Genomic DNA, 72,089 nt, shown 5'->3' on the forward strand with positions numbered 1-72,089 from the left:
GTACAAGGATAAGGAAGGATCCTTCCAGTTGGGTAAACACAGAGTGTACTAAATGCCCAAGCTGTGGAGCATCCTTCTCAAGCCGTGTGCTCCTTTGCTCAATATCCAGAGCACATTGCGCTTTCATGGTAAACTTGGATGAGAATCACATCCCAAGAAGCTATGAAGAAGCATGAAAGATAAAGAATGGAGGAATCAGTTGAGAGAGGCAGAGCGAAGATCAAGAATGATACATGGTATGAGAGTGAGTTCCCAAAAGAAGAAGGCTGTGACTAGTAGATGGATATTCACAATCAAGTACAAAGCGGATGGAAAGTTGAGAGGAAGAAGTCAATGCTAGTTGCAAGAGGTTTCACTCAAACGTATGGAGAAGATTACATAGAACCTTTGCACCAGTAGCTAAACTCCACACAACCGATTGTACTAAGCTTGGCTGTGAATCTTGGATGGGGGTATGGCAAATGGATGTGAAGAATGCGTTTCTACAAGTAACTTGAGGATAAGTGTATATGCATCCACCTCCAGGCCTTGAACACTTAGTGAAGAGTGGAAATGTGTTGAGACTGAAGAAAGCCATCTATGGGCTGAAGCAATCACCAAGAGCGTGGTACAACAAGTTGAGCACTACTCTTAATGGCCGAGGCTTCAAGAAGTCTGAACTAGATCACACCCTCTTCACACTCACCCTCCCTCAGGTATGATTGCACTCCTTGTGTATGTTGATGATATCATTATCACAGGGAGTGATAAGGAAGGTATCATAGCAACCAAGGAGTTTCTTAAATCCATGTTTGAGATTAAAGACTTGGAGAAATGAAATACTTTCTTGGAATTGAGATATTGATCCAAGGAAGGTTTGTTCCTGTCCCAAAGGAAGTATACACTTGATCTTTTGAAAGGTGCAGGTGCTTATGGAGGCAAGACAGCAAGGATGCCTATGGAGGATGGCTACAAAGTCCCACGAGAGGGGAGATTGAAGACAGCAAACCTTATCAGGATCCTAAACTCTATAGAAAACTAGTTGGCAAATTGATCTACCTCACTATAACTAGACCTGACATTTGTTTTGCTGTGAATCAGGTGAGTCAACACATGCAAGTACCTAAGGAACATCATTGGCGCATGGTGGAGAGGATCTTGATGTATCTCAACGGCTCACCTGATCAAGGAGTATGGATGGGCTGCATGGAAGCACTGAGTGGTGGGATACTGTGATGCGGATTGGGCTGGTGATAGAGCAGACAGGAGATCAACCACACAGGCTATTGCACATTCATTGGAGGCAACTTGGTGACTTGGAAGAGCAAGAAGCAGAAGGTAGTGTCATGTTCAAGTGCAGAAGCCGAGTATAGAGCCATGCTGAAGCTCACCAACGAGTTGGTATGGATCAAAGGCATCTTGAAGCACTTGGAGATTGATCAAGCAACTCCAATGACAATGCATTGTGACAATCAAGCTGCCATCCCCACATGGCATCCAACTGGTGTTTCATGAGAGGACCAAGCACATTGAAGTTGATTGTCACAAGGTGAGGCAGATGATTGGCTAGGGGTGATCTTGCCATGTTACACAACAAGGAGTGAAGATCAGCTAGCGGATGTGTTTCACCAAGCTGCAAGACAGAAGACAATGGAGTCCATTCACATCAGGTTGGCCTCATTGATCTTGGGAAGAGAAGGAGCTAATCCCTTAGCTGCAGGTCTTTTACTCTTTTTCCCTCATCAAAGTTTTATCCCATTGGGTTTTCTTTGGTGAGGTTTTTAATGAGGAAGATCTTGTGGCTGTCCAACTTAGACTTATACAAAGCTAAGCTTGAGGGGGAGTGTTGAGTTGAGCTGAATATATGTATGAAGAGCTAAGGAGTTGAAGAGGAAAGGAGATGAGGAAGCTTAAGGGAGTTTAGGGAGAGCATGGTACGGACGTCCGTACAAGGCCGTACAAGCCGTACAGTCCGTACCATCCACATCGACCAAGACTTACCTTGCATCAGCCAAGTAACACGGTAACTAAGGTAAAGGGAAGGAACTTACCTTGAGGCATCAGACCGTTTAGGGATAAGGTAGAGCGCACCTTGACAGGCTGGAACAGCTGGAAAGGCAAGAGCATCTCGGTCCAAGATGCCAGATACTCCGCGCATTGGAGAAGCTAATTGGCTAGTCCAAATGAGCTTATCCTCTCCTGATTGACCTCACTTTTATCTTCTCTGATTTCGAAAACCTTGTATGCTCACTCTATATTTGTAACTCATCAACCCTAATGAAGATTAAGCAGTTTGAGTCTCTCTAATCTCTTAGACACTATGGTTTACTCTTAGACACTAAACGGCTCTATCTAGTCTCCTATCTTTCACAAACTCTCTTAATCACTTCTAAACACTCTCTTTATTCTGATTACCTAAGGATCTCTTAACTTCTAACGGATTATCTCTCATCTATACTTATAAGATCTCTCTACTGGTGATTCTCCACTACTTTATGTCAAAATCAAGCTTCTTACAAATCGCGATTCATCCTGGTTTGATTAGAATGACAAGAAGCTGTCATATTCCCAAACAGGAAAACTGGATCACCTGATTTGAAAGTGGGATAGCTTCTTCATCCTAACTCCTATGAGATTTTATAGCTTCCTGGTGATTCTCCACTACTTTATGTTTCAAATCAAGCTTCTTACATCGTGATTCATCCTGGTTTGATTAGAATGACAAAGAAGCTGTCATATTGCCAAACAGGAAAACTGGGATCACCTGATTTGAAAGTGGGATAGCTTCTTCATCCTAACTCCTATGAGATTTATTCAGCTTCCTGGTGATTCTCCACTACTTTATGTATCAAAATCAAGCTTCTTACATCGCGATTCATCCTGGTTTGATTAGAATGACAAAGAAGCTGTCATATTCCCAAACAGGAAAACTGGGATCACCTGATTTGAAAGTGGGATAGCTTCTTCATCCTAACTCCTATGAGATTTATTCAGCTTCCGGATGATTCTCCACTACTTTATGTATCAAAATCAAGCTACTTACATCGCGATTCATCCTGGTTTGATTAGAATGACAAAGAAGCTGTCATATTCCCAAACAGGAAAACTGGGATCACCTGATTTGAAAGTGGAATAGCTTCTTCATCCAAACTCCTATTATCACTTTTAGGATTGAGTAGAGTAATCTGAGTGAATAAGAAAGACTAGAAGTGATTTAGAAGAGATTTGAGTATAAAATGAGATTAAGAGTCTAGTATAGAACCATTGAGAGACAAAGAGACTAAGAGAGACTCATAACTTTCTTAATTGTATTAATGAGAGAGTTTACATATATATGAAGAGAGAGATTAGGGTTTTCGTAAACAAGAGGATAAGATAAGCATGTGGAGTCAAGGCTTAATTCAAAACCATCCAATAAGGTGATCAATCCGTGTGAAGCATCTTTAGCTGGCTGCTTCCTTTTGCTTTCACTTTCCAGCTGTGACAGCCTGTCCAAGACTCGCCCTTATCCTTTCCAACGGTCTGATCCATCCCACAAAGGCTAAGGTAACTTCTCCTCTTTACCTAAGTAACTCGGGTAACACAAGGTAAAGTTTGGTTGAGCTTTGGTCGATCCCATCTTGTACGGTCATGTACGGCCTTGTACGGCCTTGTACGGACTGGTTGATCTCAAAGCTCCCAAACCTTCCTAGCCTTCCTTATCCTCATTCTACTCAAGCCTCATCTCCCTTCTTCACTTAACTCTCCTCATCTTAACACTCCCCCTCAAGCTTAGCTTTGTGAAAGTCTAAGCTTGGACAGCCATGAGATCTTCCTCATTAAAAACCTCACTAAGGAAAACCCATTGGGATAAAACCTTAATGAGGGAAAAAGAGTAAAGATCTCACAGCTAAGGGGATCAGCTCCTTCTCTTCCCAAGATCTATGAGTCCCAATCTAATGTGAATGGACTCCATAGTCTTTTGTCTTGCTGCCTTGGTGAACACATCAGCCAACTGATCTTCACTTCTCGTATAGCAAGGTAAGATCACTCCAAGCACAATCATCTGTCTCACCTTGTGGCAATCAACCTCAATGTGCTTGGTTCTCTCATGGAACACCGAGTTGGATGCAATGTGAATGGCAGCTTGATTGTCGCAATGCATGTCATTGGAGTGGCTTGATCAATCTCCAAGTGCTTCAAGATGCCTTTGATCCACACCAACTCGTTTGTGAGCTTCAGCATAGCTCTATACTCAGCTTCTGCACTTGAACATGACACCACCTTCTGTTCTTGCTCTTCCAAGTCACCAAGTTGCCTCCAATGAATGTGCAATAGCCTGTGGTTGATCTCCTGTCAGCTCTATCTCCTGCCCAATCAGCATCACAATAGCCCACCACTTCTGTGCTTCCATTGCACCCCATCCATACTCCTTGATCCGGCGAGCCATTCAGATACATCAACAGCCTCTCCACCATGCGCCAGTGATGTTCCTTGGGAAGCTGCATGTGTTGGCTCACCTGATTCACAGCAAAACATATATCAGGCCTTGTAATGGTAAGGTAAATCAATTTGCCAACAAGTGTTCTATAGAGTTTAGGATCATGAAATGGCTTGCTGTCTTCAATCTCCCCCTCTCTTGGTACTTTGTAGCCATCCTCCATTGGCATCCTTGCTGTCTTGCCTCCATAAGCACCTGCACCTTTCAAAAGATCAAGTGTATACTTCCTTTGGGACATGAACAAACCTTCCTTGGATCTACAAATCTCAATTCCAAGAAAGTATTTCATTTCTCCCAAGTCTTTGATTTCAAACATAGACTTTAGAAACTCCTTGGTTGCTTTGATACCTTCCTTATCACTCCCAGTGATAATGATATCATCCACATACACAAGGAGAGCAACCATACCTGAGGGTGTCGTGAGTGTAAAGAGAGTGTGATCCAACTCTGACTTCTTGAAGCCTCGGCCGTTTAAAGTTGTGCTCAACTTGTTATACCAAGCTCTTGGTGATTGCTTCAACCCATAAATAGCTTTCTTTAGCCTCAGTACATTCCCTCTCTTCACTAGATGTTCCAGACCTGATGGAGGATACATATAGACTTCATCCTCAAGTTCTCCTTGTAGAAATGCATTCTTTACATCCATTTGCCACAATCCCCATCCAAGGTTCACAGCCAAGCTTAAAATAATCCTAATGGTGTGTAGCTTGGCCACTGGTGCAAATGTTTCAATGTAATCCTCTCCATATGTCTGAGTGAACCCTCTTGCTACTAGTCTAGTCTTCTTCCTCTCAATCGACCCATCAGCCTTGTACTTGATTGTAAAGATCCATCTACTAGACACAGCTTTCTTCCCTTTTGGTAGTTCACTCTCATACCATGTATCATTCTTTATCATAGCTCCTGCCTCAGCTCCTACTGATTCCTTCCATTCCTTATCCTCCATTGCCTCTTCATAGCTTCTTGGAATGTGATTCTCATCCAAGTTTACCATGAATGCGCAATGTGCTTCTGGATATTGAGCAAAAGAACACACGGCCTGAGTAGGATGCTTCACAGCTTGGGCATTGTAGTACACTCTTGTGTTTACCCAACTGGAAGGATCCTTTCTCAGCCTTGTACTTCTTCTCAATACTGGCCCTTCTTGCGCCATCTCTTGTTCTTCTTCTTGTGGCAGCACACTTGTTTCAGATCTTTCTTCTCCTAGCTGACTTGCTTCAGCTCCTTCTTCCCTTAGCTGACTCTCTTCAGCTCCTTCTTCTTGATCATTTGATTCCACAGCTTGATCATGAGAGCCAGAACTCTCTTCTCTAGTTCTTGTTTCATTCCCCCCCTCATGCTCAAGGTTGGAAGTCTGATGATCCGGGACTGTGGTAGTACTTCTCCCCTCTTGATGTCCTTGATTCATGTTGATTCCAAGGCCTTCTAGGATAATCCTCAAGGTTTCAGCTCTATCAGAGGTAAGATCCTTCAAGTCTTCTTGAATCTGTTCCTCATAATATCCTTTCTCTTCAACAAACTTCACTTCTCTAGATACTAACACTCTCCTTGTGTTAGGATCATAGCACTTGTATCCTTTCTGACTTGATGAGTATCCAATGAACATTGCCTTTGAACTCTTAGCTTCTAGCTTGTTTCTTATCTCTCCAGGCACCATCACAAAACACAAACACCCAAAGACCTTCATATGCTCGAGAGAAGGCTTGTACTGATTCAGTACCTCAAATGGTGATTGTCCTTGAAGGATCAGAGTTGGTGTCCTGTTGATGAGATAACACGCCGTAGCAACAGCATCACTCCAAAACTTCTTAGGCACATTGGATTGAAACATCATGGACCTGGCTACTTCCATCAAATGCCTGTTCTTCCTCTCAGCCACACCATTCTGTTGTGGGGTATAGGGACAGCTTGTCTGATGAAGGATTCCATGCTGAGATAGGTGTAGTTTGAATGCTTGTCCCGTGTACTCTCCTCCATTATCTGACCTGAAAATCTTTATCTTGGCATTGTAATGGTTAGTCACATAGGATTGAAAGTTTTTAAATGCATCAAGTACCCTATCTTTGGTTGGAATTAAGGTTAACCAGGTGTATTTGGATTTTTCATCAATGAAAGTTACATAATACTTATGGTTTTCTCTAGATAGGCAGGGTGCAGTCCAAACATCAGAATGAATAAGATCAAAACATTTTTCATAAACAGTAGTAGACTTGGTAAAGACAGTTCTACAATGCTTGCCTAAAATGCAAGCTTCACAATCATTATTCTCAAAGGAAACACCTGGCAACATCAGTTTTAAAGCCTTATTATGAGGGTGTCCTAATCTAGCATGCCACAATGCATTTTTACTTAAACCAGAACTAGAAACAGAAGTAAACGAGCAGCTATATCTAGAAACAGGAGTGAGATCTTCAAGTAAATATAGCTCTCCTTTAGTCACTCCCTTTCCGATCATCTTGCTGCTTTTAATATCCTGAAACTTAACATCATTAGGACTGAATATAACATTGCATTGCAAATCAGTAGCACACTTCTTAACAGATAACAAGTTTGATGTAAATTCAGGCATATAAAAAGCTTTAGTTTCCTTATTAAACAGTTTAAGACTTCCTATTCCTCTAATAGGAATCTTATCTCCATTAGCAATCATTACATTTCCATTCATTGGCACAATGTTTTTAATCAAGCTAGTATCACTTATCATATGATGAGATGCACCTGAATCAATCACTAATGGCTTAATGTCATGAGAACTAGCAATATGCGCAAGGATACTAGATGGTTTGAATGCATGATCATTTCTAGCAAGTTTGCAATCCTAGATTGATTTACCATTTCTATCAAGCTCTCATGCATCCTATCAGTTCTAGTTAGATTCTCATAGTTCTCTACCATCCTAGCACCAAAAGAATACCCAAAGATGTTACCATTCTCCTTGAACATCTTAATGAGAGCATCAAGGTCGGATCTCCTTAGATACTCTTGGTCATTGTTCCCACGGTTGCTTGGTGCCCCGGTGTAGGCAGCAAGAGACTTCCCATCCCCTGCCTCACGCCCATCTATCTCCTTTCCTTTGCTTGTACCAGCTCCACCCGTTCCATCTGATGCATTAGCCCTTGCTTCACGGTCCTTCATGAACTTTGCCGGCTTGAGGTGTGGGTGAAGGATCCAGCATTGGCTCTTCTTGTGGCCATGCTTCTTGCAGTGATCACAGTTCCCATTGAACCTCCTCTCCTCAAACTTCCCATGCGCAGCAACCTTGTTTGCTTGCGGAGCTTCACTCCCCTCCTCTTGAGTTGCTTGGCTTGCAAGGGAAAGGTCTCCCTTCTTTGTAAACAGCCCAATGGAGCCTTGCTCCTTCTGAATCCGTGCACACACATCCTCAAGATCAGGTAGATTGTCCTCCCTCAGCAGGTGCTGGATGAGACCGTTGTAAGCCGGGTTCAGCGTGAGGAGTAGCCCAAAGACCTTGTCTTGCTCTCTCCTCTTGTTAAGCTCATCAGCATCCGTTGTGCTTGGCCTAAGCATCTCCATCTCGGACCAGAGACTCCTGAATCTCCCTAGATGCTTGGTGAACTCCATGTCTTCTTGTACAAGGTTGTTGATGGCTTGCTTCACTTCAAACACTCGGCTTAGGTTTGAAGTGTTGCCATACACCTTCTTCAAGGTATCCCACAGCTCTTTAGCAGACTCACAGTAGCTGTATGCATCCAGAATAGCCGGCTCAAGGGACGCATGGAGCACTGACATCACCAACATGTCCTCTTGATGCCACTTCTCTTCTGCCTTGCTTGCCGCTTCATCTTCAGCCTCTCCTTGGGTGATGAGCTTTGGAGCTTCTCCTGGCGTGATGTGCTTCCAAAGCCCCTTGCTTCCCACTGTGGTTCTCACCATCCGAGACCACACCAAGTAGTTGTTTCCCTTGAAACAAACCGCCACCTTCATGTTCATGTTCATCCCACTCTCCATGTTGAATGTAGAACCCTTTAGACTTCAATAACTTTCTCTTGAGGTAACTGTCTTGAGCGAACACTAGCAGCTTCAAACAACCAATATAACTCAGAAAGACTACCCAGAACCGCTTAAGAACACAAGAACACCAAACTGTTTCTTCAAAGCTTCAACCTTGAATCTTCAAAGAACCCAACGAAACCAAGTTCTCTAGGAACCTGGCTCTGATACCATATCACTTTTAGGATTGAGTAGAGTAATCTGAGTGAATAAGAAAGACTAGAAGTGATTTAGAAGAGATTTGAGTATAAAATGAGATTAAGAGTCTAGTATAGAACCATTGAGAGACAAAGAGACTAAGAGAGACTCATAACTTTCTTAATTGTATTAATGAGAGAGTTTACATATATATATGAAGAGAGAGATTAGGGTTTTCGTAAACAAGAGGATAAGATAAGCATGTGGAGTCAAGGCTTAATTCAAAACCATCCAATAAGGTGATCAATCCGTGTGAAGCATCTTTAGCTGGCTGCTTCCTTTTGCTTTCACTTTCCAGCTGTGACAGCCTGTCCAAGACTCGCCCTTATCCTTTCCAACGGTCTGATCCATCCCACAAAGGCTAAGGTAACTTCTCCTCTTTACCTAAGTAACTCGGGTAACACAAGGTAAAGGTTTGGTTGAGCTTTGGTCGATCCCATCTTGTACGGTCATGTACGGCCTTGTACGGCCTTGTACGGACTGGTTGATCTCAAAGCTCCCAAACCTTCCTAGCCTTCCTTATCCTCATTCTACTCAAGCCTCATCTCCCTTCTTCACTTAACTCTCCTCATCTTAACACCTATGAGATTTATTCAGCTTCCTGATGATTCTCCACTACTTTATGTATCAAAATCAAGCTTCTTACATCGCGATTCATCCTGGTTTGATTAGAATGACAAAGAAGCTGTCATATTCCCAAACAGGAAAACTGGGATCACCTGATTTGAAAGTGGGATAGCTTCTTCATCCTAACTCCTATGAGATTTATTCGACTTCCTGGTGATTCTCCACTACTTTATGTATCAAAATCAAGCTTCTTACATCGCGATTCATCCTGGTTTGATTAGAATGACAAAGAAGCTGTCATATTCCCAAACAGGAAAACTGGGATCACCTGATTTGAAAGTGGGATAGCTTCTTCATCCTAACTCCTATGAGATTTATTCAGCTTCCTGGTGATTCTCCACTACTTTATGTTTCAAAATCAAGCTTCTTACATCGCGATTCATCCTGGTTTGATTAGAATGACAAAGAAGCTGTCATATTCCCAAACAGGAAAACTGGGATCACCTGATTTGAAAGTGGGATAGCTTCTTCATCCTAACTCCTATGAGATTTATTCAGCTTCCTGGTGATTCTCCACTACTTTATGTATCAAAATCAAGCTTCTTACATCGCGATTCATCCTGGTTTGATTAGAATGACAAAGAAGCTGTCATATTCCCAAACAGGAAAACTGGGATCACCTGATTTGAAAGTGGGATAGCTTCTTCATCCTAACTCCTATGAGATTTATTCGACTTCCTGGTGATTCTCCACTACTTTATGTATCAAAATCAAGCTTCTTACATCGCGATTCATCCTGGTTTGATTAGAATGACAAAGAAGCTGTCATATTCCCAAACAGGAAAACTGGGATCACCTGATTTGAAAGTGGGATAGCTTCTTCATCCTAACTCCTATGAGATTTATTCAGCTTCCTGGTGATTCTCCACTACTTTATGTATCAAAATCAAGCTTCTTACATCGCGATTCATCCTGGTTTGATTAGAATGACAAAGAAGCTGTCATATTCCCAAACAGGAAAACTGGGATCACCTGATTTGAAAGTGGGATAGCTTCTTCATCCTAACTCCTATGAGATTTATTCAGCTTCCTGGTGATTCTCCACTACTTTATGTATCAAAATCAAGCTTCTTACATCGCGATTCATCCTGGTTTGATTAGAATGACAAAGAAGCTGTCATATTCCCAAACAGGAAAACTGGGATCACCTGATTTGAAAGTGGGATAGCTTCTTCATCCTAACTCCTATGAGATTTATTCACTTCCTGGTGATTCTCCACTACTTTATGTATCAAAATCAAGCTTCTTACATCGCGATTCATCCTGGTTTGATTAGAATGACAAAGAAGCTGTCATATTCCCAAACAGGAAAACTGGGATCACCTGATTTGAAAGTGGGATAGCTTCTTCATCCTAACTCCTATGAGATTTATTCAGCTTCCTGGTGATTCTCCACTACTTTATGTATCAAAATCAAGCTTCTTACATCGCGATTCATCCTGGTTTGATTAGAATGACAAAGAAGCTGTCATATTCCCAAACAGGAAAACTGGGATCACCTGATTTGAAAGTGGGATAGCTTCTTCATCCTAACTCCTATGAGATTTATTCAGCTTCCTGGTGATTCTCCACTACTTTATGTATCAAAATCAAGCTTCTTACATCGCGATTCATCCTGGTTTGATTAGAATGACAAAGAAGCTGTCATATTCCCAAACAGGAAAACTGGGATCACCTGATTTGAAAGTGGGATAGCTTCTTCATCCTAACTCCTATGAGATTTATTCAGCTTCCTGGTGATTCTCCACTACTTTATGTATCAAAATCAAGCTTCTTACATCGCGATTCATCCTGGTTTGATTAGAATGACAAAGAAGCTGTCCCAAACAGGAAAACTGGGATCACCTGATTTGAAAGTGGGATAGCTTCTTCATCCTAACTCCTATGAGATTTATTCAGCTTCCTGGTGATTCTCCACTACTTTATGTATCAAAATCAAGCTTCTTACATCGCGATTCATCCTGGTTTGATTAGAATGACAAAGAAGCTGTCATATTCCCAAACAGGAAAACTGGGATCACCTGATTTGAAAGTGGGATAGCTTCTTCATCCTAACTCCTATGAGATTTATTCAGCTTCCTGGTGATTCTCCACTACTTTATGTATCAAAATCAAGCTTCTTACATCGCGATTCATCCTGGTTTGATTAGAATGACAAAGAAGCTGTCATATTCCCAAACAGGAAAACTGGGATCACCTGATTTGAAAGTGGGATAGCTTCTTCATCCTAACTCCTATGAGATTTATTCACACTTCCTGGTGATTCTCCACTACTTTATGTATCAAAATCAAGCTTCTTACATCGCGATTCATCCTGGTTTGATTAGAATGACAAAGAAGCTGTCATATTCCCAAACAGGAAAACTGGGATCACCTGATTTGAAAGTGGGATAGCTTCTTCATCCTAACTCCTATGAGATTTATTCAGCTTCCTGGTGATTCTCCACTACTTTATGTATCAAAATCAAGCTTCTTACATCGCGATTCATCCTGGTTTGATTAGAATGACAAAGAAGCTGTCATATTCCCAAACAGGAAAACTGGGATCACCTGATTTGAAAGTGGGATAGCTTCTTCATCCTAACTCCTATGAGATTTATTCAGCTTCCTGGTGATTCTCCACTACTTTATGTATCAAAATCAAGCTTCTTACATCGCGATTCATCCTGGTTTGATTAGAATGACAAAGAAGCTGTCATATTCCCAAACAGGAAAACTGGGATCACCTGATTTGAAAGTGGGATAGCTTCTTCATCCTAACTCCTATGAGATTTATTCACTTCCTGGTGATTCTCCACTACTTTATGTATCAAAATCAAGCTTCTTACATCGCGATTCATCCTGGTTTGATTAGAATGACAAAGAAGCTGTCATATTCCCAAACAGGAAAACTGGGATCACCTGATTTGAAAGTGGGATAGCTTCTTCATCCTAACTCCTATGAGATTTATTCACTTCCTGGTGATTCTCCACTACTTTATGTATCAAAATCAAGCTTCTTACATCGCGATTCATCCTGGTTTGATTAGAATGACAAAGAAGCTGTCATATTCCCAAACAGGAAAACTGGGATCACCTGATTTGAAAGTGGGATAGCTTCTTCATCCTAACTCCTATGAGATTTATTCAGCTTCCTGGTGATTCTCCACTACTTTATGTATCAAAATCAAGCTTCTTACATCGCGATTCATCCTGGTTTGATTAGAATGACAAAGAAGCTGTCATATTCCCAAACAGGAAAACTGGGATCACCTGATTTGAAAGTGGGATAGCTTCTTCATCCTAACTCCTATGAGATTTATTCAGCTTCCTGGTGATTCTCCACTACTTTATGTATCAAAATCAAGCTTCTTACATCGCGATTCATCCTGGTTTGATTAGAATGACAAAGAAGCTGTCATATTCCCAAACAGGAAAACTGGGATCACCTGATTTGAAAGTGGGATAGCTTCTTCATCCTAACTCCTATGAGATTTATTCAGCTTCCTGGTGATTCTCCACTACTTTATGTATCAAAATCAAGCTTCTTACATCGCGATTCATCCTGGTTTGATTAGAATGACAAAGAAGCTGTCATATTCCCAAACAGGAAAACTGGGATCACCTGATTTGAAAGTGGGATAGCTTCTTCATCCTAACTCCTATGAGATTTATTCACTTCCTGGTGATTCTCCACTACTTTATGTATCAAAATCAAGCTTCTTACATCGCGATTCATCCTGGTTTGATTAGAATGACAAAGAAGCTGTCATATTCCCAAACAGGAAAACTGGGATCACCTGATTTGAAAGTGGGATAGCTTCTTCATCCTAACTCCTATGAGATTTATTCAGCTTCCTGGTGATTCTCCACTACTTTATGTATCAAAATCAAGCTTCTTACATCGCGATTCATCCTGGTTTGATTAGAATGACAAAGAAGCTGTCATATTCCCAAACAGGAAAACTGGGATCACCTGATTTGAAAGTGGGATAGCTTCTTCATCCTAACTCCTATGAGATTTATTCAGCTTCCTGGTGATTCTCCACTACTTTATGTATCAAAATCAAGCTTCTTACATCGCGATTCATCCTGGTTTGATTAGAATGACAAAGAAGCTGTCATATTCCCAAACAGGAAAACTGGGATCACCTGATTTGAAAGTGGGATAGCTTCTTCATCCTAACTCCTATGAGATTTATTCAGCTTCCTGGTGATTCTCCACTACTTTATGTATCAAAATCAAGCTTCTTACATCGCGATTCATCCTGGTTTGATTAGAATGACAAAGAAGCTGTCATATTCCCAAACAGGAAAACTGGGATCACCTGATTTGAAAGTGGGATAGCTTCTTCATCCTAACTCCTATGAGATTTATTCAGCTTCCTGGTGATTCTCCACTACTTTATGTATCAAAATCAAGCTTCTTACATCGCGATTCATCCTGGTTTGATTAGAATGACAAAGAAGCTGTCATATTCCCAAACAGGAAAACTGGGATCACCTGATTTGAAAGTGGGATAGCTTCTTCATCCTAACTCCTATGAGATTTATTCAGCTTCCTGGTGATTCTCCACTACTTTATGTATCAAAATCAAGCTTCTTACATCGCGATTCATCCTGGTTTGATTAGAATGACAAAGAAGCTGTCATATTCCCAAACAGGAAAACTGGGATCACCTGATTTGAAAGTGGGATAGCTTCTTCATCCTAACTCCTATGAGATTTATTCAGCTTCCTGGTGATTCTCCACTACTTTATGTATCAAAATCAAGCTTCTTACATCGCGATTCATCCTGGTTTGATTAGAATGACAAAGAAGCTGTCATATTCCCAAACAGGAAAACTGGGATCACCTGATTTGAAAGTGGGATAGCTTCTTCATCCTAACTCCTATGAGATTTATTCAGCTTCCTGGTGATTCTCCACTACTTTATGTATCAAAATCAAGCTTCTTACATCGCGATTCATCCTGGTTTGATTAGAATGACAAAGAAGCTGTCCCCAAACAGGAAAACTGGGATCACCTGATTTGAAAGTGGGATAGCTTCTTCATCCTAACTCCTATGAGATTTATTCAGCTTCCTGGTGATTCTCCACTACTTTATGTATCAAAATCAAGCTTCTTACATCGCGATTCATCCTGGTTTGATTAGAATGACAAAGAAGCTGTCATATTCCCAAACAGGAAAACTGGGATCACCTGATTTGAAAGTGGGATAGCTTCTTCATCCTAACTCCTATGAGATTTATTCAGCTTCCTGGTGATTCTCCACTACTTTATGTATCAAAATCAAGCTTCTTACATCGCGATTCATCCTGGTTTGATTAGAATGACAAAGAAGCTGTCATATTCCCAAACAGGAAAACTGGGATCACCTGATTTGAAAGTGGGATAGCTTCTTCATCCTAACTCCTATGAGATTTATTCACTTCCTGGTGATTCTCCACTACTTTATGTATCAAAATCAAGCTTCTTACATCGCGATTCATCCTGGTTTGATTAGAATGACAAAGAAGCTGTCATATTCCCAAACAGGAAAACTGGGATCACCTGATTTGAAAGTGGGATAGCTTCTTCATCCTAACTCCTATGAGATTTATTCAGCTTCCTGGTGATTCTCCACTACTTTATGTATCAAAATCAAGCTTCTTACATCGCGATTCATCCTGGTTTGATTAGAATGACAAAGAAGCTGTCATATTCCCAAACAGGAAAACTGGGATCACCTGATTTGAAAGTGGGATAGCTTCTTCATCCTAACTCCTATGAGATTTATTCAGCTTCCTGGTGATTCTCCACTACTTTATGTATCAAAATCAAGCTTCTTACATCGCGATTCATCCTGGTTTGATTAGAATGACAAAGAAGCTGTCATATTCCCAAACAGGAAAACTGGGATCACCTGATTTGAAAGTGGGATAGCTTCTTCATCCTAACTCCTATGAGATTTATTCAGCTTCCTGGTGATTCTCCACTACTTTATGTATCAAAATCAAGCTTCTTACATCGCGATTCATCCTGGTTTGATTAGAATGACAAAGAAGCTGTCATATTCCCAAACAGGAAAACTGGGATCACCTGATTTGAAAGTGGGATAGCTTCTTCATCCTAACTCCTATGAGATTTATTCAGCTTCCTGGTGATTCTCCACTACTTTATGTATCAAAATCAAGCTTCTTACATCGCGATTCATCCTGGTTTGATTAGAATGACAAAGAAGCTGTCATATTCCCAAACAGGAAAACTGGGATCACCTGATTTGAAAGTGGGATAGCTTCTTCATCCTAACTCCTATGAGATTTATTCAGCTTCCTGGTGATTCTCCACTACTTTATGTATCAAAATCAAGCTTCTTACATCGCGATTCATCCTGGTTTGATTAGAATGACAAAGAAGCTGTCATATTCCCAAACAGGAAAACTGGGATCACCTGATTTGAAAGTGGGATAGCTTCTTCATCCTAACTCCTATGAGATTTATTCAGCTTCCTGGTGATTCTCCACTACTTTATGTATCAAAATCAAGCTTCTTACATCGCGATTCATCCTGGTTTGATTAGAATGACAAAGAAGCTGTCATATTCCCAAACAGGAAAACTGGGATCACCTGATTTGAAAGTGGGATAGCTTCTTCATCCTAACTCCTATGAGATTTATTCAGCTTCCTGGTGATTCTCCACTACTTTATGTATCAAAATCAAGCTTCTTACATCGCGATTCATCCTGGTTTGATTAGAATGACAAAGAAGCTGTCATATTCCCAAACAGGAAAACTGGGATCACCTGATTTGAAAGTGGGATAGCTTCTTCATCCTAACTCCTATGAGATTTATTCACTTCCTGGTGATTCTCCACTACTTTATGTATCAAAATCAAGCTTCTTACATCGCGATTCATCCTGGTTTGATTAGAATGACAAAGAAGCTGTCATATTCCCAAACAGGAAAACTGGGATCACCTGATTTGAAAGTGGGATAGCTTCTTCATCCTAACTCCTATGAGATTTATTCAGCTTCCTGGTGATTCTCCACTACTTTATGTTTCAAAATCAAGCTTCTTACATCGCGATTCATCCTGGTTTGATTAGAATGACAAAGAAGCTGTCATATTCCCAAACAGGAAAACTGGGATCACCTGATTTGAAAGTGGGATAGCTTCTTCATCCTAACTCCTATGAGATTTATTCAGCTTCCTGGTGATTCTCCACTACTTTATGTTAAGATGAGGAGAGTTAAGTGAAGAAGGGAGATGAGGCTTGAGTAGAATGAGGATAAGGAAGGCTAGGAAGGTTTGGGAGCTTTGAGATCAACCAGTCCGTACAAGGCCGTACAAGGCCGTACATGACCGTACAAGATGGGATCGACCAAAGCTCAACCAAACCTTTACCTTGTGTTACCCGAGTTACTTAGGTAAAGAGGAGAAGTTACCTTAGCCTTTGTGGGATGGATCAGACCGTTGGAAAGGATAAGGGCGAGTCTTGGACAGGCTGTCACAGCTGGAAAGTGAAAGCAAAAGGAAGCAGCCAGCTAAAGATGCTTCACACGGATTGATCACCTTATTGGATGGTTTTGAATTAAGCCTTGACTCCACATGCTTATCTTATCCTCTTGTTTACGAAAACCCTAATCTCTCTCTTCATATATATATGTAAACTCTCTCATTAATACAATTAAGAAAGTTATGAGTCTCTCTTAGTCTCTTTGTCTCTCAATGGTTCTATACTAGACTCTTAATCTCATTTTATACTCAAATCTCTTCTAAATCACTTCTAGTCTTTCTTATTCACTCAGATTACTCTACTCAATCCTAAAAGTGATATGGTATCAGAGCCAGGTTCCTAGAGAACTTGGTTTCGTTGGGTTCTTTGAAGATTCAAGGTTGAAGCTTTGAAGAAACAGTTTGGTGTTCTTGTGTTCTTAAGCGGTTCTGGGTAGTCTTTCTGAGTTATATTGGTTGTTTGAAGCTGCTAGTGTTCGCTCAAGACAGTTACCTCAAGAGAAAGTTATTGAAGTCTAAAGGGTTCTACATTCAACATGGAGAGTGGGATGAACATGAACATGAAGGTGGCGGTTTGTTTCAAGGGAAACAACTACTTGGTGTGGTCTCGGATGGTGAGAACCACAGTGGGAAGCAAGGGGCTTTGGAAGCACATCACGCCAGGAGAAGCTCCAAAGCTCATCACCCAAGGAGAGGCTGAAGATGAAGCGGCAAGCAAGGCAGAAGAGAAGTGGCATCAAGAGGACATGTTGGTGATGTCAGTGCTCCATGCGTCCCTTGAGCCGGCTATTCTGGATGCATACAGCTACTGTGAGTCTGCTAAAGAGCTGTGGGATACCTTGAAGAAGGTGTATGGCAACACTTCAAACCTAAGCCGAGTGTTTGAAGTGAAGCAAGCCATCAACAACCTTGTACAAGAAGACATGGAGTTCACCAAGCATCTAGGGAGATTCAGGAGTCTCTGGTCCGAGATGGAGATGCTTAGGCCAAGCACAACGGATGCTGATGAGCTTAACAAGAGGAGAGAGCAAGACAAGGTCTTTGGGCTACTCCTCACGCTGAACCCGGCTTACAACGGTCTCATCCAGCACCTGCTGAGGGAGGACAATCTACCTGATCTTGAGGATGTGTGTGCACGGATTCAGAAGGAGCAAGGCTCCATTGGGCTGTTTACAAAGAAGGGAGACCTTTCCCTTGCAAGCCAAGCAACTCAAGAGGAGGGGAGTGAAGCTCCGCAAGCAAACAAGGTTGCTGCGCATGGGAAGTTTGAGGAGAGGAGGTTCAATGGGAACTGTGATCACTGCAAGAAGCATGGCCACAAGAAGAGCCAATGCTGGATCCTTCACCCACACCTCAAGCCGGCAAAGTTCATGAAGGACCGTGAAGCAAGGGCTAATGCATCAGATGGAACGGGTGGAGCTGGTACAAGCAAAGGAAAGGAGATAGATGGGCGTGAGGCAGGGGATGGGAAGTCTCTTGCTGCCTACACCGGGGCACCAAGCAACCGTGGGAACAATGACCAAGAGTATCTAAGGAGATCCGACCTTGATGCTCTCATTAAGATGTTCAAGGAGAATGGTAACATCTTTGGGTATTCTTTTGGTGCTAGGATGGTAGAGAACTATGAGAATCTAACTAGAACTGATAGGATGCATGAGAGCTTGATAGAAATGGTAAATCAATCTAGGATTGCAAACCTTGCTAGAAATGATCATGCATTCAAACCATCTAGTATCCTTGCGCATATTGCTAGTTCTCATGACATTAAGCCATTAGTGATTGATTCAGGTGCATCTCATCATATGATAAGTGATACTAGCTTGATTAAAAACATTGTGCCAATGAATGGAAATGTAATGATTGCTAATGGAGATAAGATTCCTATTAGAGGAATAGGAAGTCTTAAACTGTTTAATAAGGAAACTAAAGCTTTTTATATGCCTGAATTTACATCAAACTTGTTATCTGTTAAGAAGTGTGCTACTGATTTGCAATGCAATGTTATATTCAGTCCTAATGATGTTAAGTTTCAGGATATTAAAAGCAGCAAGATGATCGGAAAGGGAGTGACTAAAGGAGAGCTATATTTACTTGAAGATCTCACTCCTGTTTCTAGATATAGCTGCTCGTTTACTTCTGTTTCTAGTTCTGGTTTAAGTAAAAATGCATTGTGGCATGCTAGATTAGGACACCCTCATAATAAGGCTTTAAAACTGATGTTGCCAGGTGTTTCCTTTGAGAATAATGATTGTGAAGCTTGCATTTTAGGCAAGCATTGTAGAACTGTCTTTACCAAGTCTACTACTGTTTATGAAAAATGTTTTGATCTTATTCATTCTGATGTTTGGACTGCACCCTGCCTATCTAGAGAAAACCATAAGTATTATGTAACTTTCATTGATGAAAAATCCAAATACACCTGGTTAACCTTAATTCCAACCAAAGATAGGGTACTTGATGCATTTAAAAACTTTCAATCCTATGTGACTAACCATTACAATGCCAAGATAAAGATTTTCAGGTCAGATAATGGAGGAGAGTACACGGGACAAGCATTCAAACTACACCTATCTCAGCATGGAATCCTTCATCAGACAAGCTGTCCCTATACCCCACAACAGAATGGTGTGGCTGAGAGGAAGAACAGGCATTTGATGGAAGTAGCCAGGTCCATGATGTTTCAATCCAATGTGCCTAAGAAGTTTTGGAGTGATGCTGTTGCTACGGCGTGTTATCTCATCAACAGGACACCAACTCTGATCCTTCAAGGACAATCACCATTTGAGGTACTGAATCAGTACAAGCCTTCTCTCGAGCATATGAAGGTCTTTGGGTGTTTGTGTTTTGTGATGGTGCCTGGAGAGATAAGAAACAAGCTAGAAGCTAAGAGTTCAAAGGCAATGTTCATTGGATACTCATCAAGTCAGAAAGGATACAAGTGCTATGATCCTAACACAAGGAGAGTGTTAGTATCTAGAGAAGTGAAGTTTGTTGAAGAGAAAGGATATTATGAGGAACAGATTCAAGAAGACTTGAAGGATCTTACCTCTGATAGAGCTGAAACCTTGAGGATTATCCTAGAAGGCCTTGGAATCAACATGAATCAAGGACATCAAGAGGGGAGAAGTACTACCACAGTCCCGGATCATCAGACTTCCAACCTTGAGCATGAGGGGGGGAATGAAACAAGAACTAGAGAAGAGAGTTCTGGCTCTCATGATCAAGCTGTGGAATCAAATGATCAAGAAGAAGGAGCTGAAGAGAGTCAGCTAAGGGAAGAAGGAGCTGAAGCAAGTCAGCTAGGAGAAGAAAGATCTGAAACAAGTGTGCTGCCACAAGAAGAAGAACAAGAGATGGCGCAAGAAGGGCCAGTATTGAGAAGAAGTACAAGGCTGAGAAAGGATCCTTCCAGTTGGGTAAACACAAGAGTGTACTACAATGCCCAAGCTGTGAAGCATCCTACTCAGGCCGTGTGTTCTTTTGCTCAATATCCAGAAGCACATTGCGCATTCATGGTAAACTTGGATGAGAATCACATTCCAAGAAGCTATGAAGAGGCAATGGAGGATAAGGAATGGAAGGAATCAGTAGGAGCTGAGGCAGGAGCTATGATAAAGAATGATACATGGTATGAGAGTGAACTACCAAAAGGGAAGAAAGCTGTGTCTAGTAGATGGATCTTTACAATCAAGTACAAGGCTGATGGGTCGATTGAGAGGAAGAAGACTAGACTAGTAGCAAGAGGGTTCACTCAGACATATGGAGAGGATTACATTGAAACATTTGCACCAGTGGCCAAGCTACACACCATTAGGATTATTTTAAGCTTGGCTGTGAACCTTGGATGGGGATTGTGGCAAATGGATGTAAAGAATGCATTTCTACAAGGAGAACTTGAGGATGAAGTCTATATGTATCCTCCATCAGGTCTGGAACATCTAGTGAAGAGAGGGAATGTACTGAGGCTAAAGAAAGCTATTTATGGGTTGAAGCAATCACCAAGAGCTTGGTATAACAAGTTGAGCACAACTTTAAACGGCCGAGGCTTCAAGAAGTCAGAGTTGGATCACACTCTCTTTACACTCACGACACCCTCAGGTATGGTTGCTCTCCTTGTGTATGTGGATGATATCATTATCACTGGGAGTGATAAGGAAGGTATCAAAGCAACCAAGGAGTTTCTAAAGTCTATGTTTGAAATCAAAGACTTGGGAGAAATGAAATACTTTCTTGGAATTGAGATTTGTAGATCCAAGGAAGGTTTGTTCATGTCCCAAAGGAAGTATACACTTGATCTTTTGAAAGGTGCAGGTGCTTATGGAGGCAAGACAGCAAGGATGCCAATGGAGGATGGCTACAAAGTACCAAGAGAGGGGGAGATTGAAGACAGCAAGCCATTTCATGATCCTAAACTCTATAGAACACTTGTTGGCAAATTGATTTACCTTACCATTACAAGGCCTGATATATGTTTTGCTGTGAATCAGGTGAGCCAACACATGCAGCTTCCCAAGGAACATCACTGGCGCATGGTGGAGAGGCTGTTGATGTATCTGAATGGCTCGCCGGATCAAGGAGTATGGATGGGGTGCAATGGAAGCACAGAAGTGGTGGGCTATTGTGATGCTGATTGGGCAGGAGATAGAGCTGACAGGAGATCAACCACAGGCTATTGCACATTCATTGGAGGCAACTTGGTGACTTGGAAGAGCAAGAAACAGAAGGTGGTGTCATGTTCAAGTGCAGAAGCTGAGTATAGAGCTATGCTGAAGCTCACAAACGAGTTGGTGTGGATCAAAGGCATCTTGAAGCACTTGGAGATTGATCAAGCCACTCCAATGACAATGCATTGCGACAATCAAGCTGCCATTCACATTGCATCCAACTCGGTGTTCCATGAGAGAACCAAGCACATTGAGGTTGATTGCCACAAGGTGAGACAGATGATTGTGCTTGGAGTGATCTTACCTTGCTATACGAGAAGTGAAGATCAGTTGGCTGATGTGTTCACCAAGGCAGCAAGACAAAAGACTATGGAGTCCATTCACATTAGATTGGGACTCATAGATCTTGGGAAGAGAAGGAGCTGATCCCCTTAGCTGTGAGATCTTTACTCTTTTTCCCTCATTAAGGTTTTATCCCAATGGGTTTTCCTTAGTGAGGTTTTTAATGAGGAAGATCTCATGGCTGTCCAAGCTTAGACTTTCACAAAGCTAAGCTTGAGGGGGAGTGTTAAGATGAGGAGAGTTAAGTGAAGAAGGGAGATGAGGCTTGAGTAGAATGAGGATAAGGAAGGCTAGGAAGGTTTGGGAGCTTTGAGATCAACCAGTCCGTACAAGGCCGTACAAGGCCGTACATGACCGTACAAGATGGGATCGACCAAAGCTCAACCAAACCTTTACCTTGTGTTACCCGAGTTACTTAGGTAAAGAGGAGAAGTTACCTTAGCCTTTGTGGATGGATCAGACCGTTGGAAAGGATAAGGGCGTCTTGGACAGGCTGTCACAGCTGGAAAGTGAAAGCAAAAGGAAGCAGCCAGCTAAAGATGCTTCACACGGATTGATCACCTTATTGGATGGTTTTGAATTAAGCCTTGACTCCACATGCTTATCTTATCCTCTTGTTTACGAAAACCCTAATCTCTCTCTTCATATATATGTAAACTCTCTCATTAATACAATTAAGAAAGTTATGAGTCTCTTTTAGTCTCTTTGTCTCTCAATGGTTCTATACTAGACTCTTAATCTCATTTTATACTCAAATCTCTTCTAAATCACTTCTAGTCTTTCTTATTCACTCAGATTACTCTACTCAATCCTAAAAGTGATACTTTTGTATCAAAATCAAGCTTCTTACATCGCGATTCATCCTGGTTTGATTAGAATGACAAAGAAGCTGTCATATTCCCAAACAGGAAAACTGGGATCACCTGATTTGAAAGTGGGATAGCTTCTTCATCCTAACTCCTATGAGATTTATTCAGCTTCCGGATGATTCTCCACTACTTTATGTATCAAAATCAAGCTACTTACATCGCGATTCATCCTGGTTTGATTAGAATGACAAAGAAGCTGTCATATTCCCAAACAGGAAAACTGGGATCACCTGATTTGAAAGTGGAAAAGCTTCTTCATCCATAAACTCCTATGAGATTTATTCACTTCCTGGTGATTCTCCACTACTTTATGTATCAAAATCAAGCTTCTTACATCGCGATTCATCCTGATTTGATTAGAATGACAAAGAAGCTGTCATATTCCCAAACAAGAAAACTGGGATCACCTGATTTGAAAGTGGGATAGCTTCTTCATCCTAACTCCTGTGAGATTTATTCGACTTCCTGGTGATTCTCCACTACTTTATGTATCAAAATCAAGCTTCTTACATCGCGATTCATCCTGGTTTGATTAGAATGACAAAGAAGCTGTCATATTCCCAAACAGGAAAACTGGGATCACCTGATTTGAAAGTGGGATAGCTTCTTCATCCAAACTCCTATGAGATTTATTCAGCTTCCTGGTGATTCTCCACTACTTTATGTATCAAAATCAAGCTTCTTACATCGCGATTCATCCTGGTTTGATTAGAATGACAAAGAAGCTGTCATATTCCCAAACAGAAAACTGGGATCACCTGATTTGAAAGTGGGATAGCTTCTTCATCCTAACTCCTATGAGATTTATTCAGCTTCCTGGTGATTCTCCACTACTTTATGTATCAAAATCAAGCTTCTTACATCGCGATTCATCCTGGTTTGATTAGAATGACAAAGAAGCTGTCATATTCCCAAACAGGAAACTGGGATCACCTGATTTGAAAGTGGGATAGCTTCTTCATCCTAACTCCTATGAGATTTATTCAGCTTCCTGGTGATTCTCCACTACTTTATGTATCAAAATCAAGCTTCTTACATCGCGATTCATCCTGGTTTGATTAGAATGACAAAGAAGCTGTCATATTCCCAAACAGGAAAACTGGGATCACCTGATTTGAAAGTGGGATAGCTTCTTCATCCTAACTCCTATGAGATTTATTCAGCTTCCTGGTGATTCTCCACTACTTTATGTATCAAATCAAGCTTCTTACATCGCGATTCATCCTGGTTTGATTAGAATGACAAAGAAGCTGTCATATTCCCAAACAGGAAAACTGGGATCACCTGATTTGAAAGTGGGATAGCTTCTTCATCCTAACTCCTATGAGATTTATTCACTTCCTGGTGATTCTCCACTACTTTATGTATCAAAATCAAGCTTCTTACATCGCGATTCATCCTGGTTTGATTAGAATGACAAAGAAGCTGTCATATTCCCAAACAGGAAAACTGGGATCACCTGATTTGAAAGTGGGATAGCTTCTTCATCCTAACTCCTATGAGATTTATTCAGCTTCCTGGTGATTCTCCACTACTTTATGTATCAAAATCAAGCTTCTTACATCGCGATTCATCCTGGTTTGATTAGAATGACAAAGAAGCTGTCATATTCCCAAACAGGAAAACTGGGATCACCTGATTTGAAAGTGGGATAGCTTCTTCATCCTAACTCCTATGAGATTTATTCAGCTTCCTGGTGATTCTCCACTACTTTATGTATCAAAATCAAGCTTCTTACATCGCGATTCATCCTGGTTTGATTAGAATGACAAAGAAGCTGTCATATTCCCAAACAGGAAAACTGGGATCACCTGATTTGAAAGTGGGATAGCTTCTTCATCCTAACTCCTATGAGATTTATTCAGCTTCCTGGTGATTCTCCACTACTTTATGTATCAAAATCAAGCTTCTTACATCGCGATTCATCCTGGTTTGATTAGAATGACAAAGAAGCTGTCATATTCCCAAACAGGAAAACTGGGATCACCTGATTTGAAAGTGGGATAGCTTCTTCATCCTAACTCCTATGAGATTTATTCAGCTTCCTGGTGATTCTCCACTACTTTATGTATCAAAATCAAGCTTCTTACATCGCGATTCATCCTGGTTTGATTAGAATGACAAAGAAGCTGTCATATTCCCAAACAGGAAAACTGGGATCACCTGATTTGAAAGTGGGATAGCTTCTTCATCCTAACTCCTATGAGATTTATTCAGCTTCCTGGTGATTCTCCACTACTTTATGTATCAAAATCAAGCTTCTTACATCGCGATTCATCCTGGTTTGATTAGAATGACAAAGAAGCTGTCATATTCCCAAACAGGAAAACTGGGATCACCTGATTTGAAAGTGGGATAGCTTCTTCATCCTAACTCCTATGAGATTTATTCAGCTTCCTGGTGATTCTCCACTACTTTATGTATCAAAATCAAGCTTCTTACATCGCGATTCATCCTGGTTTGATTAGAATGACAAAGAAGCTGTCATATTCCCAAACAGGAAAACTGGGATCACCTGATTTGAAAGTGGGATAGCTTCTTCATCCTAACTCCTATGAGATTTATTCAGCTTCCTGGTGATTCTCCACTACTTTATGTATCAAAATCAAGCTTCTTACATCGCGATTCATCCTGGTTTGATTAGAATGACAAAGAAGCTGTCATATTCCCAAACAGGAAACTGGGATCACCTGATTTGAAAGTGGGATAGCTTCTTCATCCTAACTCCTATGAGATTTATTCAGCTTCCTGGTGATTCTCCACTACTTTATGTATCAAAATCAAGCTTCTTACATCGCGATTCATCCTGGTTTGATTAGAATGACAAAGAAGCTGTCATATTCCCAAACAGGAAAACTGGGATCACCTGATTTGAAAGTGGGATAGCTTCTTCATCCTAACTCCTATGAGATTTATTCAGCTTCCTGGTGATTCTCCACTACTTTATGTATCAAAATCAAGCTTCTTACATCGCGATTCATCCTGGTTTGATTAGAATGACAAAGAAGCTGTCATATTCCCAAACAGGAAAACTGGGATCACCTGATTTGAAAGTGGGATAGCTTCTTCATCCTAACTCCTATGAGATTTATTCAGCTTCCTGGTGATTCTCCACTACTTTATGTATCAAAATCAAGCTTCTTACATCGCGATTCATCCTGGTTTGATTAGAATGACAAAGAAGCTGTCATATTCCCAAACAGGAAAACTGGGATCACCTGATTTGAAAGTGGGATAGCTTCTTCATCCTAACTCCTATGAGATTTATTCAGCTTCCTGGTGATTCTCCACTACTTTATGTATCAAAATCAAGCTTCTTACATCGCGATTCATCCTGGTTTGATTAGAATGACAAAGAAGCTGTCATATTCCCAAACAGGAAAACTGGGATCACCTGATTTGAAAGTGGGATAGCTTCTTCATCCTAACTCCTATGAGATTTATTCAGCTTCCTGGTGATTCTCCACTACTTTATGTATCAAAATCAAGCTTCTTACATCGCGATTCATCCTGGTTTGATTAGAATGACAAAGAAGCTGTCATATTCCCAAACAGGAAAACTGGGATCACCTGATTTGAAAGTGGGATAGCTTCTTCATCCTAACTCCTATGAGATTTATTCAGCTTCCTGGTGATTCTCCACTACTTTATGTATCAAAATCAAGCTTCTTACATCGCGATTCATCCTGGTTTGATTAGAATGACAAAGAAGCTGTCATATTCCCAAACAGGAAAACTGGGATCACCTGATTTGAAAGTGGGATAGCTTCTTCATCCTAACTCCTATGAGATTTATTCAGCTTCCTGGTGATTCTCCACTACTTTATGTATCAAAATCAAGCTTCTTACATCGCGATTCATCCTGGTTTGATTAGAATGACAAAGAAGCTGTCATATTCCCAAACAGGAAAACTGGGATCACCTGATTTGAAAGTGGGATAGCTTCTTCATCCTAACTCCTATGAGATTTATTCAGCTTCCTGGTGATTCTCCACTACTTTATGTATCAAAATCAAGCTTCTTACATCGCGATTCATCCTGGTTTGATTAGAATGACAAAGAAGCTGTCATATTCCCAAACAGGAAAACTGGGATCACCTGATTTGAAAGTGGGATAGCTTCTTCATCCTAACTCCTATGAGATTTATTCAGCTTCCTGGTGATTCTCCACTACTTTATGTATCAAAATCAAGCTTCTTACATCGCGATTCATCCTGGTTTGATTAGAATGACAAAGAAGCTGTCATATTCCCAAACAGGAAAACTGGGATCACCTGATTTGAAAGTGGGATAGCTTCTTCATCCTAACTCCTATGAGATTTATTCAGCTTCCTGGTGATTCTCCACTACTTTATGTATCAAAATCAAGCTTCTTACATCGCGATTCATCCTGGTTTGATTAGAATGACAAAGAAGCTGTCATATTCCCAAACAGGAAAACTGGGATCACCTGATTTGAAAGTGGGATAGCTTCTTCATCCTAACTCCTATGAGATTTATTCAGCTTCCTGGTGATTCTCCACTACTTTATGTATCAAAATCAAGCTTCTTACATCGCGATTCATCCTGGTTTGATTAGAATGACAAAGAAGCTGTCATATTCCCAAACAGGAAAACTGGGATCACCTGATTTGAAAGTGGGATAGCTTCTTCATCCTAACTCCTATGAGATTTATTCAGCTTCCTGGTGATTCTCCACTACTTTATGTATCAAAATCAAGCTTCTTACATCGCGATTCATCCTGGTTTGATTAGAATGACAAAGAAGCTGTCATATTCCCAAACAGGAAAACTGGGATCACCTGATTTGAAAGTGGGATAGCTTCTTCATCCTAACTCCTATGAGATTTATTCAGCTTCCTGGTGATTCTCCACTACTTTATGTATCAAAATCAAGCTTCTTACATCGCGATTCATCCTGGTTTGATTAGAATGACAAAGAAGCTGTCATATTCCCAAACAGGAAAACTGGGATCACCTGATTTGAAAGTGGGATAGCTTCTTCATCCTAACTCCTATGAGATTTATTCAGCTTCCTGGTGATTCTCCACTACTTTATGTATCAAAATCAAGCTTCTTACATCGCGATTCATCCTGGTTTGATTAGAATGACAAAGAAGCTGTCATATTCCCAAACAGGAAAACTGGGATCACCTGATTTGAAAGTGGGATAGCTTCTTCATCCTAACTCCTATGAGATTTATTCAGCTTCCTGGTGATTCTCCACTACTTTATGTATCAAAATCAAGCTTCTTACATCGCGATTCATCCTGGTTTGATTAGAATGACAAAGAAGCTGTCATATTCCCAAACAGGAAAACTGGGATCACCTGATTTGAAAGTGGGATAGCTTCTTCATCCTAACTCCTATGAGATTTATTCAGCTTCCTGGTGATTCTCCACTACTTTATGTATCAAAATCAAGCTTCTTACATCGCGATTCATCCTGGTTTGATTAGAATGACAAAGAAGCTGTCATATTCCCAAACAGGAAAACTGGGATCACCTGATTTGAAAGTGGGATAGCTTCTTCATCCTAACTCCTATGAGATTTATTCAGCTTCCTGGTGATTCTCCACTACTTTATGTATCAAAATCAAGCTTCTTACATCGCGATTCATCCTGGTTTGATTAGAATGACAAAGAAGCTGTCATATTCCCAAACAGGAAAACTGGGATCACCTGATTTGAAAGTGGGATAGCTTCTTCATCCTAACTCCTATGAGATTTATTCAGCTTCCTGGTGATTCTCCACTACTTTATGTATCAAAATCAAGCTTCTTACATCGCGATTCATCCTGGTTTGATTAGAATGACAAAGAAGCTGTCATATTCCCAAACAGGAAAACTGGGATCACCTGATTTGAAAGTGGGATAGCTTCTTCATCCTAACTCCTATGAGATTTATTCAGCTTCCTGGTGATTCTCCACTACTTTATGTATCAAAATCAAGCTTCTTACATCGCGATTCATCCTGGTTTGATTAGAATGACAAAGAAGCTGTCATATTCCCAAACAGGAAAACTGGGATCACCTGATTTGAAAGTGGGATAGCTTCTTCATCCTAACTCCTATGAGATTTATTCAGCTTCCTGGTGATTCTCCACTACTTTATGTATCAAAATCAAGCTTCTTACATCGCGATTCATCCTGGTTTGATTAGAATGACAAAGAAGCTGTCATATTCCCAAACAGGAAAACTGGGATCACCTGATTTGAAAGTGGGATAGCTTCTTCATCCTAACTCCTATGAGATTTATTCAGCTTCCTGGTGATTCTCCACTACTTTATGTATCAAAATCAAGCTTCTTACATCGCGATTCATCCTGGTTTGATTAGAATGACAAAGAAGCTGTCATATTCCCAAACAGGAAAACTGGGATCACCTGATTTGAAAGTGGGATAGCTTCTTCATCCTAACTCCTATGAGATTTATTCACTTCCTGGTGATTCTCCACTACTTTATGTATCAAAATCAAGCTTCTTACATCGCGATTCATCCTGGTTTGATTAGAATGACAAAGAAGCTGTCATATTCCCAAACAGGAAAACTGGGATCACCTGATTTGAAAGTGGGATAGCTTCTTCATCCTAACTCCTATGAGATTTATTCAGCTTCCTGGTGATTCTCCACTACTTTATGTATCAAAATCAAGCTTCTTACATCGCGATTCATCCTGGTTTGATTAGAATGACAAAGAAGCTGTCATATTCCCAAACAGGAAAACTGGGATCACCTGATTTGAAAGTGGGATAGCTTCTTCATCCTAACTCCTATGAGATTTATTCAGCTTCCTGGTGATTCTCCACTACTTTATGTATCAAAATCAAGCTTCTTACATCGCGATTCATCCTGGTTTGATTAGAATGACAAAGAAGCTGTCATATTCCCAAACAGGAAAACTGGGATCACCTGATTTGAAAGTGGGATAGCTTCTTCATCCTAACTCCTATGAGATTTATTCAGCTTCCTGGTGATTCTCCACTACTTTATGTATCAAAATCAAGCTTCTTACATCGCGATTCATCCTGGTTTGATTAGAATGACAAAGAAGCTGTCATATTCCCAAACAGGAAAACTGGGATCACCTGATTTGAAAGTGGGATAGCTTCTTCATCCTAACTCCTATGAGATTTATTCAGCTTCCTGGTGATTCTCCACTACTTTATGTATCAAAATCAAGCTTCTTACATCGCGATTCATCCTGGTTTGATTAGAATGACAAAGAAGCTGTCATATTCCCAAACAGGAAAACTGGGATCACCTGATTTGAAAGTGGGATAGCTTCTTCATCCTAACTCCTATGAGATTTATTCAGCTTCCTGGTGATTCTCCACTACTTTATGTATCAAAATCAAGCTTCTTACATCGCGATTCATCCTGGTTTGATTAGAATGACAAAGAAGCTGTCATATTCCCAAACAGGAAAACTGGGATCACCTGATTTGAAAGTGGGATAGCTTCTTCATCCTAACTCCTATGAGATTTATTCACTTCCTGGTGATTCTCCACTACTTTATGTATCAAAATCAAGCTTCTTACATCGCGATTCATCCTGGTTTGATTAGAATGACAAAGAAGCTGTCATATTCCCAAACAGGAAAACTGGGATCACCTGATTTGAAAGTGGGATAGCTTCTTCATCCTAACTCCTATGAGATTTATTCAGCTTCCTGGTGATTCTCCACTACTTTATGTATCAAAATCAAGCTTCTTACATCGCGATTCATCCTGGTTTGATTAGAATGACAAAGAAGCTGTCATATTCCCAAACAGGAAAACTGGGATCACCTGATTTGAAAGTGGGATAGCTTCTTTATCCTAACTCCTATGAGATTTATTCAGCTTCCTGGTGATTCTCCACTACTTTATGTATCAAAATCAAGCTTCTTACATCGCGATTCATCCTGGTTTGATTAGAATGACAAAGAAGCTGTCATATTTATTAGATTTGGTGATTTAAAGAGTGATTAAGTCTAATCTGAGAATTAAAGAGATTGGAGATTAAGAACAAGAGAGAGACTTAAGAGAGAGAGACTCAAAACTCCATTACTTTATTAATGAGTGAGGTTACATATTTATATGAGAGCTACAAGGGTTTCCAAAACTCGAAATGGGCACTATTGAAGCATGTGGAGTCAAAGGTTGCTTTAGAGATGGACGGATAAGGGGACTCGCATGCTTCCTCTCCTTACAGCCTGTCACAGCCTGGCATGCTCTTCCCTTATCCTCTCACGTTCTGATCCTTCTCCTCTTGAGTAACTCTTCCGCGTTTACCATTTCACTTGGGCAATGTATGGTAAGTTTTGGTCAAGGCTTGGATGGTACGGACTGTACGGCTTGTACGGCCTTGTACGGACGTCCGTACCATACTCTCTCTAAACTCCACTCTGCCTCATCTCTTCATCTCCTCAACTCCTCTTCTCTTCTCACTTATATGCTTAACTCAACTCAACACTCCCCCTCAAGCTTAGCTTTGTGAAAACCTAAGCTTGGAAAGCCACAAGATCTTCCTCATTAAAAACCTCACCAAAGAAAACCCAATGGGATAAAACTTTGATGAGGGAAAAGAGTAAGACCTTGCAGCTAAGGGATTAGCTCCTTCTCTTCCCAAGATCAATGAGTCCCAACCTGATGTGAATGGACTCCATTGTCTTTTGTCTTGCAGCCTTGGTGAACACATCCGCTAGCTGATCTTCACTCCTTGTGTAGCATGGCAAGATCACCCCTAGCACAATCATCTGCCTCACCTTGTGACAATCAACTTCAATGTGCTTGGTCCTCTCATGAAACACCGAGTTGGATGCAATGTGGATGGCAGCTTGATTGTCACAATGCATTGTCATTGGAGTTGCTTGATCAATCTCCAAGTGCTTCAAGATGCCTTTGATCCATACCAACTCGTTGGTAAGCTTCAGCATGGCTCTATACTCGGCTTCTGCACTTGAACATGACACTACCTTCTGCTTCTTGCTCTTCCAAGTTACCAAGTTGCCTCCAATGAATGTGCAATAGCCTGTGGTTGATCTCCTGTCTGCTCTATCACCAGCCCAATCCGCATCACAATATCCTACAACCTCAGTACTCTTGTTACATCCCATCCATACTCCAAGACCAGTAGTTCCATTCAGATACATCAAGATCCTTTCCACCATCCGCCAGTGGTGCTCCTTAGGAACTTGCATGTGTTGACTGACTTGATTCACCGCAAAGCACACATCAGGTCTAGTAATGGTAAGATAAATCAACTTCCCCACTAGCTTCCTATACAGCTTAGGATCATGGAATGGCTTGCTATCCTCAATCTCCCCCTCACGTGGAACCTTGTACCCATCCTCCATTGGCATCTTGGCTGTCTTTCCTCCATAGGCATCTGCTCCCTTCAATAGATCAATCACATACTTCCTTTGAGACATAAACAATCCTTCCTTTGATCTGCATATCTCAATCCCAAGAAAATACTTCATTTCCCCCAAGTCTTTAATCTCAAAGCTTGCCTTGAGATACTCCTTTGTAGCCTTGATGCCTTCCTTATCACTGCCTGTGATGATGATATCATCCACATACACAAGCAATACCACAATACCAGATGAGGTGGTTAGGGTAAAGAGAGTGTGATCCAATTCTGACTTCCTGAACCCTCTCCCATTCAGTGTAGTACTCAACTTGTTGTACCACGCCCTGGAGACTGCTTGAGACCATAGATAGCTTTCCTCAACCTCAACACATTACCCTTCTTTACTAGATGTTCAAGACCTGGTGGTGGATGCATGTATACTTCATCTTCCAACTCTCCTTGAAGGAATGCATTCTTCACATCCATTTGCCACAAATCCCACTCAAGATTCACAGCTAAAGATAATACAATCCTGATAGTATGAAGTTTAGCCACAGGAGCAAAGGTCTCAACATAGTCCTCACCATATGTCTGAGTAAACCTCTTGCCACCAACCTAGACTTGCGCCTCTCTATTCTTCCATCAGGATGAAACTTGATTGTGAACACCCATTTACTAGTCACTGCCTTCTTCCCTTTAGGCAGCTCACTCTCATACCATGTTTCATTCTTAATCATGGCTCCGGACTCATCAGCAACTGAATCTCTCCACTCCTTTAAAGCCATAGCTTCTTCATATGTCCTTGGAATATAGCTCTCATCCAAGCTTACTGTGAAGGCTATATGCTCGTCCGGAAACTCTGCAAAGGAACACATAGCTTGAGAAGGATGCTCCACAGCCTGGGCATTGTAGTACACTCTCGTGTTTACCCAGTTGGAAGCATCTCTCTTCACCCTTGTGCTCCTCCTTAGCTCCTGAACTTGTTCTTCTTGTGTTTCTTGCCTATCTTCACTTGATTGAGCACCACTCTCATTTGACCCATCAGGATCTACTTCCCAATCTCCACTAGACTGAGTACCACTCTCATCTGAGCCAGTAGACTCTCTTTGCCCATCTCCACTAGACTGAGCACCACTCTCTACTTCCTGTGTCACCTCTTGATTATGCTGGCCTGAATCTTCTTGATTGTGCACTTGCTCATGAGATTCAGTTCCATTCCCCCTCTCATGATCAAGAGGAGTTGTTCTTTCAGCTTCACTAGTAGGATTGGAAGACTCTCTTCTTCCAGATTCCTGATCCTGGGATAACCCTATCCCTAGCTTCTCCAACAGCACCCTCAGTGTTGTTGCTCTATCAGATGGAGCTTGAGACAAATCCTTCAGATTTTCCCACTCCTTTTCTTCATAATACCCTTTGGATTCAATAAACTTCACTTCTCTAGATACCATCACTCTCCTTGCTTCAGGATCATAGCACTTGTATCCCTTCTGAGTGATAGAGTATCCAATAAACATTGCCTTAGTACTCTTTGCCTCCAGCTTGTTTCTCTGTTCTCCTGGAGTCATGACATAGCATACACACCCAAATACTCGTAGGTGATCAATAAAAGGCTTGCTCTTATTCAGCACCTCAAATGGAGACAGATTCTTCAGTATCTTGGTTGGGACCCGGTTGATGAGGTAGCAAGCAGTCTGACAGCATCTCCCCAAAATCTTTTTGGGACATTTGCATGAAACATCATCGACCTAGCAACCTCCATCAAGTGCCTATTCTTCCTCTCAGCTACACCATTCTGCTGTGGTGTGTAGGGACAACTGGTCTGATGCACAATCCCATGCTTGGCTAGATGACTCTTGAAGGCATTGCTGATGTATTCACCTCCGTTGTCTGATCTCAGTACCTTCACAGTAGCATTGTATTGATTAGATACATATGCTTGGAAGTTCATAAACGCTTCTAGCACCTTATCTTTAGATGGAAGCAATGTGAGCCATGTATACTTAGACTTCTCATCAATGAATGTCACAAAGTATTTATGGCTGTCTCTAGACATGCATGGAGCGGTCCACACATCCGAGTGAACTAGATCAAAGCAATGCTCATAAGTAGTCTTAGATGTTGGGAAAACAGTCCTACAATGCTTTCCTAATATGCATGCTTCACAATCCAAGTGATTGAATGACATATTAGGGATTATCAATTCAATGGCACGAGCATGAGGATGTCCTAATCTAGCATGCCAAGTAATACTATCAATCTTCTCAGCAGTACTACTCAAGCAAATAGAATCAAAGGGATTAGAGGTCTTAGCCAAGTCGAGGTGGTATAGCTGATTTTTGCTGTCTCCTCTGCCAATGACTCTCCCAGTCTTCAAATCTTGAAACTCAACTTCATCAGGTCTGAATACTACTTGACAATCAAGATCAATGGTAGCTTTCTTCACAGATAATAGATTTGAAGTGAACTGAGGCATGTAGAAGGCAGCCGTGTCCTTCTCAAACAGTTTGAGCTTTCCCACTCCTTCTATTGGGATCATAGCACCATTAGCTATCCTAACACTCCCTGTTGCAGCCTTGATCTCACTTATAAGCCTCCTATCACTGATCATATGATGACTTGCTCCAGAATCAATCACCATGGGTTTAGAAGCTCCGGATTGTATAGCATGCTTCTTGCTTGCTGTTAAGGCTTGTACATGTTCCATGAACACTCTCCATTCCTTCCTGGTGATGCGATCATCAGCTCCCCCTCTCTTAACACCCCACTGTCTTCTACTGATTCCCCCATGTAGGCTGAGTAAGAACACTCTCCCACAACTCTCTTTCTACCCTTTCCTATGTTGATAGAAGCTTTGGATAGCATTCTGCACCTTCTCTTCTTCCGGAAGCCCTCACTCCTACTCCCGGTTAGCCTCCATGAGCCCTCACTCCTACTCATGGTTAGCTTCTGGAAGCTCTCACTCCTACTCCCAGTTGGCTTCCATGAGCTCTCACTCCTACTCATGGTTAGCCTCTCATCATCTCTCATTATCTCATACGCCCTTCTTATAAGCCCACAAATCTCTTCCATTTCCGGAAGCTGTTCCCCTCTTAGAACCATCTCTACCAGCCACCCATATGATGACTCCATGCTCGCCAAGAGCTTCAAGACCGTCTCTTGCTCTTGTGTAGTATCCCCATCCACATGGGATCTCAACCCTTGTAGTTCAACCCACAAATGTTGTAGCTTCCTCACATGGTTATTGAACTCTTCTCTTCCTGGTTTACCTCCACTAATCACCTTCTTGACTTCATACACTCTCCTAAGACTGATCTTGTTCTCATAAACATCTTCAATCTTCTCAAGCAGTGTACTTTCTTCAAGACTAAAGCAACTTCCACTTGTTTCTCTTGCTGTCTGATCTTTCTCAGCAGCTTTACCCTTCAAAGACTCTTCCTTCTCATGGTTTCTCCAAACTCCACACCTCTTCAGAGTCGTTTTCATTTGTGAGAACCACCCCCACTCATTCCCTCTCTCTTCCTTCTCTTCACGCCTTGCTGAACCACAAGCTAGACCCATCTTCTGACCTTGTCAAACACCTAAAGGGACTCCCTTGAAGCTGACTCTCCAAAAGAAACACCAACAGACACAAACTTGACTTTTAAAGGATCTAGCTCTTGACAAATCTCAAGAACTCTCAAGAACACTCAAGAACACTCAAGAACATTTAGAAAAACGAAATCACTCTCTCCTTTTAAAGAACCTGGCTCTGATACCATATTAGATTTGGTGATTTAAAGAGTGATTAAGTCTAATCTGAGAATTAAGAGATTGGAGATTAAGAACAAGAGAGAGACTTAAGAGAGAGAGACTCAAAACTCCATTACTTTATTAATGAGTGAGGTTACATATTTATAAGAGAGCTACAAGGGTTTCCAAAACTCGAAATGGGCACTATTGAAGCATGTGGAGTCAAAGTTGCTTTAGAGATGGACGGATAAGGGGACTCGCATGCTTCCTCTCCTTACAGCCTGTCACAGCCTGGCATGCTCTTCCCTTATCCTCTCACGTTCTGATCCTTCTCCTCTTGAGTAACTCTTCCGCGTTACCATTTCACTTGGGCAATGTATGGTAAGTTTTGGTCAAGGCTTGGATGGTACGGACTGTACGGCTTGTACGGCCTTGTACGGACGTCCGTACCATACTCTCTCTAAACTCCACTCTGCCTCATCTCTTCATCTCCTCAACTCCTCTTCTCTTCTCACTTATATGCTTAACTCAACTCAACAATATTCCCAAACAGGAAAACTGGGATCACCTGATTTGAAAGTGGGATAGCTTCTTCATCCTAACTCCTATGAGATTTATTCACTTCCTGGTGATTCTCCACTACTTTATGTATCAAAATCAAGCTTCTTACATCGCGATTCATCCTGGTTTGATTAGAATGACAAAGAAGCTGTCATATTCCCAAACAGGAAAACTGGGATCACCTGATTTGAAAGTGGGATAGCTTCTTCATCCTAACTCCTATGAGATTTATTCAGCTTCCTGGTGATTCTCCACTACTTTATGTATCAAAATCAAGCTTCTTACATCGCGATTCATCCTGGTTTGATTAGAATGACAAAGAAGCTGTCATATTCCCAAACAGGAAAACTGGGATCACCTGATTTGAAAGTGGGATAGCTTCTTCATCCTAACTCCTATGAGATTTATTCAGCTTCCTGGTGATTCTCCACTACTTTATGTATCAAAATCAAGCTTCTTACATCGCGATTCATCCTGGTTTGATTAGAATGACAAAGAAGCTGTCATATTCCCAAACAGGAAAACTGGGATCACCTGATTTGAAAGTGGGATAGCTTCTTCATCCTAACTCCTATGAGATTTATTCAGCTTCCTGGTGATTCTCCACTACTTTATGTATCAAAATCAAGCTTCTTACATCGCGATTCATCCTGGTTTGATTAGAATGACAAAGAAGCTGTCATATTCCCAAACAGGAAAACTGGGATCACCTGATTTGAAAGTGGGATAGCTTCTTCATCCTAACTCCTATGAGATTTATTCAGCTTCCTGGTGATTCTCCACTACTTTATGTATCAAAATCAAGCTTCTTACATCGCGATTCATCCTGGTTTGATTAGAATGACAAAGAAGCTGTCATATTCCCAAACAGGAAAACTGGGATCACCTGATTTGAAAGTGGGATAGCTTCTTCATCCTAACTCCTATGAGATTTATTCAGCTTCCTGGTGATTCTCCACTACTTTATGTATCAAAATCAAGCTTCTTACATCGCGATTCATCCTGGTTTGATTAGAATGACAAAGAAGCTGTCATATTCCCAAACAGGAAAACTGGGATCACCTGATTTGAAAGTGGGATAGCTTCTTCATCCTAACTCCTATGAGATTTATTCACTTCCTGGTGATTCTCCACTACTTTATGTATCAAAATCAAGCTTCTTACATCGCGATTCATCCTGGTTTGATTAGAATGACAAAGAAGCTGTCATATTCCCAAACAGGAAAACTGGGATCACCTGATTTGAAAGTGGGATATTCTTTATCCTAACTCCTATGAGATTTATTCAGCTTCCTGGTGATTCTCCACTACTTTATGTATCAAAATCAAGCTTCTTACATCGCGATTCATCCTGGTTTGATTAGAATGACAAAGAAGCTGTCATATTCCCAAACAGGAAAACTGGGATCACCTGATTTGAAAGTGGGATAGCTTCTTCATCCTAACTCCTATGAGATTTATTCAGCTTCCTGGTGATTCTCCACTACTTTATGTATCAAAATCAAGCTTCTTACATCGCGATTCATCCTGGTTTGATTAGAATGACAAAGAAGCTGTCATATTCCCAAACAGGAAAACTGGGATCACCTGATTTGAAAGTGGGATAGCTTCTTCATCCTAACTCCTATGAGATTTATTCAGCTTCCTGGTGATTCTCCACTACTTTATGTATCAAAATCAAGCTTCTTACATCGCGATTCATCCTGGTTTGATTAGAATGACAAAGAAGCTGTCATATTCCCAAACAGGAAAACTGGGATCACCTGATTTGAAAGTGGGATAGCTTCTTCATCCTAACTCCTATGAGATTTATTCAGCTTCCTGGTGATTCTCCACTACTTTATGTATCAAAATCAAGCTTCTTACATCGCGATTCATCCTGGTTTGATTAGAATGACAAAGAAGCTGTCATATTCCCAAACAGGAAAACTGGGATCACCTGATTTGAAAGTGGGATAGCTTCTTCATCCTAACTCCTATGAGATTTATTCAGCTTCCTGGTGATTCTCCACTACTTTATGTATCAAAATCAAGCTTCTTACATCGCGATTCATCCTGGTTTGATTAGAATGACAAAGAAGCTGTCATATTCCCAAACAGGAAAACTGGGATCACCTGATTTGAAAGTGGGATAGCTTCTTCATCCTAACTCCTATGAGATTTATTCAGCTTCCTGGTGATTCTCCACTACTTTATGTATCAAAATCAAGCTTCTTACATCGCGATTCATCCTGGTTTGATTAGAATGACAAAGAAGCTGTCATATTCCCAAACAGGAAAACTGGGATCACCTGATTTGAAAGTGGGATAGCTTCTTCATCCTAACTCCTATGAGATTTATTCAGCTTCCTGGTGATTCTCCACTACTTTATGTATCAAAATCAAGCTTCTTACATCGCGATTCATCCTGGTTTGATTAGAATGACAAAGAAGCTGTCATATTCCCAAACAGGAAAACTGGGATCACCTGATTTGAAAGTGGGATAGCTTCTTCATCCTAACTCCTATGAGATTTATTCACTTCCTGGTGATTCTCCACTACTTTATGTATCAAAATCAAGCTTCTTACATCGCGATTCATCCTGGTTTGATTAGAATGACAAAGAAGCTGTCATATTCCCAAACAGGAAAACTGGGATCACCTGATTTGAAAGTGGGATAGCTTCTTCATCCTAACTCCTATGAGATTTATTCAGCTTCCTGGTGATTCTCCACTACTTTATGTATCAAAATCAAGCTTCTTACATCGCGATTCATCCTGGTTTGATTAGAATGACAAAGAAGCTGTCATATTCCCAAACAGGAAAACTGGGATCACCTGATTTGAAAGTGGGATAGCTTCTTCATCCTAACTCCTATGAGATTTATTCAGCTTCCTGGTGATTCTCCACTACTTTATGTATCAAAATCAAGCTTCTTACATCGCGATTCATCCTGGTTTGATTAGAATGACAAAGAAGCTGTCATATTCCCAAACAGGAAAACTGGGATCACCTGATTTGAAAGTGGGATAGCTTCTTCATCCTAACTCCTATGAGATTTATTCAGCTTCCTGGTGATTCTCCACTACTTTATGTATCAAAATCAAGCTTCTTACATCGCGATTCATCCTGGTTTGATTAGAATGACAAAGAAGCTGTCATATTCCCAAACAGGAAAACTGGGATCACCTGATTTGAAAGTGGGATAGCTTCTTCATCCTAACTCCTATGAGATTTATTCAGCTTCCTGGTGATTCTCCACTACTTTATGTATCAAAATCAAGCTTCTTACATCGCGATTCATCCTGGTTTGATTAGAATGACAAAGAAGCTGTCATATTCCCAAACAGGAAAACTGGGATCACCTGATTTGAAAGTGGGATAGCTTCTTCATCCTAACTCCTATGAGATTTATTCAGCTTCCTGGTGATTCTCCACTACTTTATGTATCAAAATCAAGCTTCTTACATCGCGATTCATCCTGGTTTGATTAGAATGACAAAGAAGCTGTCATATTCCCAAACAGGAAAACTGGGATCACCTGATTTGAAAGTGGGATAGCTTCTTCATCCTAACTCCTATGAGATTTATTCACTTCCTGGTGATTCTCCACTACTTTATGTATCAAAATCAAGCTTCTTACATCGCGATTCATCCTGGTTTGATTAGAATGACAAAGAAGCTGTCATATTCCCAAACAGGAAAACTGGGATCACCTGATTTGAAAGTGGGATAGCTTCTTCATCCTAACTCCTATGAGATTTATTCAGCTTCCTGGTGATTCTCCACTACTTTATGTATCAAAATCAAGCTTCTTACATCGCGATTCATCCTGGTTTGATTAGAATGACAAAGAAGCTGTCATATTCCCAAACAGGAAAACTGGGATCACCTGATTTGAAAGTGGGATAGCTTCTTCATCCTAACTCCTATGAGATTTATTCAGCTTCCTGGTGATTCTCCACTACTTTATGTATCAAAATCAAGCTTCTTACATCGCGATTCATCCTGGTTTGATTAGAATGACAAAGAAGCTGTCATATTCCCAAACAGGAAAACTGGGATCACCTGATTTGAAAGTGGGATAGCTTCTTCATCCTAACTCCTATGAGATTTATTCACTTCCTGGTGATTCTCCACTACTTTATGTATCAAAATCAAGCTTCTTACATCGCGATTCATCCTGGTTTGATTAGAATGACAAAGAAGCTGTCATATTCCCAAACAGGAAAACTGGGATCACCTGATTTGAAAGTGGGATAGCTTCTTCATCCTAACTCCTATGAGATTTATTCAGCTTCCTGGTGATTCTCCACTACTTTATGTATCAAAATCAAGCTTCTTACATCGCGATTCATCCTGGTTTGATTAGAATGACAAGAAGCTGTCATATTCCCAAACAGGAAAACTGGGATCACCTGATTTGAAAGTGGGATAGCTTCTTCATCCTAACTCCTATGAGATTTATTCAGCTTCCTGGTGATTCTCCACTACTTTATGTATCAAAATCAAGCTTCTTACATCGCGATTCATCCTGGTTTGATTAGAATGACAAAGAAGCTGTCATATTCCCAAACAGGAAAACTGGGATCACCTGATTTGAAAGTGGGATAGCTTCTTCATCCTAACTCCTATGAGATTTATTCAGCTTCCTGGTGATTCTCCACTACTTTATGTATCAAAATCAAGCTTCTTACATCGCGATTCATCCTGGTTTGATTAGAATGACAAAGAAGCTGTCATATTCCCAAACAGGAAAACTGGGATCACCTGATTTGAAAGTGGGATAGCTTCTTCATCCTAACTCCTATGAGATTTATTCAGCTTCCTGGTGATTCTCCACTACTTTATGTATCAAAATCAAGCTTCTTACATCGCGATTCATCCTGGTTTGATTAGAATGACAAAAAGCTGTCATATTCCCAAACAGGAAAACTGGGATCACCTGATTTGAAAGTGGGATAGCTTCTTCATCCTAACTCCTATGAGATTTATTCAGCTTCCTGGTGATTCTCCACTACTTTATGTATCAAAATCAAGCTTCTTACATCGCGATTCATCCTGGTTTGATTAGAATGACAAAGAAGCTGTCATATTCCCAAACAGGAAAACTGGGATCACCTGATTTGAAAGTGGGATAGCTTCTTCATCCTAACTCCTATGAGATTTATTCAGCTTCCTGGTGATTCTCCACTACTTTATGTATCAAAATCAAGCTTCTTTAATACGTCCCTAGATTGCTTCTCTGGATAGTATGGGATAGATCCTTGCTAGAACGAATCAAAGACTCAAGCTCTACAAGGTTGTGGATCGATTGGTGACACAAGAGGCTGCGGAAAGGCTCCTTGATACTCCTAAGTGACTAGATCGGATATGACACACCGAGATAGACACTCTTGGGTTGCTGGATACTACACACCAACAAGAACACTCAACAACTCGCGGACAAGCAGTAGAGAGAACAAAGAAAGGTTTTGATAAAAGATAATTGATTATTGATAAGGGGTTCAAAGTACACTTATATAAGAGAAGTTGGAACAGACTCCAAGCTTCTCGAAAACTATCAAGAGAGTAAAAGCACACGCTCTCTTGGAAATAGAAACAAAAGACAAGTTTGAAAACATGAAATGAAAGACATAATATAACATAAGGTTGATCCGGGATAAGGTTGGATCGAGATCATCAACTAAGGGTTTTGAGAAGCAAATCTATGGCCTCGTTAAAAACCTATCTTTGGAAAACCCATTGGGACAAAACCAAAGATAGGGAAAAAGAGCACACATAGTTTGCTTGCTTAGTTGATGATCAGCTTGATGGTGAAGTTGCTTGAATGGTGATAAGTGTGTCTTGGTTGATCAAGCTTCTACCAAGACATTCCTCTTGCTTCCATGACCTCTTAACCAATCCTCCAATAACTTGCGTGAGCTTCCTTGATCTTGATCGAGTCATAGGTCCTTTAGGCAAGGCTAGAACATCTCCATCAGTCGGCTTATCCAGATCCTCATCATCTCCATTAGATAGTTGGTCCATGATCACATCATCCCCTCCCTCTTGAAAAGGATTTGACCTCAAATCTGGCTCATCTGCAACAAAAGGGATCAAGTCAGTAACATTGAAGCTATCACTTATGTCGTACTTACCTTGCAGATCAAGTTTGTAGGCATTGTCATTGATCCTCTTGGTGACTTCAAAAGGGCCATCAATCCTCGGCATTAGCTTAGACTTCCTCTCTTTTGGAAACCTTTCTTTCCTCAAGTGAACCCATACTTGATCTCCAACTTCAAAGATCATCTCACGCCTTCCCTTGTTGGCTTGTTTGGCGTATTGCTTAGTTTTCTCTTCTAGATTGCGCTTAGCTTGCTCATGAATCTGCTGAACCATCTCAGCTTTCTTTTTCCCATCCATACTAACCCTTTCACACTCAGGTAAAGGTATTAGATCCAAAGGTGAGATGGGATTGAACCCATAAACAATTTCAAACGGAGAAAACTTAGAAGCAGAATGCATAGCATGATTGTATGCAAATTCACAATGAGGTAAATAATCTTCCCATGATTTCAAGTTCTTTTTGATGAATGCACGCAGGAGAGTACCTAAGGTTCTATTAACTACTTCAGTCTGCCCATCAGTTTGTGGATGACAAGTAGTAGAAAACAATAGCTTAGTTCCTAGTTTAGACCACAATGTTTTCCAAAAGTAGCTAAGGAATTTAGTATCTCTATCTGAAACTATAGTCCTAGGCATTCCATGCAAACGTACCACTTCTTTAAAGAACAAATTAGCTACATGTAATGCATCATCAGTCTTATTGCAAGCTATGAAATGTGCCATTTTAGAGAATCTATCAACAACCACAAAGATAGAATCCTTTCCAGTCCTAGTTCTAGGCAAACCCATAACAAAATCCATAGATATATCATTCCAAGGATGAGTAGGAATAGGCAAAGGAGTATACAAACCGTGAGGTTGAACTTTAGACTTTGCAAGCTTGCAAGTTGTGCACCTTCCACAGATTCTCTCCACATCTCTTTTCATATGCGGCCAATAGAAGTGATCCTGCAAAACTTTAAGGGTTTTTGCTATACCAAAATGACCCATCAAGCTTCCTCCATGGGATTCCCTGACAAATAGATCTCTCAAAGAGCAATTAGGCACACATAAACGATTGTCATAGAATAAGAATCCATCATGCCTAAAATAATGTCCTGAAGCATACTTAGCACATGATTTATAAGCTTCTTGAAAGTCAGGATCAGATTCATACATTTCTTTAATCTGCTCAAAGCCTAGCAACTTAGCATCAAGAGTAGTTAAGAGGACATACCTTCGGGATAGTGCATCAGCAACTATATTCTCCTTACCTTGTTTGTATTTGATCACATACGGGAAGGTTTCAATGAATTCTACCCATCTAGCATGTCTCTTGCTGAGCTTACTTTGTCCTTTGAGATACTTGAGAGATTCATGGTCGGTGTGAATGACAAACTCCTTTGGCCAGAGATAATGCTGCCAAGTCTGTAGAGCTCTCACCAAGGCGTAGAGTTCTTTGTCATAAGTGGCATAGTTGAGAGTAGCTCCACTGAGTTTCTCACTGAAGTAAGCAATAGGTCTTTTATCCTGCATCAACACAGCACCAATTCCAATTCCTGAGGCATCACATTCTATTTCAAATGTTTTAGAAAAATCAGGAAGTATGAGAAGAGGAGATTGAGTAAGCTTCTCTTTAAGGAGTTGGAATGCGGCTTCCTGAGCTTCTCCCCACTTGAATCCTACATCCTTCTTGATTATCTCAGTTAGGGGAGCTGCTAGAGTGCTGAAATCCTTCACAAAGCGCCTATAGAAACCTGCCAGTCCATGAAAACTCCTTACTTCTCCCACTGTAGTTGGACTCGGCCACTCTTGTATTGCTTTGATCTTTTCCTGATCCACTTTTACACCATCTGCACTTACAACAAAACCTAGAAAGACCAAGTTATCTGTGCAAAAAGTGCACTTCTTTAGATTGGCATATAGCTTTTCCTTTCTCAAAACATCCAAAACAGCCCTAAGATGTTCTATATGATCTTCTAAGCATTTGCTGTAAACTAAGATATCATCAAAGTACACAACAACAAAGATGCCTATGAAAGACCTAAGAATATGATTCATCAATCTCATGAATGTACTAGGCGCATTGGTTAATCCAAATGGCATAACTAACCATTCATACAAGCCATGTTTAGTTTTAAATGCAGTTTTCCACTCATCTCCTTCTTTCATCCTAATCTGATGATATCCACTTTTCAAGTCTATCTTAGAAAAGATGCAAGAACCATGCAATTCATCAAGCATATCATCTAATCTAGGAATAGGGTGGCGATACTTCACTGTTATGTTGTTGATTGCTCTACAATCAACACACATGCGCCAGCTCCCATCTTTCTTTGGCACAAGGAGCACTGGAACTGCACAAGGACTCAAACTTTCTCGGATATGACCCTTCTCCATCAGCTCCTCTACTTGTTTCTGCAGTTCTTTGGTTTCAACTGGATTGGTCCTGTATGCTGGACGGTTGGGCAGTGTAGAACCAGGTACAAAGTCTATTTGGTGCTCAATCCCACGCACTGGAGGCAATCCAATGGGGCTATCTTCTGGAAACACATCTGCATATTCCTGTAAAAGAGAAACTAGTTCACTCGGATGATCCGGTGTGTGATCAGTAATGGTTAGAAGAGTCTCTTTAAACATAAGCAAGATAATAGAATTTTGAGAGTAGAGAATTCTTTTGATATCTCCCTGTTTGGCATAGAGGCTGTGATGCTTGTCATGATCAGGTTTGAGATCAATCTCTTTCGCTTTCTTTTTCTGAAGCTGGATTTGATCTTCATGAACCTCTTTAGGAGACAAAGGCACCAGCACAGTCTTCTTTCCGTTGAATTCAAAAGAATGTTTGTTGGTGAAGCCATCATGATTCACACGTCTATCATACTGCCAGGGTCTTCCAAGGAGTATATGACTGGCTTCCATTGGCAACACATCACACAAGACTTCATCTTCATATCTACCAATGGCTATAGGAACCAGTACTTGAGTAGAAACTTTCATCTCGCCCTCCTCATTGAGCCACTGCAATCTGTAGGGTCTTGGGTGTTTCTGAATTTTCAAACCCAATTTCTTCACCATAGTCTCACTGGCTACATTGACACAACTTCCTCCATCAATAATGAGACTGCACACCTTTCCCTGAACCATACACCTTGTGTAGAATAGATTCTCTCGCTGCTCAAACTCTCCATTCTTGGCTTGCACGTTCAAGAGCCTTCTTGTCACCAACAATCTTCCTTTCACGGGTTCTACTTCACTTTCTTCTTCAGACTCCTCATGATCAGAACCAAACTTCTCTTCCTCTGATTCATACTCTCCATTCTCAAGAAGAATCATAACCTTTTTGTTGGTGCACTCATTAGCATAATGCCCACGCCCTTGACATTTGAAGCACTTAACATCTCTAGTTCTTGAACTAGTAATTTCAGCTTTGCCTTTGTCTTTGCTGTATATGCTGCTCGGCTTAGTCTCTTCTTTCTGCTGAGGCTTGCTATCCTTCAGATAGGATGTTTTCTCTTCTTTAGAGTGGTGGAACTTAGACGATCCATAGCTGCGTGAGTTACCCTTCCTCTTGAGCTGCTGCTCCACTAGAATAGCTTTGTGCAACATCTCTTCTATTTCCACATAGTGTTGCATCTCCACATTGTCTTGTATCTCACGGTTAAGCCCTCCAAGAAACCTTGCCATAGTGGCTTCTCTATCCTCCAAGATACTAGCTCTCAACATCAGCAACTCCATGTCTTGATAGTATTCTTCAACAGTTCGTGTTCCTTGGGTAAGTCTTCGCAGCTTTTGATGTAGGTCGCGGTGATAGTGACTTGGAACAAACCGTTTGCGCATGAGTGACTTCATCTCGTGCCATGAATCAACCGGATTCTCTTGGTTAAGCCGTCTAGTAGTTACAAGTTGATCCCACCAACTCAACGCATAATCATAGAATTCAGTTGCTGCAATCTTGATCCTTTGGGCATTGGAGTAGTGTTGGCAATTGAAGACAAGCTCGATCTTCTTTTCCCATTCCAAGTAGGCATCTGGATCCACCTTGCCATGGAAGGGTGGAATCTTAAGCTTAAGTCCTGAAAGCTTGTCTTTGCGTGACCCCCATGTTCACGCCTTGATCTTCCTCTGCTCAGTTCAGAAGAAGAACTACTGCGCTCAGTTGGGTTGTGCTCAGTTCTATTGCGCGAGTAGTAGTTGTCGGTCTCTTGTGAACCCGCATGCTCTTGCCGTACTGGAGTAGGCCGGTTCCTTCTAGACTCATTGCTATGTCCCTGGCCAGTAGCTTGCCTCAACTCTTGTCTCATCTCATCACGTAATTCCTTCATGCTAGCCTTAAGCATATCAGCCATAGTAGAGATCATGGTCTGATTCATTTGCTCGGTCATTTGATCTCTCAGCATCTTGTTCTTTCTTACTAGCTCGGCTTCTTCTTCTGATTCTTTCCCCATTGGTACCTAGAATCAAAAACAACACTCAACCAGTAAATAGTTCCAATAAACTGATCGTAATCAGTAGATGATCAAGAGATTTTAAACTGAAAAAACTGGCGGTAAAAGAAAACTTGATTATCAAGCAAAGGAGGATTCAAATCGACAACTTGAAAATCACAATAGAAACGCGATCAGGGTAGGTTTGTTAATCAGATTTCGACGACACACAAGTAGATCTAGTTGTTATAGGTGATTTAAACAGATCACACGATCAATTAGATTCAAACAAAAGATCAAATCTAGAATATGAATCGATAACAATCGGATCTAAAAAGCGAAACCTAGATCTATCAATTTCAAACTCTTAACAATTAGATCGACACAAAATGATTAGATCACACACTCAAACGACCACGGATCACAGATCAATCAATGGATATTGCGAAACAAAGAACAGATCAGTTGAAACAAAACGGATCGATCTAAAAACTGATCAAGAAGATGAACAGGTTAAATCGAAACAAAAGAGAAACGAGTACTTCCCTAACCAGAGATGCTCTGATACCACATAATACGTCCCTAGATTGCTTCTCTGGATAGTATGGGATAGATCCTTGCTAGAACGAATCAAAGACTCAAGCTCTACAAGGTTGTGGATCGATTGGTGACACAAGAGGCTGCGGAAAGGCTCCTTGATACTCCTAAGTGACTAGATCGGATATGACACACCGAGATAGACACTCTTGGGTTGCTGGATACTACACACCAACAAGAACACTCAACAACTCGCGGACAAGCAGTAGAGAGAACAAAGAAAGGTTTTGATAAAAGATAATTGATTATTGATAAGGGGTTCAAAGTACACTTATATAAGAGAAGTTGGAACAGACTCCAAGCTTCTCGAAAACTATCAAGAGAGTAAAAGCACACGCTCTCTTGGAAATAGAAACAAAAGACAAGTTTGAAAACATGAAATGAAAGACATAATATAACATAAGGTTGATCCGGGATAAGGTTGGATCGAGATCATCAACTAAGGGTTTTGAGAAGCAAATCTATGGCCTCGTTAAAAACCTATCTTTGGAAAACCCATTGGGACAAAACCAAAGATAGGGAAAAAGAGCACACATAGTTTGCTTGCTTAGTTGATGATCAGCTTGATGGTGAAGTAGCTTGAATGGTGATAAGTGTGTCTTGGTTGATCAAGCTTCTACCAAGACATTCCTCTTGCTTCCATGACCTCTTAACCAATCCTCCAATAACTTGCGTGAGCTTCCTTGATCTTGATCGAGTCATAGGTCCTTTAGGCAAGGCTAGAACATCTCCATCAGTCGGCTTATCCAGATCCTCATCATCTCCATTAGCTAGTTGGTCCATGATCACATCACTGGTTTGATTAGAATGACAAAGAAGCTGTCATATTCCCAAACAGGAAAACTGGGATCACCTGATTTGAAAGTGGGATAGCTTCTTCATCCTAACTCCTATGAGATTTATTCAGCTTCCTGGTGATTCTCCACTACTTTATGTATCAAAATCAAGCTTCTTACATCGCGATTCATCCTGGTTTGATTAGAATGACAAAGAAGCTGTCATATTCCCAAACAGGAAAACTGGGATCACCTGATTTGAAAGTGGGATAGCTTCTTCATCCTAACTCCTATGAGATTTATTCAGCTTCCTGGTGATTCTCCACTACTTTATGTATCAAAATCAAGCTTCTTACATCGCGATTCATCCTGGTTTGATTAGAATGACAAAGAAGCTGTCATATTCCCAAACAGGAAAACTGGGATCACCTGATTTGAAAGTGGGATAGCTTCTTCATCCTAACTCCTATGAGATTTATTCACTTCCTGGTGATTCTCCACTACTTTATGTATCAAAATCAAGCTTCTTACATCGCGATTCATCCTGGTTTGATTAGAATGACAAAGAAGCTGTCATATTCCCAAACAGGAAAACTGGGATCACCTGATTTGAAAGTGGGATAGCTTCTTCATCCTAACTCCTATGAGATTTATTCAGCTTCCTGGTGATTCTCCACTACTTTATGTATCAAAATCAAGCTTCTTACATCGCGATTCATCCTGGTTTGATTAGAATGACAAAGAAGCTGTCATATTCCCAAACAGGAAAACTGGGATCACCTGATTTGAAAGTGGGATAGCTTCTTCATCCTAACTCCTATGAGATTTATTCAGCTTCCTGGTGATTCTCCACTACTTTATGTATCAAAATCAAGCTTCTTACATCGCGATTCATCCTGGTTTGATTAGAATGACAAAGAAGCTGTCATATTCCCAAACAGGAAAACTGGGATCACCTGATTTGAAAGTGGGATAGCTTCTTCATCCTAACTCCTATGAGATTTATTCAGCTTCCTGGTGATTCTCCACTACTTTATGTATCAAAATCAAGCTTCTTACATCGCGATTCATCCTGGTTTGATTAGAATGACAAAGAAGCTGTCATATTCCCAAACAGGAAAACTGGGATCACCTGATTTGAAAGTGGGATAGCTTCTTCATCCTAACTCCTATGAGATTTATTCGACTTCCTGGTGATTCTCCACTACTTTATGTATCAAAATCAAGCTTCTTACATCGCGATTCATCCTGGTTTGATTAGAATGACAAAGAAGCTGTCATATTCCCAAACAGGAAAACTGGGATCACCTGATTTGAAAGTGGGATAGCTTCTTCATCCTAACTCCTATGAGATTTATTCAGCTTCCTGGTGATTCTCCACTACTTTATGTATCAAAATCAAGCTTCTTACATCGCGATTCATCCTGGTTTGATTAGAATGACAAAGAAGCTGTCATATTCCCAAACAGGAAAACTGGGATCACCTGATTTGAAAGTGGGATAGCTTCTTCATCCTAACTCCTATGAGATTTATTCAGCTTCCTGGTGATTCTCCACTACTTTATGTATCAAAATCAAGCTTCTTACATCGCGATTCATCCTGGTTTGATTAGAATGACAAAGAAGCTGTCATATTCCCAAACAGGAAAACTGGGATCACCTGATTTGAAAGTGGGATAGCTTCTTCATCCTAACTCCTATGAGATTTATTCAGCTTCCTGGTGATTCTCCACTACTTTATGTATCAAAATCAAGCTTCTTACATCGCGATTCATCCTGGTTTGATTAGAATGACAAAGAAGCTGTCATATTCCCAAACAGGAAAACTGGGATCACCTGATTTGAAAGTGGGATAGCTTCTTCATCCTAACTCCTATGAGATTTATTCAGCTTCCTGGTGATTCTCCACTACTTTATGTATCAAAATCAAGCTTCTTACATCGCGATTCATCCTGGTTTGATTAGAATGACAAAGAAGCTGTCATATTCCCAAACAGGAAAACTGGGATCACCTGATTTGAAAGTGGGATAGCTTCTTCATCCTAACTCCTATGAGATTTATTCAGCTTCCTGGTGATTCTCCACTACTTTATGTATCAAAATCAAGCTTCTTACATCGCGATTCATCCTGGTTTGATTAGAATGACAAAGAAGCTGTCATATTCCCAAACAGGAAAACTGGGATCACCTGATTTGAAAGTGGGATAGCTTCTTCATCCTAACTCCTATGAGATTTATTCAGCTTCCTGGTGATTCTCCACTACTTTATGTATCAAAATCAAGCTTCTTACATCGCGATTCATCCTGGTTTGATTAGAATGACAAAGAAGCTGTCATATTCCCAAACAGGAAAACTGGGATCACCTGATTTGAAAGTGGGATAGCTTCTTCATCCTAACTCCTATGAGATTTATTCAGCTTCCTGGTGATTCTCCACTACTTTATGTATCAAAATCAAGCTTCTTACATCGCGATTCATCCTGGTTTGATTAGAATGACAAAGAAGCTGTCATATTCCCAAACAGGAAAACTGGGATCACCTGATTTGAAAGTGGGATAGCTTCTTCATCCTAACTCCTATGAGATTTATTCAGCTTCCTGGTGATTCTCCACTACTTTATGTATCAAAATCAAGCTTCTTACATCGCGATTCATCCTGGTTTGATTAGAATGACAAAGAAGCTGTCATATTCCCAAACAGGAAAACTGGGATCACCTGATTTGAAAGTGGGATAGCTTCTTCATCCTAACTCCTATGAGATTTATTCAGCTTCCTGGTGATTCTCCACTACTTTATGTATCAAAATCAAGCTTCTTACATCGCGATTCATCCTGGTTTGATTAGAATGACAAAGAAGCTGTCATATTCCCAAACAGGAAAACTGGGATCACCTGATTTGAAAGTGGGATAGCTTCTTCATCCTAACTCCTATGAGATTTATTCAGCTTCCTGGTGATTCTCCACTACTTTATGTATCAAAATCAAGCTTCTTACATCGCGATTCATCCTGGTTTGATTAGAATGACAAAGAAGCTGTCATATTCCCAAACAGGAAAACTGGGATCACCTGATTTGAAAGTGGGATAGCTTCTTCATCCTAACTCCTATGAGATTTATTCAGCTTCCTGGTGATTCTCCACTACTTTATGTATCAAAATCAAGCTTCTTACATCGCGATTCATCCTGGTTTGATTAGAATGACAAAGAAGCTGTCATATTCCCAAACAGGAAAACTGGGATCACCTGATTTGAAAGTGGGATAGCTTCTTCATCCTAACTCCTATGAGATTTATTCAGCTTCCTGGTGATTCTCCACTACTTTATGTATCAAAATCAAGCTTCTTACATCGCGATTCATCCTGGTTTGATTAGAATGACAAAGAAGCTGTCATATTCCCAAACAGGAAAACTGGGATCACCTGATTTGAAAGTGGGATAGCTTCTTCATCCTAACTCCTATGAGATTTATTCAGCTTCCTGGTGATTCTCCACTACTTTATGTATCAAAATCAAGCTTCTTACATCGCGATTCATCCTGGTTTGATTAGAATGACAAAGAAGCTGTCATATTCCCAAACAGGAAAACTGGGATCACCTGATTTGAAAGTGGGATAGCTTCTTCATCCTAACTCCTATGAGATTTATTCAGCTTCCTGGTGATTCTCCACTACTTTATGTATCAAAATCAAGCTTCTTACATCGCGATTCATCCTGGTTTGATTAGAATGACAAAGAAGCTGTCATATTCCCAAACAGGAAAACTGGGATCACCTGATTTGAAAGTGGGATAGCTTCTTCATCCTAACTCCTATGAGATTTATTCAGCTTCCTGGTGATTCTCCACTACTTTATGTATCAAAATCAAGCTTCTTACATCGCGATTCATCCTGGTTTGATTAGAATGACAAAGAAGCTGTCATATTCCCAAACAGGAAAACTGGGATCACCTGATTTGAAAGTGGGATAGCTTCTTCATCCTAACTCCTATGAGATTTATTCAGCTTCCTGGTGATTCTCCACTACTTTATGTATCAAAATCAAGCTTCTTACATCGCGATTCATCCTGGTTTGATTAGAATGACAAAGAAGCTGTCATATTCCCAAACAGGAAAACTGGGATCACCTGATTTGAAAGTGGGATAGCTTCTTCATCCTAACTCCTATGAGATTTATTCAGCTTCCTGGTGATTCTCCACTACTTTATGTATCAAAATCAAGCTTCTTACATCGCGATTCATCCTGGTTTGATTAGAATGACAAAGAAGCTGTCATATTCCCAAACAGGAAAACTGGGATCACCTGATTTGAAAGTGGGATAGCTTCTTCATCCTAACTCCTATGAGATTTATTCAGCTTCCTGGTGATTCTCCACTACTTTATGTATCAAAATCAAGCTTCTTACATCGCGATTCATCCTGGTTTGATTAGAATGACAAAGAAGCTGTCATATTCCCAAACAGGAAAACTGGGATCACCTGATTTGAAAGTGGGATAGCTTCTTCATCCTAACTCCTATGAGATTTATTCAGCTTCCTGGTGATTCTCCACTACTTTATGTATCAAAATCAAGCTTCTTACATCGCGATTCATCCTGGTTTGATTAGAATGACAAAGAAGCTGTCATATTCCCAAACAGGAAAACTGGGATCACCTGATTTGAAAGTGGGATAGCTTCTTCATCCTAACTCCTATGAGATTTATTCAGCTTCCTGGTGATTCTCCACTACTTTATGTATCAAAATCAAGCTTCTTACATCGCGATTCATCCTGGTTTGATTAGAATGACAAAGAAGCTGTCATATTCCCAAACAGGAAAACTGGGATCACCTGATTTGAAAGTGGGATAGCTTCTTCATCCTAACTCCTATGAGATTTATTCAGCTTCCTGGTGATTCTCCACTACTTTATGTATCAAAATCAAGCTTCTTACATCGCGATTCATCCTGGTTTGATTAGAATGACAAAGAAGCTGTCATATTCCCAAACAGGAAAACTGGGATCACCTGATTTGAAAGTGGGATAGCTTCTTCATCCTAACTCCTATGAGATTTATTCAGCTTCCTGGTGATTCTCCACTACTTTATGTATCAAAATCAAGCTTCTTACATCGCGATTCATCCTGGTTTGATTAGAATGACAAAGAAGCTGTCATATTCCCAAACAGGAAAACTGGGATCACCTGATTTGAAAGTGGGATAGCTTCTTCATCCTAACTCCTATGAGATTTATTCAGCTTCCTGGTGATTCTCCACTACTTTATGTATCAAAATCAAGCTTCTTACATCGCGATTCATCCTGGTTTGATTAGAATGACAAAGAAGCTGTCATATTCCCAAACAGGAAAACTGGGATCACCTGATTTGAAAGTGGGATAGCTTCTTCATCCTAACTCCTATGAGATTTATTCAGCTTCCTGGTGATTCTCCACTACTTTATGTATCAAAATCAAGCTTCTTACATCGCGATTCATCCTGGTTTGATTAGAATGACAAAGAAGCTGTCATATTCCCAAACAGGAAAACTGGGATCACCTGATTTGAAAGTGGGATAGCTTCTTCATCCTAACTCCTATGAGATTTATTCAGCTTCCTGGTGATTCTCCACTACTTTATGTATCAAAATCAAGCTTCTTACATCGCGATTCATCCTGGTTTGATTAGAATGACAAAGAAGCTGTCATATTCCCAAACAGGAAAACTGGGATCACCTGATTTGAAAGTGGGATAGCTTCTTCATCCTAACTCCTATGAGATTTATTCAGCTTCCTGGTGATTCTCCACTACTTTATGTATCAAAATCAAGCTTCTTACATCGCGATTCATCCTGGTTTGATTAGAATGACAAAGAAGCTGTCATATTCCCAAACAGGAAAACTGGGATCACCTGATTTGAAAGTGGGATAGCTTCTTCATCCTAACTCCTATGAGATTTATTCAGCTTCCTGGTGATTCTCCACTACTTTATGTATCAAAATCAAGCTTCTTACATCGCGATTCATCCTGGTTTGATTAGAATGACAAAGAAGCTGTCATATTCCCAAACAGGAAAACTGGGATCACCTGATTTGAAAGTGGGATAGCTTCTTCATCCTAACTCCTATGAGATTTATTCAGCTTCCTGGTGATTCTCCACTACTTTATGTATCAAAATCAAGCTTCTTACATCGCGATTCATCCTGGTTTGATTAGAATGACAAAGAAGCTGTCATATTCCCAAACAGGAAAACTGGGATCACCTGATTTGAAAGTGGGATAGCTTCTTCATCCTAACTCCTATGAGATTTATTCAGCTTCCTGGTGATTCTCCACTACTTTATGTATCAAAATCAAGCTTCTTACATCGCGATTCATCCTGGTTTGATTAGAATGACAAAGAAGCTGTCATATTCCCAAACAGGAAAACTGGGATCACCTGATTTGAAAGTGGGATAGCTTCTTCATCCTAACTCCTATGAGATTTATTCAGCTTCCTGGTGATTCTCCACTACTTTATGTATCAAAATCAAGCTTCTTACATCGCGATTCATCCTGGTTTGATTAGAATGACAAAGAAGCTGTCATATTCCCAAACAGGAAAACTGGGATCACCTGATTTGAAAGTGGGATAGCTTCTTCATCCTAACTCCTATGAGATTTATTCAGCTTCCTGGTGATTCTCCACTACTTTATGTATCAAAATCAAGCTTCTTACATCGCGATTCATCCTGGTTTGATTAGAATGACAAAGAAGCTGTCATATTCCCAAACAGGAAAACTGGGATCACCTGATTTGAAAGTGGGATAGCTTCTTCATCCTAACTCCTATGAGATTTATTCAGCTTCCTGGTGATTCTCCACTACTTTATGTATCAAAATCAAGCTTCTTACATCGCGATTCATCCTGGTTTGATTAGAATGACAAAGAAGCTGTCATATTCCCAAACAGGAAAACTGGGATCACCTGATTTGAAAGTGGGATAGCTTCTTCATCCTAACTCCTATGAGATTTATTCAGCTTCCTGGTGATTCTCCACTACTTTATGTATCAAAATCAAGCTTCTTACATCGCGATTCATCCTGGTTTGATTAGAATGACAAAGAAGCTGTCATATTCCCAAACAGGAAAACTGGGATCACCTGATTTGAAAGTGGGATAGCTTCTTCATCCTAACTCCTATGAGATTTATTCAGCTTCCTGGTGATTCTCCACTACTTTATGTATCAAAATCAAGCTTCTTACATCGCGATTCATCCTGGTTTGATTAGAATGACAAAGAAGCTGTCATATTCCCAAACAGGAAAACTGGGATCACCTGATTTGAAAGTGGGATAGCTTCTTCATCCTAACTCCTATGAGATTTATTCGACTTCCTGGTGATTCTCCACTACTTTATGTATCAAAATCAAGCTTCTTACATCGCGATTCATCCTGGTTTGATTAGAATGACAAAGAAGCTGTCATATTCCCAAACAGGAAAACTGGGATCACCTGATTTGAAAGTGGGATAGCTTCTTCATCCTAACTCCTATGAGATTTATTCAGCTTCCTGGTGATTCTCCACTACTTTATGTATCAAAATCAAGCTTCTTACATCGCGATTCATCCTGGTTTGATTAGAATGACAAAGAAGCTGTCATATTCCCAAACAGGAAAACTGGGATCACCTGATTTGAAAGTGGGATAGCTTCTTCATCCTAACTCCTATGAGATTTATTCAGCTTCCTGGTGATTCTCCACTACTTTATGTATCAAAATCAAGCTTCTTACATCGCGATTCATCCTGGTTTGATTAGAATGACAAAGAAGCTGTCATATTCCCAAACAGGAAAACTGGGATCACCTGATTTGAAAGTGGGATAGCTTCTTCATCCTAACTCCTATGAGATTTATTCAGCTTCCTGGTGATTCTCCACTACTTTATGTATCAAAATCAAGCTTCTTACATCGCGATTCATCCTGGTTTGATTAGAATGACAAAGAAGCTGTCATATTCCCAAACAGGAAAACTGGGATCACCTGATTTGAAAGTGGGATAGCTTCTTCATCCTAACTCCTATGAGATTTATTCGACTTCCTGGTGATTCTCCACTACTTTATGTATCAAAATCAAGCTTCTTACATCGCGATTCATCCTGGTTTGATTAGAATGACAAAGAAGCTGTCATATTCCCAAACAGGAAAACTGGGATCACCTGATTTGAAAGTGGGATAGCTTCTTCATCCTAACTCCTATGAGATTTATTCGCTTCCTGGTGATTCTCCACTACTTTATGTATCAAAATCAAGCTTCTTACATCGCGATTCATCCTGGTTTGATTAGAATGACAAAGAAGCTGTCATATTCCCAAACAGGAAAACTGGGATCACCTGATTTGAAAGTGGGATAGCTTCTTCATCCTAACTCCTATGAGATTTATTCAGCTTCCTGGTGATTCTCCACTACTTTATGTATCAAAATCAAGCTTCTTACATCGCGATTCATCCTGGTTTGATTAGAATGACAAAGAAGCTGTCATATTCCCAAACAGGAAAACTGGGATCACCTGATTTGAAAGTGGGATAGCTTCTTCATCCTAACTCCTATGAGATTTATTCGACTTCCTGGTGATTCTCCACTACTTTATGTATCAAAATCAAGCTTCTTACATCGCGATTCATCCTGGTTTGATTAGAATGACAAAGAAGCTGTCATATTCCCAAACAGGAAAACTGGGATCACCTGATTTGAAAGTGGGATAGCTTCTTCATCCTAACTCCTATGAGATTTATTCGACTTCCTGGTGATTATCTGATGTGATCATGGACCAACTATCTAATGGAGATGATGAGGATCTGGATAAGCCGACTGATGGAGATGATCTAGCCTTGCCTAAAGGACCTATGACTCGATCAAGATCAAGGAAGCTCACGCAAGTTATTGGAGGATTGGTTAAGAGGTCATGGAAGCAAGAGGAATGTCTTGGTAGAAGCTTGATCAACCAAGACACACTTATCACCATTCAAGCAACTTCACCATCAAGCTGATCATCAACTAAGCAAGCAAACTATGTGTGCTCTTTTTCCCTATCTTTGGTTTTGTCCCAATGGGTTTTCCAAAGATAGGTTTTTAACGAGGCCATAGATTTGCTTCTCAAAACCCTTAGTTGATGATCTCGATCCAACCTTATCCCGGATCAACCTTATGTTATATTATGTCTTTCATTTCATGTTTTCAAACTTGTCTTTTGTTTCTATTTCCAAGAGAGCGTGTGCTTTTACTCTCTTGATAGTTTTCGAGAAGCTTGGAGTCTGTTCCAACTTCTCTTATATAAGTGTGCTTTGAACCCCTTTATCAATAATCAATTATCTTTTTATCAAAACCTTTCTTTGTTCTCTCTACTGCTTGTCCGCGAGTTGTTGAGTGTTCTTGTTGGTGTGTAGTATCCAGCAACCCAAGAGTGTCTATCTCGGTGTGTCATATCCGATCTAGTCACTTAGGAGTATCAAGGAGCCTTTCCGCAGCCTCTTGTGTCACCAATCGATCCACAACCTTGTAGAGCTTGAGTCTTTGATTCGTTCTAGCAAGGATCTATCCCATACTATCCAGAGAAGCAATCTAGGGACGTATTATGTGGTATCAGAGCATCTCTGGTTAGGGAAGTACTCGTTTCTCTTTTGTTTCGATTTAACCTGTTCATCTTCTTGATCAGTTTTTAGATCGATCCGTTTTGTTTCAACTGATCTGTTCTTTGTTTCGCAATATCCATTGATTGATCTGTGATCCGTGGTCGTTTAAGTGTGTGATCTAATCATTTTGTGTCGATCTAATTGTTAAGAGTTTGAAATTGATAGATCTAGGTTTCGCTCTTTTAGATCCGATTGTTATCGATTCATATTCTAGATTTGATCTTTTGTTTGAATCTAATTGATCGTGTGATCTGTTTAAATCACCTATAACAACTAGATCTACTTGTGTGTCGTCGAAATCTGATTAACAAACCTACCCTGATCGCGTTTCTATTGTGATTTTCAAGTTGTCGATTTGAATCCTCCTTTGCTTGATAATCAAGTTTTCTTTTACCGCCAGTATTTTTCAGTTTAAAATCTCTTAATCATCTACTGATTACGATCAGTTTATTGGAACTATTTACTGGTTGAGTGTTGTTTTTGATTCTAGGTACCAATGGGGAAAGAATCAGAAGAAGAAGCCGAGCTAGTAAGAAAGAACAAGATGCTGAGAGATCAAATGACCGAGCAAATGAATCAGACCATGATCTCTACTATGGCTGATATGCTTAAGGCTAGCATGAAGGAATTACGTGATGAGATGAGACAAGAGTTGAGGCAAGCTACTGGCCAGGGACATAGCAATGAGTCTAGAAGGAACCGGCCTACTCCAGTACGGCAAGAGCATGCGGGTTCACAAGAGACCGACAACTACTACTCGCGCAATAGAACTGAGCACAACCCAACTGAGCGCAGTAGTTCTTCTTCTGAACTGAGCAGAGGAAGATCAAGGCGTGAACATGATGGAAGGGGGTCACGCAAAGACAAGCTTTCAGGACTTAAGCTTAAGATTCCACCCTTCCATGGCAAGGTGGATCCAGATGCCTACTTGGAATGGGAAAAGAAGATCGAGCTTGTCTTCAATTGCCAACACTACTCCAATGCCCAAAGGATCAAGATTGCAGCAACTGAATTCTATGATTATGCGTTGAGTTGGTGGGATCAACTTGTAACTACTAGACGGCTTAACCAAGAGAATCCGGTTGATTCATGGCACGAGATGAAGTCACTCATGCGCAAACGGTTTGTTCCAAGTCACTATCACCGCGACCTACATCAAAAGCTGCGAAGACTTACCCAAGGAACACGAACTGTTGAAGAATACTATCAAGACATGGAGTTGCTGATGTTGAGAGCTAGTATCTTGGAGGATAGAGAAGCCACTATGGCAAGGTTTCTTGGAGGGCTTAACCGTGAGATACAAGACAATGTGGAGATGCAACACTATGTGGAAATAGAAGAGATGTTGCACAAAGCTATTCTAGTGGAGCAGCAGCTCAAGAGGAAGGGTAACTCACGCAGCTATGGATCGTCTAAGTTCCACCACTCTAAAGAAGAGAAAACATCCTATCTGAAGGATAGCAAGCCTCAGCAGAAAGAAGAGACTAAGCCGAGCAGCATATACAGCAAAGACAAAGGCAAAGCTGAAATTACTAGTTCAAGAACTAGAGATGTTAAGTGCTTCAAATGTCAAGGGCGTGGGCATTATGCTAATGAGTGCACCAACAAAAAGATTATGATTCTTCTTGAGAATGGAGAGTATGAATCAGAGGAAGAGAAGTTTGGTTCTGATCATGAGGAGTCTGAAGAAGAAAGTGAAGTAGAACCCGTGAAAGGAAGATTGTTGGTGACAAGAAGGCTCTTGAACGTGCAAGCCAAGAATGGAGAGTTTGAGCAGCGAGAGAATCTATTCTACACAAGGTGTATGGTTCAGGGAAAGGTGTGCAGTCTCATTATTGATGGAGGAAGTTGTGTCAATGTAGCCAGTGAGACTATGGTGAAGAAATTGGGTTTGAAAATTCAGAAACACCCAAGACCCTACAGATTGCAGTGGCTCAATGAGGAGGGCGAGATGAAAGTTTCTACTCAAGTACTGGTTCCTATAGCCATTGGTAGATATGAAGATGAGGTCTTGTGTGATGTGTTGCCAATGGAAGCCAGTCATATACTCCTTGGAAGACCCTGGCAGTATGATAGACGTGTGAATCATGATGGCTTCACCAACAAACATTCTTTTGAATTCAACGGAAAGAAGACTGTGCTGGTGCCTTTGTCTCCTAAAGAGGTTCATGAAGATCAAATCCAGCTTCAGAAAAAGAAAGCGAAAGAGATTGATCTCAAACCTGATCATGACAAGCATCACAGCCTCTATGCCAAACAGGGAGATATCAAAAGAATTCTCTACTCTCAAAATTCTATTATCTTGCTTATGTTTAAAGAGACTCTTCTAACCATTACTGATCACACACCGGATCATCCGAGTGAACTAGTTTCTCTTTTACAAGAATATGCAGATGTGTTTCCAGAAGATAGCCCCATTGGATTGCCTCCAGTGCGTGGGATTGAGCACCAAATAGACTTTGTACCTGGTTCTACACTGCCCAACCGTCCAGCATACAGAACCAATCCAGTTGAAACCAAAGAACTGCAGAAACAAGTAGAGGAGCTGATGGAGAAGGGTCATATCCGAGAAAGTTTGAGTCCTTGTGCAGTTCCAGTGCTCCTTGTGCCAAAGAAAGATGGGAGCTGGCGCATGTGTGTTGATTGTAGAGCAATCAACAACATAACAGTGAAGTATCGCCACCCTATTCCTAGATTAGATGATATGCTTGATGAATTGCATGGTTCTTGCATCTTTTCTAAGATAGACTTGAAAAGTGGATATCATCAGATTAGGATGAAAGAAGGAGATGAGTGGAAAACTGCATTTAAAACTAAACATGGCTTGTATGAATGGTTAGTTATGCCATTTGGATTAACCAATGCGCCTAGTACATTCATGAGATTGATGAATCATATTCTTAGGTCTTTCATAGGCATCTTTGTTGTTGTGTACTTTGATGATATCTTAGTTTACAGCAAATGCTTAGAGGATCATATAGAACATCTTAGGGCTGTTTTGGATGTTTTGAGAAAGGAAAAGCTATATGCCAATCTAAAGAAGTGCACTTTTTGCACAGATAACTTGGTCTTTCTAGGTTTTGTTGTAAGTGCAGATGGTGTAAAAGTGGATCAGGAAAAGATCAAAGCAATACAAGAGTGGCCGAGTCCAACTACAGTGGGAGAAGTAAGGAGTTTTCATGGACTGGCAGGTTTCTATAGGCGCTTTGTGAAGGATTTCAGCACTCTAGCAGCTCCCCTAACTGAGATAATCAAGAAGGATGTAGGATTCAAGTGGGGAGAAGCTCAGGAAGCCGCATTCCAACTCCTTAAAGAGAAGCTTACTCAATCTCCTCTTCTCATACTTCCTGATTTTCTAAAACATTTGAAATAGAATGTGATGCCTCAGGAATTGGAATTGGTGCTGTGTTGATGCAGGATAAAAGACCTATTGCTTACTTCAGTGAGAAACTCAGTGGAGCTACTCTCAACTATGCCACTTATGACAAAGAACTCTACGCCTTGGTGAGAGCTCTACAGACTTGGCAGCATTATCTCTGGCCAAAGGAGTTTGTCATTCACACCGACCATGAGTCTCTCAAGTATCTTAAAGGACAAAGTAAGCTCAGCAAGAGACATGCTAGATGGGTAGAATTCATTGAAACCTTCCCGTATGTGATCAAATACAAACAAGGTAAGGAGAATATAGTTGCTGATGCACTATCCCGAAGGTATGTCCTCTTAACTACTCTTGATGCTAAGTTGCTAGGCTTTGAGCAGATTAAAGAAATGTATGAATCTGATCCTGACTTTCAAGAAGCTTATAAATCATGTGCTAAGTATGCTTCAGGACATTATTTTAGGCATGATGGATTCTTATTCTATGACAATCGTTTATGTGTGCCTAATTGCTCTTTGAGAGATCTATTTGTCAGAGAATCCCATGGAGGAAGCTTGATGGGTCATTTTGGTATAGCAAAAACTCTTAAAGTTTTGCAGGATCACTTCTATTGGCCGCATATGAAAAGAGATGTGGAGAGAATCTGTGGAAGGTGCACAACTTGCAAGCTTGCAAAGTCTAAAGTTCAACCTCACGGTTTGTATACTCCATTATGTTGAACTGAAGAGAAGATGGAGCTTGTACAATGATAGGGCAAGCTCTAGAAGATGTCCAGAAGAGTTCAATCAAGCTTCAGAAGTGTTCTGAAGTAGTTATCTGTGAAGATAAGTCCAGGAGGGACTTAGACTGATCAGAAGAAGGAGGAAGAGTATTGGGCATAAATAGGGCGAGTGGTACGGACAGGAGATCCGTACCATCGACCGTACGACCACACCTCTCGACCACACATCCGGGAAACTCACCAGAAGCTGTGCAAACTTAGGGCGTTGGTTTCCAAGAGCAATCAGACGACCTTATCTTCTTTGTGACTGTTGGAAAGCAAGGAAAGGAGAGAGGGCGTGGTCCAAGGACAGCCTGTCATGAGATGTAAAGGGAAAGCAAGTTGGACCATGAATCTAGACACATATGTGAGTAAAGGTTCATGGGAGCCTTAGCATAACCAATCAGGCAGCAGCTCCTCTCCACCAATCAGCTACCATCTCGTGCTCCCTTTGACCAGAAACAAGACTACATCCAAGCCATCCATTTCTCAAGTCATTTCTATCCATTAGATTAAGGGTTTATGATTGCAAAGTGTAAAAGCCTATATAAGGCATTGTTGTGAACGTTTTGTAACTCCTAAGGGAGTAAGGGGGATTTCCCCTCTCCACTTCATAAATGATAAACTTGTTCTTGAATCTCAAACCCTAATCTCTAATCTCTTATTCTCCTAATCTCTCAGTCTCTTAATCTTTGTTCCTAAGTCTCTTATGTTGACTTGAAGAGTGAAATGGAGCCAAAGGAGAAGTATGGAGGAGTTTGGGTCTGGTGCAAAGATAGGGACAAGATCTTAAGAGATTGTCCATCAAGGCTTCATGAGGGTTTAGAGAAGTCTAGAAGAGTCATGAAGGCTGTACAAAGATAGTGTTTAAGTCCAGGAGGGACTTAGACACCATTTGGAGATAGTTGGGTGATGGTGCAAAGATAGGGCGTCCCGAGGTTCAGACGGTATGAACCGACCGTGCAAAGTTAGGGCGACCCAAAACATGATCTGGTTCATCTATTGAAGAAGCTTGGTGAAGTTGTGCAAATATAGGGCGAGGTACGGACATCAGGTCCGTACCATCAACTGTACGGATGAGCAGGCCGTACCACTTTACCCGGATTGACCCGAAATGGAGATGTGCAAACTTAGGGAGCAAGGAGGAGTTATCTGAGCTTGTGACTGTTGGGAATGGATAAGAGAGGAGCTGGGCGTGACCTGTTGCTAGCTGGAAAGTAGCTAGTCAAAAGGTAAAGCACCTTTTGACCATGGAACACACAAGACTCCATCTTATCCATCCATTTCAAACATGGGCAATCTGAACCATCCAAGCTTCTCTTACCAGATTCCTTTAGCCAATCAGAGACCATCACCAAGATTGTGAAGACCAGATCCAAGACTACATCCTAGCCATTCATTCTCAAGTCATTTTTAGCCATTAGATTAAGGGTTTATGATTGCAAACTTGTAAAGCCTATATAAAGCCTATGTGTGGACGTTTTTGTAACCCTTAAGTGAGTAAGGGGGTTTCCCTTCTCCTTCTCTAATCTGAAACACTTTCTCTTAGTCTCTCTAGTCTCTCATCCTGAATCTCTATACACGTTCTCAGTCTTGTTACTAATCTCTTAAACACTTAGACACACAAACACTCATCAAACTTCCTTTCTCTCAAATCGCTTCCAAGCTCTCTCTCTTTACCCATTTGGGTTTCATACACACATACAACCTGAGTACTCTTAAATCTCATATGGTATCAGAGCCAGGTTCATTAGAACTTGGTTCCAGCTTCCGCTAAGCTCAAAGCTCACTCCCATGCCATTTCCAAACCAAGAAGAAGCTTCATGGTCATTTGGCTGTTCAACCTCTTCAAGAAGAAGGTGTGCTCATCAATGGCGTCCAGAAGCTGTTCTTGGTCGTTCTCCACTCTCTCATGGTCGTCCTGAAGAAAGAAGGCCATTGGAAGCATGTCCAAGCCATTCCCATTCACTGTCCAAGAAGAAAGGTGAAAGCTTTCAACTTGTACCTGGTATGGCGACTCAAAAATGAAGAGAGGAGGTGTCTTAGGCATGGTGGGTTCAAGAGAAAGGTCCATGAAAGAAGGAGATGTAGGAGTTGACACCAACAGCTCGGATCTTCCCATGTACTAAGGAGTTTCAAGGAACTAACACTAGTTCCTTGGCTGTAAGGAAATCTCTTTCTCTTGTATAAAGCTTGAGTGTATGAACAGGTTGTGATGTTGTGATGTGATTGGAAACCTGAGGATTGTTTAAAAGATTGCTAAAATGAAGTTGCTTTAGAATCTGTCCCAGGATACTTTAAGAGTCTTGTTTGGGTATTGAAATTGTTTAGTATGCTTAGCTCCGGTTCATAGTGATGCTTGTTGTGATTAATTAAATCTGCTTGCATACATGGAGTGAAACCGAATTTAAAGCTGTTGCATATAGTCTTGTGGCTGTCTTACATTGAAGTATTAGATTCATGTCTAAGTACTGAGTAAAGAAGCTCTTAAGAGTGCCTAAGTAACTTGTCTTGAATCTGTTAGGATCTTACTTGTACTTAGAGATTTAGCTTGCAAAGAATAGAACTTGATAATGCCTTGTGTCTATCTGTTGCATTGCTTGTGATATTGGGAATCAAACTTGATAATTTATTAATCAAGATTTGACATCAATACTATTGAAAATGGTTAAATGCTTAATGTCAGTTCTAAATTAACTTGTCTTGTTAAGATGATAGATTATATTATCTAATCATGCTTGCTTTCATGAGTTAGAAACTGATTAAGATTAATGCATACTGCCTTGTATTGTTGCATTTAGATTAAAATCTAAGTTGCATAAAATTGCCTAAATACTTTGACTTGAATCTGATAAGGTCTTGCTTAGTATTTAGAGAATGGTTGCTTGCATAGATAAGAACTTGACATTGTCTTGATTCTATCTAATGTTATAAAGCTTGAGACATTGGTGATCAAACTTGATGAAGTCAAGGATTGATCCCAATGCAATTGTGACTTATCTTTGCTAGAGTTTGAGTGATGTTTCAGGTTCACAAAAGGTGTTCCTAGTTCATCATCAAATCCGAGTTGAAAGAGAAAGAATGATGCCCATTGTGTGTACAATGGAGAAGTGTTACAAAAAGGGAGAAGCACAGATGGTTGTAAAACTCACTGGTGTTCTTCTCCTTAACATTGCAAGTACCTGAAGAAGAAGCTAACCGGGTCTAGGCAGTGGCGTGCCTATTCAAGAGGGTGCTCAAACTAAGACAGAGCACTCTTGGCTGTGTGAAGAAGAAGGCTACTCTATCAAGGCGGCTTCTATTGTGAGGTGATTGAAGAAGTAGCTGAAGCATCCACAAGCATTCCATCATGGTGGCAAATTCAGAAGGGTGATTGCAATAAGAGAAGAAGAAGAAGTGAGGATTCAAGTGGCAACGACCACTCCTCATCACCTTAAACAAGGGAGTAAACCTAGTCTCATCTATCTTAATATGTCTTGATAGGTTTATCTCCTGATTATACTATGTGCTTTCCCTAATTCCATTAAGAGTTTATAGCTTCTAAGTAGAATGTCTAGGCTAATTGCACTGAGATTGTTTTGCTGCTGCATTGTCTTGAGTGTTGTCATAGCTTGAATCATCATGAATGTGTTGTAGAATTGAGTAGAATGTCTCTGCTGCTTGCATCATGATTGATAAGTTATTTTGCATACATAAGCATATCTCATACTGTCTAAGTTCAATCCTAGTGTTATCTGATGCTATTGCCTATGTTTAATCCATCAATGAAAGTCTTGCATCAATTAGAAATTGTCTAAGTTGCTTGCATCATTGGTTCTGATTGAAACTGTTGTGCAGAGCTTTAATATTACTCATGGATTGAACCTGTTGCATTCATATAGCTAATGCTTTAAGATTGTGCATTCATGTAGTAATGCATTTAAAAATGAGCCTAAATTGCAAATGTACTGATATAAGCTTTGCATTTAGAGAACTGTATAGAACTTGCATTGTCATTGTTAGAAATTGAAATCTGCTTGTCTTGACTCAATCCTGTTCTGATTGTTGCTATGCCATAGTTAAATCCATCAGTGAGGTCTTATAAGCATTAGTAGTATGTCTAAGCTACTTGAATCATTGGCTTTGATAAAACTAGTGAGCATAAGCATGAATTGAGTCACTCTTGTCGTCTTGATTGCATAAGTATCATCTAGACTTGTGTTCCATTTGGATTGAATCTGTTTCATTCATATAGTTAGTGTGTAACCTAATGCACTCATCTATTGTTGCATTTAAAAAAAAAAAAAAAAAAAAACTGCTTGATTGTCTTGATTGTCTAGCTTGTCTCAAGTATCCTATATTATTGTGGCATTGGTGATCAAACAGGATGGATAATCTTGGTTTGATCCCAATGGGATGATCTGATCTTGCATTGAGTTGTGGTGGTGTTAGGTACACAAGGAATGTGATACATGTAACTCGCCAACAACCAAGAATGTAAAGACAAAGATCTTGTGCCATTGCATATCATCACTAGGACATGTTAGTCCATAATCTACAGGAAGTGTAGTGTGATTGAGTATGCAATGAGAGATGGCCATTGCATAATACCATTGGACATATCTAGTCCTTAGTCTACAGGAAGTGTAGCATGGGTCATTATGCAATGAGAGGTGTGTCTTGTGGGACTCTCTATGGTGATTCAAACACCCTAGTTCCTGGTTAAGGAAGAGAGTAAACTCACAAGAAGAAAGCTATCATGAAAGATGATAGTTATTAGACCATGGAGATGCATAGGATCATCACAAGCTTAGCTCCTTCTAGTCTCGGTTCTAAGCTTGAGGGGGAGTCTTAATGCATATGATCCATGGTCAGTAACAAGTCTTTGCAAAGGCTTCTACAAGGATCATCAACCGGACCAAGTCAGTGGCGTGTCTAGGCAAGAGGCTGTTCAGAGCAGTCTTGGCGAGTGAGGAAGAAGGCTCTCCATCAATGCGGCTTCAATGAGAGGTGATTGAGGAGAAGCTGATGAATCCATTCTGCCTTTCCAAGAAGTTGATGATGCCATGAAGATGGTGCATTGGCCGAGTTAGGAAACTCACAAAAACACAAGGGAAGTTCCCTTAGACTTTTAAAACTCTTTTCAATCTTTTTCATTCATCTTATTCATTGCTTGTGCTTGAAAAGATACTTAAGATGATTATGATTGATTGTGAGATTGTGTGCATCAAGTGTGATGCAGGATATTCATTTTCTTGTTTTGATAGGTACTGATGCACCTTTGGGATAATGTATCAGGTACCATTGCTTGATGCCTCATTAAACAGTTCCGGGTCATCTCTTAGCTTCTCTAAAGGGGCTGTGAAGTCTGTTGAGAGGGGGAGATTCCAAACCTGGTCGATGAAGAAGGCAAGCCGTGTGTGAAGTGATTGATCAGCCTCACTGGTGTTTTGAAGATGATCTGGTCGTGTCCTAGCTTCTCTAAGATGGCTGTGAAGTCAGTTGAGAGGGGGAGACTTCAAACCGGTTCCATGAAGAGGTGAAGCTGAAGTGTGAAGTGTAGGCAAAGCTGTGAAGAGTTTCTGCACCTATTAGGCCGTGATCCAGAGCTTCTTGTGTCCAACCACATTGGTTCTAAGGCACAAGAGCTCACTGGCCAATCCCTAGGCTTTGGAGAGCTCTACTCTTTTTCCCTTGCAAGGTTTTGTCCCAATGGGTTTTCCTTGTAAGGTTTTTAATGAGGGAGACTCTTCAGAGTTCCAAGCTTGGCTTAGGATCTCCTAAAGTCAAGCTTGAGGGGGAGTGTTGACTTGAAGAGTGAAATGGAGCCAAAGGAGAAGTATGGAGGAGTTTGGGTCTGGTGCAAAGATAGGGACAAGATCTTAAGAGATTGTCCATCAAGGCTTCATGAGGGTTTAGAGAAGTCTAGAAGAGTCATGAAGGCTGTACAAAGATAGTGTTTAAGTCCAGGAGGGACTTAGACACCATTTGGAGATAGTTGGGTGATGGTGCAAAGATAGGGCGTCCCGAGGTTCAGACGGTATGAACCGACCGTGCAAAGTTAGGGCGACCCAAAACATGATCTGGTTCATCTATTGAAGAAGCTTGGTGAAGTTGTGCAAATATAGGGCGAGGTACGGACATCAGGTCCGTACCATCAACTGTACGGATGAGCAGGCCGTACCACTTTACCCGGATTGACCCGAAATGGAGATGTGCAAACTTAGGGAGCAAGGAGGAGTTATCTGAGCTTGTGACTGTTGGGAATGGATAAGAGAGGAGCTGGGCGTGACCTGTTGCTAGCTGGAAAGTAGCTAGTCAAAAGGTAAAGCACCTTTTGACCATGGAACACACAAGACTCCATCTTATCCATCCATTTCAAACATGGGCAATCTGAACCATCCAAGCTTCTCTTACCAGATTCCTTTAGCCAATCAGAGACCATCACCAAGATTGTGAAGACCAGATCCAAGACTACATCCTAGCCATTCATTCTCAAGTCATTTTTAGCCATTAGATTAAGGGTTTATGATTGCAAACTTGTAAAGCCTATATAAAGCCTATGTGTGGACGTTTTTGTAACCCTTAAGTGAGTAAGGGGGTTTCCCTTCTCCTTCTCTAATCTGAAACACTTTCTCTTAGTCTCTCTAGTCTCTCATCCTGAATCTCTATACACGTTCTCAGTCTTGTTACTAATCTCTTAAACACTTAGACACACAAACACTCATCAAACTTCCTTTCTCTCAAATCGCTTCCAAGCTCTCTCTCTTTACCCATTTGGGTTTCATATACACATACAACCTGAGTACTCTTAAATCTCATATCTTATTCTCTCATAAACACTCTCATCAATCTCTCTTCATAAATCACCTAGAACAAGCTCTCATCTTTCTCCATTGGAGTATTCACGCACACATACAACAAGAGAAGAGAACTCTACAAATCTCATATGGTATCAGAGCCAGGTTCATCAGAACCTGAGCTGAAGCTTCCGCAAGTCCACAGCTCACGCCTCAGCTCAAAACCAAACCATTGATGCTTTCCCATCCAGTTCAGTCCCTTATGAAGAAGAAGGCTGAAGCTTGGCGAGTTCCCTTGGTTCCTCATCCTGTTCTCTACCTGCTCAGATGGAGATTATCCTTGGAGGCAAAGGTGTATGGAGAGGCCTAACTAACCTGACTCCAAAGCTCCTTGTCCAAGAGAAGTTCCACATCAGGCTAAAAGAGTATGGTGCCAAGAGCTTGGCGCCTAGATGTTCTGAAGAAAGGAGGGGTCTTTTGAGTTGATGGTACAAGATGGTGGCCATGAACTGAAGGAGAAGGAGGTGGGTGATGATCTAGACTCTCAGTTCCAACAACAGTCATGGCCGGTTTCACAAAATGCAAAAGGAATCAACCTGGTTCCTTGTTGTAAGCAATTCTATAAACCATCTTGATAATGAGCTTGTGTTGTTGACTGGTTGTGATGTTGTGATGTGATTGAAAACCTGAGGACTGTTTAAAAGATTACTAAATGAAATAAAATGAATTTAGAATCTGTCCCAGGATGCTTAAAGAGCTTGGTTCCCTAGTAATCCTTTAAGTGTACTAGTTATACTAAGTTTACTAGCAGTTGTGTAAGCGCTTTAAAAGGACTAGTAATTTAACAGTATTACTAGGATTACTAGGTATGTTAATATGCTTATCTCCGGTTCATAATGATGCTTGTTGTGATTGATTGAATCTGCTTGCATACATGGATTGAAACCGAATTGAAAGCTGTTGCATATAGTCTTGTGGCTGTCTTACATTGAAGCATTAGATTCATGTCTAAATGCTGAGTAAAGAAGCTTTAAAATGCCTAAGTAGCTTGCATAAACTGAAAAAGAAAATGCTTGTGCTTAGAGAGATTGCTTGCAAAGATAGAACTTGAAAATGACTTGTTTTAATTCGTTGCAATGCTTGTGAGATTGGGAATCAAACTTGATGATTAATCAAGGATTGATCCCAATACTCTTGTGTCTTATCCTTGCTGGAGTTTGAGTGGTGTTTCAGGTTCACAAGAAGTGTTCTCTGCTCACCTCCTATCCAAGACAAGAGGAAGACTTGAACCATTGTGTGGAGCAATGGGAAGATACTTGTGTGTAGAAGCTGGTTTAAGAAGCGCAGGCCACGAGGTTGTTGAGCTCCTGGTTCAAGACATACAAGCGGAAGACCAACCATTGTGTGGAGCAATGGGAAGGTTCTTGTGTGTAGAAGCCGGTTTAAGAAGCGCAGGCCACGAGGTTGTTGAGCTCCTGGTTCAAGACACACAAGAAGAAGAAGGTCACCACCTAAGCCATGAGGAAGGCCGGTGATCTGAGGGTACTTGAAGCTAAAGGCAAAAGGGTGGATCAGTGATTTAAGCGCAGCTGTTAGGGTGATGTGCTCCTGGTCTTGAAGTTCATTGAGGCTCATTTCAAGCTTGGATCTCACCTATTCTCGGTCTCAAGCTTGCGGTGCTAAATATTCAAATGAGCAACCTGAAGAGCTAAAGTTCAAGACCTGTTTCCTCCTTATCATTACAATAGAATGATAAAATGAAGCCTGTTGCCAACATTCTGTGGGAAGTCCACAGCCTGCTCCAAAGAGGGTAGAGAGGATGTTGTGACAATGGAGAGATGACTTGTTGTTCTGTCCATGGTGGTTCAGTCACCATAGCCTACACATCAGATGAGTGTAGAGAGGACAGTTGACATACAAAGAAGAGCATCACCAGGAGGGTGAGGCAATTTAAACCAAGACCATCTGGTCACGCATGGTAAAGACAGCTCTAGGAGGGAGAGGCTTATGGAGCCATTGCCTCACGGATGCTCCAAAGCTCTCCAAGGCTGCCGGTTCAAATGAAAGCTCAGCAGATGGTGAATCCGGTTCCAAATCCGTATCTGAGGAGAAGTGGGAACAAGAAGACCTCAAGGTCTTATCCATTCTCCATAGCTCAATGTCTCCATCCATCCTTGAAGCATACTCATACTGTGAGAGTGCTAAAGACCTTTGGAGTACACTTAACAAGATATATGGGTACATCTCCAACCTCTGTCGAGTATTTGAGATCAAGAAGTTCATCAACATCCTATCCCAAGAAGATGAGGAGTTCACTGTGCATCTAGGCAAGTTCAGAGCCCTTTGGTCTGAGCTAGAGATGCTTAGACCCCAATCTGTTGATCCGGAGGTGTTGATTGAAAGAAGGGAGCAAGACAAGGTGTTTTGCCTATTACTCGCCCTTAGCCCTGCCTACAGCGCCTTGATTCAACATATCTTGAGGTCTGAGAAGCTCCCAACACTTGAAGAAGTGTGTTCCCACGTCCAATAGGAACAATCGGTGTGAACATTGCAAGAGGGATGGGCACACCAAGGAGAGGTGTTGGATATTGAATCCAAGCCTCAAACCTGCCAAGTTCAAGTGAACCGTGCCCATGGAGGTTCAAGAGATCAGCTCGGATCTCTTGTTTGTAAGCAAACCTCCTAACCCTTAGAAATTGTCTAAGTTGCTTGCCTCATTGGTCTTGATTAATATGTCTCATGGATTGAACCTGTTGCATTCATATAGTTAATGCTTTAGGATTGTGCATTCATGTATTGATGAATTTAAAAATAAGCCTAAATTGTCAATGTATTGTTTAAATCTTGCATTGTCATTTTAGAGATTGAAACCTGCTTGTTCTGCCTTGATTGATTGGCTTGTTTCAAGGTTTATATTCTGCTGTGGCATTGGTGATCAAACAGGATAAATTATCTTGGTTTGATCCCAATGGGATGATCTGATCTTGCATTGAGTTGTGGTGGTGTTAGGTACACAAGGAAAGTGATACATGTAACTCGCCAACAGCTAAGAATGTAGTGACAAAGGTCTTGTGCCATTGCATATCATCACTAGGACATGTTAGTCCATAATCTACAGGAAGTGTAGTGTGATTGATAATGCATGAGAGATGGCCATTGCATAATACCATTGGACATATCCAGTCCAAAGACTACAGGAAGTGTAGCATGGGTCATTATGCAATGAGAAGTGTGTTTTGTGAGACTCTCTATGGTGATTCAAACACCCTAGTTCCTGGTTAAGGAAGAGAGTAAACTCACAAGAAGAAAGCTATCATGAAAGATGATAGTTATTAGACCATGGAGATGCATAGGATCATCACAAGCTTAGCTCCTTCTAGTTT

The sequence above is a fragment of the Brassica napus genome, unplaced genomic scaffold (genome assembly GCF_020379485.1).
Source record: "Brassica napus cultivar Da-Ae unplaced genomic scaffold, Da-Ae ScsIHWf_1696;HRSCAF=2322, whole genome shotgun sequence".
NCBI classification, from domain to species: Eukaryota; Viridiplantae; Streptophyta; class Magnoliopsida; order Brassicales; family Brassicaceae; genus Brassica; species Brassica napus.